Below are 71,533 nucleotides of genomic sequence, written 5' to 3'. Positions count from 1 at the left end.
TGCACAGTATCCTGTTCTTCCTGGTGTGTGTAAAGGCTGTTTGCTCTCTGCCTCTCCCCACTGCCAGTTTTCCTAATCTAAGGATGTTTAATTCTTAAACTCGAGAAGAGGGACTCAGCTGTAGGAAGCGTAAACCCTGAGTGGGCAGGAATGTGCTTTGCTTTGTGTCTACTGTCACTCCAGAGCCTGTCAGGTGTAGCACCGCCTGGTGATGCTGGGTGCATAGGAAACATTTGTTGAACAGTTAGCTTAACGTTTTAAATTGGGTGTTAGCTTGGTGAAGGGTTGCTTCACTAGTGTGTGCTGTGTGCTGGATCGTGTCCAGCTCCAGTACGGAGGACGGGAGGGAAGACAGTTGATCTCGGTGTCTTAAGGACAAACTCCCCTCCCACACTCTGAAAGTCATGCGTCCTGATAGATGTCATCCTGTTGGTATTGGTTCAGTGAGCCAAGGTCATCTTTGGGTGCTGGTTGAGAAGTCAGTGTTTTCCACAGGCGACTTCAAGGTGACTCACGGGAGCACACTGTGCTGTGAGCTCTTCTGGGCGCTTAGTTCATTTGCAGCGCTAGGGGTCAAACCCAGGGCTTTGTGCAGGCTGGGAGAGTGTTGCGTCGCTGAGCTGCACCCCAGCCCAGCTCTGCTAGGGTGGTTTTGGTTTTGGTTTTTTTTTTCTGCAACCCTGGCTGGCTTAAAATGGCCTATGTAAAGCAGGCTGGCCTCAAACTTGGTGTGGTCCTCCGGTCTGCCCCTGCCACCTTAGCGCTGTCAGATCACAGTTGTTAGTCACTACACCTGGATGTTCTGGCTGGTGGAAGTCATTTTGACCGGCATCGGAGGGAAAGATGGGCCTGAGGATTGATTGCAAACTTCCCCTTTCTATTTTCCATGGCTTTGCATCAGAGTAGGAGTGACCGCGTCTGTACAGCTGCAACGACAAGTGGGCCTGAAGGGAGAGAGAAGGGCTGGGTGGACAGTATTGACTCCGTCACGAGGGAAGGATTCTTCCAGAGCTCCTTGAGGACTCTGAGGGCGCCTGACACGCAGTGCTCTGGTGTCATCCCAGTCTCTGTTCCTCTCTCACAGGCTGAGCAGCAGAAGAAGGCAGCCATCATCTCTGCTGAGGGCGACTCCAAGGCAGCCGAGCTGATCGCCAACTCCCTGGCCACGGCAGGCGATGGACTGATTGAGCTGCGGAAGCTGGAAGCAGCTGAGGACATTGCTTACCAGCTCTCCCGCTCTCGGAACATCACCTACCTGCCAGCGGGGCAGTCGGTGCTCCTCCAGCTTCCCCAGTGAGGCCCCCCTGCTTGCACCTTCTCAGGCCAACCAGGCCGTGGCCTCCGTCATTCTGAATACACTTTCCTTCTGCCCCACCCCAGCAATCACTGTGAAATTCCATGATTGGCTTAACGTGAAGGAAATAAAAGCAGAATCACTTCAGATCTGTAATTACCAAATGAAACTTTTGTTGTTCCGCTTTTTTACCCACTTTCATATCCAGAGTTGCCAAGTGCTTATGCAGACCGGCTTTGCGCCTTTGGAGCCTGCCGGCCTCCCACCCCAGGCGCTGACAGTTGGCAGAAGACAGGCAGGGCAGTGTGTGACAGATAGGCGCATAGCTGGTGGCCTGGGTAGACCTATAGTCTCCATCCTGTCATATATTGAAGATCTGAGGACGGTGGCACACACAGTTGAACCAGAAAGGCAAGCCCTCAGTTTTTCCAGCCGTTTGAACCTGCACAGACATAGCTGGGGAGGGCCAGAGGAAGTGGTCTATCTTAACCGTAAGGCCCATTCCCTCTGACTGTGACCAGCGGACGCAGGTGTGTGTGAGCAGGGCATGGAGTGAGGAATCCGCCCAGCAAGGTGGGTGGGCCTAGTTCTGCTGCCCCCGTCAGAGCCCTAACACCGGGATGGACTTGGAGTAGCACAAGAGGCCTGGACTGAGATGTGAGCCCTGCTGAAGACTTCCTTTCCACTCCCCACATTGGTCCTATCCAATACCCAATGGGATTGCAGCTTGAAGGATTGCATCCTGCCGGGGCTGAGCACACCTGCCAAGGACATGTGCATCTGCCTTCCTGCTCCCTCTAAAAGATTGCCCTTCCTTCCCAAGGGCTGCAGGGCCGGTGCTCCGAAGGAAGCAATCAAGGGAAGAAAATACAATGTAAGCTGCTGTCAATAAATGACACCCAGACCTTCCAGCTGCCTTCGGGGTTTGTTTTCAATTTGTGCAAGCGAGCGAGAGGATCAGAACAGAGTGTCCCAACAGTTGCTTGCGTGTGCACGTTTGTATCACCAGATGGGAAGGAATATCGAGCAAGACAGAAAATGCTTTGGTTTTAGAAAATGCCTAGTGGCGTGTGGTGGATCCCACCCCGTTCTGAAGCGAGCCTTGGTACCAAACCTCGGGTGAGTGTCATGAAATGAATTTGTAGGAGGTGAGGCAGGGGCAAGAGGTTAATTGTCTTCTGTATTTTAGTATCATTACAAACGGTTGTTCTGCCTACAACTCTGGACGCTGCTCCCCAGGAGGGATGCAGTTGGTATCAGGTGCCCACATCCATGCCCAGATCTAGACATGAGGTGGCTTGAAGCTTTGGGTTATTCTGCTTTGCTTTCACGCGTGGGATTGGCAGTGCCTTGACACCGGAGGGTTACCAAATGCATGCATTTAGCTCGTGGAGAGAGCTGATGTAGGGCCGAGAGGTGAACACTACCAACCACCTGCCTCATGTTTCTAGGAACAAGGTGGGAACCCCTTCCCTTTCACCCCCTGGCCTTACAGAGGGGCCCTTAGGAAGACTCCAAGCTCCTGTCTGACCTGGACCCTCCAATTCCTCTCCCACCAGACCAGGCTGAACAGTTGGACAGATTTGGGGTGGAGCTAAAGGATGGCATCTCCCAACTACTCTTCATACACCCTTCCCTAGGCCTGTGCAGAATCTGGTCTCTTACCTCCCAAGGAACACAGATGTGATGGGCTCCTAGCCCTCAAGCCTGACACTAATGCTTCCATCTCGCCGCTCACCTGGGTGTCCCTTGCAGTCCCAGACCTCCTATCCCCTCTTGCCTGTCCATTTGCCTATGAGACTGGGGAGGCCTGCGAATGATGAGGTGCCTGACTCAGGCACACTGAAGACTGCAGCAAGAAGCCTGATTCCTAATAAGTTCCAGACTAGCATCCACGCCACAGCCTTCCTCTTTTCCTGCCATTTATTACTTTGGACACCCTTGAGAGGAGGAGGCAGGAGGCTCCTCTCCCTCAGGCCCTTTCAAGGACCCTTGTGTTTCCTGCATTTGGCAGGAGATTGGGTTTCATCTCCAGGTGTCCAGGAGCCCTGAGTTGTAAAGTTGCCTGTTGGTGGTGTCTGGGTCCCTTCTGCCTCAGGTCAGCCCATGGTGTGGCAGGCTGGCTGGCCCCCTACTGGCTTTGCTGTCAGCTTCCCTATCGTGGGTGGCAGAGGTGCGTCCCAGTGGCAACTCTGGGGCCTCTCTCTGCCTCCACTTCCGCAGAATGATTCTTTCCACAAATGTTCAAGAGCTGTTAAGTGGCTTCTTAGCCCCTTGATGGCCTCTGGGTTTGTGAGACTGTCACAATGGGCCTTTATCAATGCCATTCTCCCAGCCTGGGATGGAAAGCCATGTCCTGGCCTGGCCATGAAAGGGAGAGAACAGGAAGTGGCTTCCTCCCTGTTGGCTCCTTGGAGGATGAATAGTTTCGTTGTTCAGGCTCAAAGGCTTGCATGCTCAGACAGTGGACCCTGGACAGGGAAGGGAACGAAAACCTCAAGGGCTTGCCATTTTTCTCACTTCTGAGAATTTGACAGATTCATGATGGGGGGGGGGGGGGGGGTAGCCATTCCTGTGTGGGTTTCTGTTAAAAAAAGAGAGATAGACTTTCAGATAGCGATTAGCAAATGACATTATTCGTTATTTTTAAACTTTATTTATTGATTTGTTTATTTGAAGGCAGGCTTTCGTGTAGCACAGGCTAGCCTGGATCTTCTGATCCTTCTGCCTCTACCCTGAGTTCTAGGGTTTCACACATGCCATGCCACCATGCCCAGTTTGCAAATGCTATGGTTTTCTAATAGGGCCTTCCAGCAACAGCAAGAGGAGCAATGCAGTTAGGACCTTTGCCATCTGTCACTAATTTGGAGTAAAGCCACTAGCTCCGATAGGAAGTAACCTGGGTAAGAAGGTCATAGGAGGCTGTGGGATATGGCTCATTCGTCAATAGCACCTCCCCGGAAAACACACTGATCCTCACCTTTGTCTGTTACCCCTATACTGTGTTGCACCTTTTCTCACAGTCACCCCATGTTGGACAGCCTGTCCTACCCCGGCATGTCCTTGTTCACTTGCTTCTCTTCAACAACAACACTTTTGCCCATGGTCCCCTGTCCCCTTGCCCCACTGCCTCTCCCTGGCCTGAACAATGAGCTTCCACATTACTGTGAGGCCCTCAGCATTCCAGCCTGGAGTTCATGGAGATGCGTATTCTCTCCTACCATACACTGGGCCAGAGTACCCTTTCTCTTCCTGCCCTGGGAGTGACCGGTCTTTACGGGAATTGATGTTTGTCAAGTGAATAGAAAAGGGAACAGAGCTCATGGGGCTGAGTTAGAAGGAAGAGCTGGGAGCTAAGGCTCTTGTGATATTTCGTCTGTGCTATAACAAATAAAGCTCGCCTGAAGATCAAAGAGTGAAGCTAGCCACTAGTTAGCCCTAGAGGCCAGGAAGTGGTGGCACACACCTTAAATTCCAGATCTTTGTGAGTTCAAGGCCACCCTGGCTACTCAAGATTGACTCTGTCTAGAAGAGAAACAGCTCACACAAGGTGATCCCAGCACTTGGGATCCACGCCTTTAATCCCAGCACTAGGGAGGTGGAGACAGAAGTGGTATGGCTGGACTGAGAGAGGACTATAAGGTGGGAGGAGATAGGAGCTCGGAGGCAGTCTGAGGATTCAGTCTGAGATGTCGTCTGAGGATTTGTAGGGACAGGATGGCTCCTTTGGTCTGAGCATTGGTAGAGGGAAGAACTCTAGTGGCTGCCGCTCTGCTGCTCTGATCCTTCAGCTTTCATCCCCCTCCCAATAGCTGACTCTGAGTTTTTATTATTAAGACCGATTAGAATTCATGCTACAGGCTCTTGCTTGGGGTTAGTCGCATGTATCCCAGGCTGGCCTCAAACTCACCATGTAGCTGAGGATGACCAGCAGCTCGTCATCCTTCTGACGTCCTCCCAAGTGCTGGAGGGACCTGGCGGTGCCCCAAGCACACTGAGCTTACGTCAAGCCATTCTGCACTGTGTTCTCTGCGTCAGGAAAGATACCTGCTCACAGCACCCTTCCGTTCCTGAGAACTGTCCCTCCCTCCACATGGTGGCCCCGTGAGCAGAGAGAGACTGACCCTCTGTGGTCACCTGCCAGCAGCCCACTCACCTGCCCACCTCTCTGCCATTCTCCTTTGATCCCCGTCCTCGCCCTGCCTCCAGCCCAGTTTACAACCCCTCTTCCCCAGAACTTCACCTCTGGCTGGCCTCCTTGAAGCTTTTCTCATATATGACGTCTCCCTTTATAAAGAAGAGCCCTGGAACTCTGGCAACACCAGGATTGAGAATCCAGTGGACAGGAGTGATGAAACTTGCCCCAGCTGGTAGAGGCTTGGGTGCCTTGGTGAAGCCCAGATGAACAGAACTGGCAGAGAGAATGAGTGGAAATATACTGGGCCTTGTTTGTAGCTAGAAGAGAATGCCTTGTTTTTGACGCTGGGTAGGTGGAGGAGAGGCAGTTTCTCTACTGTCCCCTCTAGTCCAGTGACGGCCGAAGAGCAGGTGAAGCCAGAATGGCATGGCTACTGTGGGGGGAGCATAAGGCTTCCATCCTCCTGGAAGATGAGAAAAACTGCCTGGCAGGAGAAGCCATGAACTGTGAAAGGCTGGGACCCTCTAAGATTGGCTGCACCGACTGTAAGTCACCTGCAAGCCAGTTAACGGTAACTGCTTGTTTTCATACAGCTCACAAACTAGGAGCTGTTTCTACATGTTTGAAGGGTTGGAGGGGGGAATCAAAGGAAAATATTTTGTGATACATGAAAATGTCCAGGCTTAATGTCCACAGCTGAGTTTGTCTGAGGCACAGCTATCCATGCTCCTAAGTGTTCCATCTGCGTGCAGCATTGCAGGGTTGCAGCAAACCCATGTGGCCCACAGAGCCTGAAATACTGTCTCTCCCTTTCTAGAAAACATGGCTGACCCCTGACTTGGGAAGAGCTCTGGAATCTGGAGGTCTGGGGTCCCAGGAGGAGTTGTTAAGTACAGTGGTTGTCACCGGGGTCCTTGATTGTGCCTAAGGCTGCAGTGACCTGAGGAGGACTTACACCGAGACTCTGACGTACAGACCCACACTGTCTGCTGTTCACTGGCTTGTACACATCTCCAAGGCCCTGGAAGGAGGATGTGGGAGCAAACAGGGATTAGGAAAGAAGGGGAACCACATAGGGTCTGAGGAGATCTATATGCGAGTCAAATGCCTTTACTTCCACATCTCTGTCCTCTGGGAATTGCTTGCTGCTGGACCACCTGACAATGTAAGAAGACACAGCCTAGGATGGAGGCAAGGGCAGAGATGAGCCCCCTGAACCCCAAAAGTCAGGGTTCAATAGCTCCAGCCTCTAGCTAAGGTTATGTCCCTCAGAGACAGTCAGAGACCCAACGAGAACTTGCAGATACTCTTTATGGGAGATTGTGCCAAACATCATCTTCTGCAATTTGGGGGATTTTCCCCTTACCCTGAGTCACCACCGCCTCTACCTTTGTCAAGGTCTTCCTTGGCACATCTTTTCCTCCAGAACTCCATGGACATCCTAGACAGTATGGAACTGAGCAGGGAGTTGTTAACTCCTTGGGAACCCTCCTTCCTTTAGGTGTGCAGGGCCAGGAGCCTTGCCCGACATCCCACAGGATCCAGGCAGCAGAGTCACCGGAGAAGTCCAGATGTCTGCACACTGTTCCCAGCCTGTTACTCAGCTCTCAGCTGTTTCAGTGTCTGGGGCTGCCTGGCTTGGAAATCCTTCCTTTGCACTCACAGCTGCTGGCATGATCTTTCCTGTCTCTCGTGAACACGGTTTTGTCACCAGCTAGATTAGACTGGGCAGGACCCAGAACAGTACCTTCTCCTTTGAAGCCCCTTCATGCCAGTGACCTGCAACGGTGCCGACTGCCAGGATGAAGATGTCCACTGGGTGGCGCTTCCCAGTTTCTCACTCTAGAAGGCAACTCCAAGTAGAACTGGAGAGATTTGGGGTTGAATTCTGGCTCTTGGGAGATCGCTGGTCAATTTTACAAATTCTTCATCCTGGGTTTGTTTGTTTTTTTAGATATGTGTTTACCCTTTTATGATTTGTTTTTATTTTATGTGCATTGGTGTTTTTGCCTGCATGTCTGTCTAAGGGTGTTGGAGTCTCTGGAACTGGAGTTACAGACAGATGTGAGCCGCCACGTGGGTGCTGGGAACGGAAACCGGGTCCTCTGGAAGAGCAGCCAATGCTCTTAAATGCTGAGCCATCTCTCCAGCCCCTGGTTTTTTGTTTGTTTGCTTGTTTTTTAATAAATAAAAACAAAATTGAGAGGGATAGAGATGTAGCTGAAGGAGAGAGCATTTGCTTAGCATGCACAAAGCCCGGGGTTTCCATCTGCAGTACTGCACAATAAAATCAAAGCAAGATCAGATGCAGCAGAAATCCCTGAGGATATGGCTCTCATCCTTTGGATAGGAAAGGCACCTGAATTGAAGGCTTGGTTCCCAGTGCAATGTCCAAAGGTGTGATGCGGGGGGCTGATGTGCTTTACACATAAGCATGAAAGCCTGGGTTCAAATCCCCAGCACCCCTATAAAAAGGCAAGTATCGCTATTTGTGCCTGTAACCCTAGCGTGGACTTTGATAGAGAGACACAGTGATCCTGGGGTTCTGGACCACCAGCCTAGCACAAAAAACAACTAATAAACAGCAAACTCCAGGTTCAGCAAAACACCCTATCCTAAGTCAATTCAGAGTAATAGAGCAGGACGCCAGACTTGGTCTCTGCACTCAGGCTGGTCGATGCATACAACTACACACACACACACACATGTTAGTCCCTTGATGGATTCACAATTTAATGAAATTACGAGAGAGGAAACTAGGCAGTGAGGCCTCATTGGAAGAAGTCAGTCAGCGTGGGCTTGTGACTGGCTCTCATTTCCTCCTCCCTTCCCCTCCCCTTCTCTCCCCTCCTCACCTCTTCACCACCAACTGCTATGAAGTGAGCAGTGCCCTCCACCCCCCACCCCTGCCACTTGCTCTCACTGGTTTGAGTTTCTGCCTCATCACAGGCCTGAAAGCAATGGAGCCAGCTAACCATGGCTGACGCCTCAGAAATTCTGAGTCCAAGTAAACCTTTTTTTCCCCTGTGAGCTGATTTTTCTCAGGTGTTTCCGTTGCAGCAAAATAAAGTTGGCTAACCTCGTCATCTTGACAATGCTGTGGAAGGAGAAGCGGCAAGACATGGATGTCCTCGCCCCAGAGCGCTGCGGAGTGTCTCTGCCTCCTGCCGAGGTCTTAGAGCTGCTGTTGTATGTGGGAAGGGTCTGTGCTGGGCATGCTTCGAACCCAGTGTTTCCTCTAAGAAGTCACCCTTCTCATCGCCCCAAACCAGAGCCACCGTGGCTATGGCCGCTCTTCTCCACCAGATGGCAGCAGCCTGATTGCCATCGCGGCTCCCAGGCTGGTTGACAGGAACAAAATTCATGTGTTCTGGCCAACACTGAAGATAAGCAAATAGGTTGAGGTGACCCTCTATAGATGACTTCCTGACATAGAACCCCCTGGGCATCTGTGGCTCTAAATAAGCAAACTGTCCTAACCACGGACCGAGCTGGTGCTGCCCATGTTTCTACCAGGAAGAACCGAACCTCCAGGCAGCTCTGGTCCCACTCGTTCTTACACCCGTGAGGCTCTCAGGGTGCTGAATGTTTGGGTTTTAGAGGGTTTGAGGTCAGTTTGAGGGAGTTTATCCAGTGGTTAATGAATTTATAGGACACGAAAGGAACATCAGGTTTTCTTTATGAGATACTAGTTTTCCATTCAGTTTCCCAAAACACTTGGGAGGAGAGCCACAGTTAAACTAATGGACTGGGGCTGGGGAGATGGCTCAGCGGTTAAGAGCACTGGCTGCCTTTCCAGAGGACCTGGGTCCAAACATTCCCAGCACCCACATGGCGGCTCACATCTGTCTGTAACTGCAGTTCCAGGGAATCCGACACCGTCACACCAATGTGCATAAAATTAAATTATTTTTTTAAAACCCGATAGGTCAAGTGCTTAAGGACCTGAAATCTTGTGGGTGTTTTTATGAATGGATAGACCTGAAAAGGCGAATGCTGTTTATTCGTGCTTCCAGCCAGGGTCATGGACACGTACTACGGGCAGTGCTAGGCTAGATGTTCCCAAGAATGAAAACGCAGACATGACACAGGTCATTTTTCAAGACGCTGCTCAGTCAGGGACTGGAGAAGGAGCTCCGCGGGTTAGGGCATTGGCTGCTCTTCCAAAGGATGCAGTTCTGATTCCTAGCACCTGCAAGGTGGCTTGCAACTCTCTGTAACTCCAGTCCCGGGAAATCAGATGCCCTTTTCTGGACACGGCAGGTACTAGGAACACATGTGGCGCACAGATACGTGCAGAACCAAACAACAGCAATAATAACCCGCACACATAAATAAAATAAAAAATTTAAAAAAGGCTTAGTCCATGTGACGGCTGATCGGGTCATCTGTATTAAAGGACCTTATAATATTGAGTTTCTTCTTTTTCCTTCAGCTCTCTCTTCTTTATTATCTGGCTCAGGCCAAAAGTTAAACTATAAGGAGGTGAAATGGGGAAGAGACAAAAAGGGAGTGATTGGAAGGGAGCCAGATGGTTAGAGGGCTTTGACTTCTGCCATAAGGGATCCACAAAGCAGAATGTGGAATCCTCTACACCGTGACTAATGCATTCAGATCTGAGAGCGAAGTGTCTTTCCCACCTCCTCCCTACCAGTCTCAGGGAATCACTGGCCCCAGCCCCACCCTGCTTCATCCTGCACATCTAGAAGAATCCTGACAGCTTAATACCCCTGACTGTCAACAACACAGAGAAATGTAAAAAAGAAAACAGAATGGACCATCTTCTCTTTGCCCACAGGTAATATTTCAGACACACACACCACATGCATACATAAATCATGTTAAATATTCATTTTTTGGAAGGAGGAGGATAATCAGGTGCTATAAATATGTTTCTCAAAGGCTAAGAGTATTGCCCTACTGATTTTTTTTCTTTTTGTGGAAGAAGGAAATTTAAGTGATCAAAAAGTGGTTGGGGGAGAACTGAGAGGAATGGTAGGAGGACTCTCTCGTTCTAGCCTTTCTGTGCATTACACTGGTGTGTGTGTATGGGAGGGGATGTTTGTGCATGTCACAGCACACGTGCGGAGAACTTTGATGATTCAGTGTGGTGGTGGCAGCGGGGGCGCCGCATGCGCACGCCTTTAATCCCAACACTCTGGAGGCAGAGGCAGGCAGAGATGTTACACAGAGAAACACTGTCTCCAAAAACAAGACCAAACGAAACAAAATAGTTCTGTCACTGTAGGATTTGGGCAATGAAACTCAGGTCATCTTTTCTTTCGTGTGGATTCATGAAGGGTTTTTAGTTTTTGTTGTCTCTAGTTGGCTTTTGCTGTTGCTAAGAAAATCTTACACTTGCTGTGTGGTTCCTGTTTTTAACTTATTTATTTTGATTTTCTATACATTAAGGTTTTGTGTGCAAGTGTGTCTGTGTGTGGGAAGTGGATCCCCTGGAACAAGAGTTACAGCTGTGAACTGCCATGTGGGTGCTGAGGATTGAACCTGGGTCCTCTAAGAAGAGCAGCCAGTGCTCTTAACCACTGTGCCATCTCCAGCCCCCTTGCTGGGGGTTCTTAAAAAGACTTGATATCCCCGCACTTGGTTTGATCAAGACTGTACCCAGGGTCTCTTCCAGGAAATGACCTTTGGGGTAAGGACGACATCAACGCTCTGGGCCTTGAGCTTCCCAGTGGCTTAGCGTTGCGAATTATGTGACTTTGGCTTTTTTGAGGAAGTTGCTGCCTTCTTCCTGATCTGCAGGCTTAGCTGCTCCAGATCTGCCCTTCTGAGTACCCACTGTTCTGGGATGGAGTGTTGAGACACCCAGCTGCGGAGGGTGTCCTGGTGAGCAGACGAGGTCCCCAGGACTCTTGGCTCAGACCAGATTGTTCTGTTGGATTGCTGTACATGGCTGGGCCCCGCAGCTCTGAGAGTCACAAACAAACAGGAAGCCAGTCCACTTCCTCCTTGGTGAGGCTGGCCCCCAGTCTTTATGAGCCAGTTAACCCAGAGAGGAAGGAGCAGCTTAGGATTAAGAAGGCAACTTCCTGGTGGAGGTAACAAGGAATTTTGGTCTCACTGTCAGGATGGGCTGCCTACCATGTGCACCTGTTTGCCCAGGTTGGCCAGCATTCCTGATAATGAAGGTCTAGCTCCAGTCTCCTCGTGGGAAGGCTTTTCTGATTAACCCTGACTAACCCCTTAACGCCCACCACTCTGCTGTGTGCTCCTCTGGACTTTAGGGAAGCTGTTCTCCAGGAGACAGTGCTGCCCTAGAGGTGATACTGACATATTTCCTTGTGCTTTTCTTAGTGACTGCCCCACACAGCTCTCTCTGTTCCCTGGGACGCCCAATTAATGCTTGTAGACTAAACCCGTCACCAAAGGTACAGCGAGTGGAGCTGGCTCTCAGTGGGGCCAGCAGGCATTGCTGCACAGGGCTGTGGGGCAGCCGAACCAGAGGGAGTGGTGAGGACAGTTACCAGAGTGGGAAACAGAGGTGTGGCTGGGGTGGAGGCTGAAGATGAGAATGACAGATATCTGGTGCCGTCAACAAGTCCTGAATGCCGCCAGCCCACAGGGGAGATAGGCTGCCTAACTGAAAAGTCCCTGAGACATCAGAGGGCAAATGTTCAAAAGGAACTAACATTATAAAAACTACTGCCAGAGGGGCTGGAGAGCTGGCTCATCAGTTAAGAGTACTTGCTGCTCTTCCAGAGAACTCAGGTTCTAGTCCCAGCACCCACGTGTTGGCTAACAGTCCTCTGTAACTTCAGTCCTAGGGGATCTGATGCTCTCTCCTGGCCTCCGTGGGAATTCATGCACGTGGCCCACAGACATAGAAGCAGACGAAACAGCCATACACATAAAATAAATAAATACGACTTTAAAAGCTACCGTCAGATATAAACACAAGGTTGAACATATATCTAATTCTTTACAGTGTGACTCAGAGTACAAAGTAGGAGACCATAGAGCCTGGGGCGATCTTTATGACTATCAGTTACCTTGGAGAACATTAGATGTGGGCCTGGCAGCCTGGGCTGAGTCACTGTCAGTTATAAAAAGAAAGGGGGAGGAGGGAGAGGAGAAAAGGGAGGAGAAGGGGAGGAGGGGGACGAAACCACTCTGCTATCAATCTGTTTAGTTGTTGTTTTGTTTTTTAAGAAAACTGGATGTGGAAAGAAACACACACACACACACACCAAAAACTCTGAACACCCAGTCATCTTTTCTCTGTGGTTGTTTGGACTTTGAATAAGTTTCTTAGTGAAGCACCTGGATGCAGAGAAGTGAGGCAGGTGTGGAAGGGTAGGGGAACTCCATGCAGGTGAGGATGGCGGAGAGGATGCAGTGGGAAATAGTGGGTGTGCCAGGATGGGGCTGAGATAGGACAGCGTGGAAGCAGATGTGGGGACGGGTCAGGAGGGAGCATGGTGCGCTCGAGTTATGTCACAAAAAACCAAAGCAAGATCTGGGTGTGTGGCTCAGTTCAGGGTCTTGACTCAAGGCTCCCGGGTTCAGCTCCCCAGCACTAGAGAACAAAGGGAAGAAGGGAGAGGGGAGCGAGTCCTTGAGACCTAAGGGCGACCATGCTCATAACGAAGATCAGGAAAGTGGATCGAGACATAGCCTGGTGGCTGATCCAAGGATGCCTGAGCATGAGGCTCCAGGTGTTCTTTGGTCTTTACCTAGCACATACAGTCTTCCCAGCTCTGTCGGTGTGAACTTCTCTGGTATCCTGTGCAGTTTCCAAAGCTTTGCCCCAGAGCCATTTCAAAAGCTAGGGAGAGCCGGGTGGCGGTGTGGCACACGCCTTTAATTCCAGCACTCCAGCACTCAGGAGGCAGAGGCAGGCGGATCTCTGTGAGTTCAAGGCCAGCCTGGTCTACAAGAGCTACAGAGAGACCCTGTCTCAAAAAAACAAAAAGAAAAGAAAAAAGGAAGAAAAAAAAAAAGCAAGCCAGAGAGAGCTCTGTCCAGAGGTCAGGGCAGAGGCTGGTCTCAGCAGTGATGACTGGCCAGACACTCCTAGCCCTGTCTGTGTGCCAGCACCCCCGCTCAGCTCAGTCCCCATCAGACACACGAGAGATAAATGGAAACCTCAGGTTAAAAATACCCAGCCTTGTTGTAAAGAGTAATAAGCACAGGAAGGAAGTGCGGGGAGGCAGTCTAGAGAAAAAGCCCCAAAGAACAGAGGTGTTATTAATGGCTGAGAGTGGCTCAGGTGGAGTTCTGGGGCACGCTCTGCCGGTATCCTTGATGGACAGGCCGCTCAGGCAGGTTCTCCCAGAGCAATGATTTGGGGCCTACTGAAAGCAGGGTTCAGATTCCCATGAAGAGTCTTGAGCCAGGTTTGAGGTGGACGAGCAGAGACCTTTAGGTCAACGGGACTGGAGGCCCAGAGGAGGAGCCTGTTATCCTTGTTATGGTCTCTGGGAAGAAAGAGCTGTGGAGGCACTAGCCCTCCCCCCCCCCCCGGGGGAGAGTGGAAAGGGGATTTAGCTCACCTGGACTCCCCCCTCCTTGGGAGGAAGGGAGACCAGTGAAGTAGATGGCAGAATCCAGGCAGCACAGTGTCAGTGCCACAAAGGTGCGGACTGGGGCTTGGGTACAGGAAGCCTGACTCTCTCGTAGTAGCTGTGTGACCTTGGACCAGTGCCTGACTCTCTCCTGCTTCTGTAGCCGGCTGTAGGTGGTAGCCTGGAAGCATTGTGGGGAGAATTAAGAGAGCTAATCAAAGCTATTGGTCCCTGCAAGGGGAGGGAGCATGTCATGGAGGGCAGTGCAGGTGGGAAAGAAGCTCTTTTTAATTTTTTTATTTTATGCGAATGGATGTTTTGTCTACATGTACATCTGCATAAGAAGGCATTGGGTCCTATAGGACTACAGTTACAGAGTAATTGGTTATGAGCCGCCATGTGGGTGCTGGGAATTGAACTCAGACCTCTGGAAGAGCAGCCAGTGCTTTTAACCACTGAGCCATCTCTCCAGCCTGGGAGAGAGGCTCTTAAGACACTAATGCCAATGGGTGGTCTTTCACAGAGAGACCCTGTGTCAAAAAAAAATCAAATATAAGAATAGTTTGCACTTTGGAGGCTAGAGTGTAGTTCAAAGCCAGAATCCCCTCCCCTGACGCACTTGAGGCCCTGGGTTAGAACGCCAGTGCTGTAACCATGACAACAGCTTTTGTACCTTATAGCACAGGCATAAGGCAAAAGGAGGGGTTGTGAAGGTGACTTCTGAATCAAATTTGTTTGTCGGACAGATTTCACCGGTAGAGCTGTGGAAGGTAAATGAGAGAGAAAGAGGATTTTGACAGGGAAGCCAACAAGTCACATGGCCCCAGCTTTGGCCAGGCTATAGACAAAAGGAGACAAAAAGGAAACTCTTAGCAAGCAGAGTAACTTGGAAAGATGACAAGGAGGAGAAATCTCCATGATGTATGGTCCCTCAGCAGGATGTACATGTAGTAGTCTCCTTACTGGAGACAAGGCTGATAAAGCGGGAGAAAGGGATACAGGAATCTTATAGAAAGGCGAGTTTCAGGAGGAGGCTGAGATGGGCAGGTATCTGGAGGCTGGGGGGGGGGAAGGGGCGGATGTGGAGAAGGTGCAAGTGATAGGTGCAAAAGATTCCCTTCAGACTTAAGCAATCCTCACTTTATTTATTTAAAAGATTTATTTATTATGTACACAATGTTCCTCCTGCATGTCTGCCTGTACATCAGAAGATGGCACCAGATCTCATTATAGACGGTTGTGAGCCACCATGTGGTTGCTGGGAATTGAACTCAGGACCTCTGGTAAAGCAGTCAATACTCTTAACCTCTGGCCATCTCTCCAGTCCTTTATTTTTCTTTTTTGAGGCAGGGTCTCCTTACATAGCTCTGACTGTCCTGAAACTTACTATGTAGAGCAGGCTGGCCTCAAACTCATAGAAATCCACTGTCTCTGCCTCCTGAGTGCTGGGATTAAATGCATGTGCCATCATACCTATCAGACCTAATCATCACTACTTTTGAAGATTAGTTTTATAACTCATAGCTCTACCACTAAGCCCCTGCTACTATTTTAATGCACAACTGGACATAGTCACTGGCTTTGTATGGCAGATGAAGCCTCGCAGGGAGAGGAGATGGGAAGCTTCCCAGGGCCAAGAAGGTTCCTTTGTTCTATAACTGTAGTCAGAAAGATGGTCAAACATTATCGTTTATATGCTGCATCGTAAATGGCATATGTATTATCATTGGGTTTGTGCTAAGTTAAACTTTACGAAATAGAAAAAATGCCTTAAAGAAATTCTTGCCAAAAAAAATTGCAGATAAAGATCATCTAAACTCAGGAAATGCTAGCACATGAGAAAATGGCAAGCCAGGCATAGTGGTGCATGCCCGGTTTCTCACCACTTGGGAAAAGCAGAGGAACACAAGTGTGAGGCCAGCCTGGTCTACACAACAAGGTTCAGGCCAGCCAGGGCTATATAATGAGACCCTGTTAAAAGCAAAGAGGGGAAAGTGGAGGAGGAGAGGGAGGGAAAGACAAACAGAGAAAGGTTGAGATGTACAAACCATGGTTGAGGAGATGTACTAACCAGGCAAGCTTGGGGACCTGAATTGATCCCCAGAACTCATAAAAAAAAGCCAGTTATGGCAGCACAGGAGAATCCTGCACTTTCTTGGCCGGCTAGTCTAGCTGAATCAGCAAGGTCTAAGAGAGACCCTGTCTCAAAAAAGAAGGTGGAAAGTGACTAAGGAAGACATCCAGTGTCAAACATTGGCCTTCATAAAGCCCCTCCACGGCGACCTGCCACCCCTCAGGACCGACGAGTTGGCACGGCTGTCTCAAGTGCCATGTTGGGTTCCTCTAGCGTCGCCACCATGAAGAAGGTGGTTCAGCAGCTCCGGCTGGAGACCGGGCTCAACCGTGTGAAGGTTTCCCAGGCAGCTGCAGACTCGAAACAGTTCTGTCTGCAGAATGCTCAACATGACCCTCTGCTGACCGGAGTGTCTTCCAGTACAAATCCCTTCAGACCCCAGAAAGTCTGCTCCTTTTTGTAGTCAGCTATCTTGAGGTTTCTTAAACGACTTTTCATGACCCAGTGGATATTCAAGAGAACTAGATCTGAAGTCTGTACAGAAGCTTCTCTAACACGTGCCATACACACGGTCTGTACTTGTCAATCCTTAACATCTACCTCTCTGAATCTTCATGGATTTCTGTTTCACAAGGTTTAACTATTTTTTTTTTCTTTTGGTTTTTCGAGACAGGGTTTCTCTGCAGCTTTTTTAGAGCCTGTCCTGGAACTAGCTCTTGTAGACCAGGCTGGCCTCGAACTCATAGAGGGTTTAACTATTTTGTATACACTGGCTGTAGTATACAATAAAACAGCATACAAAAAAAAAAGTTCCTCCACATGTGTGTGTACCTGAACACACAATAACAGGTACACACTCAACAAGAAAAAGCAAAAGAAGGGAGGGTTGGAGAGATGGCTTAGTGGGTGAGCATGTGCACTACTTGGAGTCCTGAGCTTAGAACTCTTGCCCTGTGTAAAAGATGTAGATGTGGTTGTCGGCTCCTGTAATCTTGGTGTGTGAGGGACCCAGACAGGAGGGACATTGGAAATTGTTGGCCACCAGCGTAGCTCCAGGTTCAGTGAGGGACCGTGTCTCAAAAGAATAAGTTAGACAGTGGTAGAAGCCACCCCAAAACCTCATTTGACCTGCAGACATGTGTGCACACCACACACACACACACACACACACACCACCACCACCACCACCACCACCATCACCACCACCACCACAGAATAAACACTTTTTAAAAATGAAAGGCAGAGATTAAAAAAAAATGAGGACTGAAATCAGGAATTAGACAAGATTGTCCAATCTCTCCATATCTATTCAATATACTTCTTGAGGTTCTAGCTAAAGCAATAAGAAAACAGAAGGAGATCAAGGGGATACAAATCAGAAGAGAAGTCAAACTCTCACTATTTGCTGATGATATGATAGTTTACATAAGTGACCCCAAAAAATTCTACCAAGGAACTTCTACAACTCATAAACACCCTCAGTAATGTAGCAGGATACAAGATTAACTCAAAAAATCAGTAGCTCTCCTTTACACAAGTGGTAAATGGGCTGAGAAAGAAATCAGAGAAACATCACCCTTCACAATAGCCACTAATAGCATAAAATATCTCAGAGTAACTCTAACCAAATAAGTGGAAGACCTTTAAATCTTTTAAAGAAGTTAATTGAAGAAAACACCAGAAAATGGAAAGATCTTGCATGCTCTTGGGTAGATAGAATTAGCATAGTAAAAATGACAATCTTACCAAAAGCAATCTATAGATTCAATGCAATGCCCATCGAAATCCCAGCAAAATTCTTCACAGACCTCGAAAGAAAATACTCAATTCATAAGGAAAAGCAAAAACACAAGAATAGCCAAAACAATCCTGTACAATGAAGGAACTTCTGGAGGCATCACAATCCCTGATTTCAAACTCTACAACAGAGCTATAGTACTGAAAACAGCTTGACATGAAAACAGACAGGAGGACCAATGGAACCGAACTGAAGACCCAGATATCAATCAATCCACACACCTATTAACACCTGATTTTTGACAAAGAAGCAAAAAATATAAAATGGAAAAAGAAAGCAAATTCAATAAATGGTGCTGGCATAACTGAATATCAACATGTAGAAGATGAAAATAGATCCGTATCTATCACCATGCACAAAACTCAAGTCCAACTGGATCAAAGACCTCAACATAAAGCCAACCACACAACCTCATAGAAGAGAAAGTGGGAAGTACACTGTGAATTGGCACAGGGAACCACTTCCTAAATATAACCCCAGTAGCACAGACACTGAGAGAAACAATAAATAGGACCTCCTGAAACTGAGAAGCTTCTGTAAAGCAAAGGACACGGTCAACAAGACAAAACGGCAGACTACAGAATGGGAAAAAAATCTTCACCAACCCCACATCAGACAGAGGACTGATCTCCAAAATATACAAAGAACTCAAGAAATTGGTCATCAAAAAAAAACAAAATAATCCAATAAAAAGTGGACAAAGAACTCTCAACAGAGGAATCTAAAATGGCTAAAAGACACTTAAGGAAATGCTCAATATCCTTAGTCATCAGAGAAATGCAAATCAAAACAACTCTGAGATTCCATCTTACACCTGTATGAATGCCCAAGATCAAAAACACTGATGACAGCTTATGCTGGAGAGGTTGTGGGGGAAAGGGAACACTCCTGCATTGCTGGTGGGAATGCAAGCTGGATGTCAGTGTGGCAATTTCTCAGAAAATTAGGGAACAGCCTACCTCAAGACTCAACAATACCACTTTTGGGTATATATCCAAAGGATGCGCAATTGTACCACAAGGACATATGCTCAACTATGTTCATAGCAGCTTTGTTTGTCATAGCCAGAACCTGAAACAACCTAAATGGCCCTCGACCAAAGAATGGATAAGGAAAATGTGGTACATTTACACAATGGAGTACTACACGGCAGAAACACACACACACACACACACACACTCAATGACATCTTAAAATTTGTGGGCAAATGGATGGATCTAGAAAACAACATATTGAATGAGGTAACCCAGACCCAGAAAGACAAGTATCGTATGTACTCACTCATAAGTGGCTTTTAGACATAAAGCAAGAAAACCAGCCTACAAATCACAATCCCAGAGAACCAACCTAGACAACAATGAGGACCCTAAGGGAGACATACATGGACCTAATATACATGGCAAGTAGAAAAAAAACCAAGATCTCCTGAGTAAATTGGGAGCATGGGGACCATGGGAGAGGGTTGAGGGGGAAGGAATAGGAAGGGAGGGAAGCGAAGAAAAACATATAGCTCAATAAAAAACAATAAAAGATGGGAGTGTGATAGGAATGTGAAGGGAGCTTGGTGGAAACTTGATGGGAGTGTGATGGGAGCGTGATTGGAGCGTGATGGGAGTGTGATGGGAGCGTGATTGGAGCGTGATGGGAACGTGATCAGAACGTGATGGGAACGTTATGGGGGTGTGATGGGAGGCTGATGGGGGCGTGAAGGCAGCGTGATGGGGTCGTGAAGGCCGCGTGATGGGAGCATAATAGGAGCTGAAGGGAGCATGATAGGAGCAAGAAAAAAGTGAGGAAGAAGGAAAGAACAAAGTTGAGCCTCTTCTTCATATGTCTTTGTCGATAGTCCCATTATGATGTTAAAATGATGTGTTATCCACATGGAACAGGAAGATGGTCAAAATAATTTTTGCCATTATTAAGGGAACAATTTGAAGTGTACCATTGTGCCATTGTTAAAAAATGAGACTGACCTCAAATACATACTATGGCTTGAGATATTAGTGGTAGCAGGCTGTGTGTACACTATAGAAATAACTGAGCCAGGTGTGATGCATGCCTTGGGAGGTGGAGGCAAGAGGAGCAGGAGTTCTGCACCAGCCTCCACTCAGTAGCAAGTGTGAAGCCAGTCTGAGCTACACAAGGCTCATTTGGGGTAAGTACATTCGCTTTGAAAGCATGAGGACCTTAGTTTGAATCCCAGCAACTATGTAAAAGGCTGAGTGTGACTGAGTCTATGGACCTGTAACCCCAGTGCTGGGGTGTGGAGACAGGAGGATCACTGGCACTTGCTCCCTACCAGCCTAGCTCTCCAGGTTCAGTGAGAGAACCTTGTCTCGAGGGAGGGAATACAGTGGAGAGTGATTGAACAGGATTCCCGATGTCCTCCTTTAGCCTCTACTAACAAGCACAGAAACGTATAACTTTTGAATACACACACACATTAATTATATGTTATAAATTATATAATTATAAATATATGTTTATATATTGAGGGTTAATGTTCAAATGCTATTGCTGATAAGATATAATACCTTAGCTAAGTATAGTGGCACATTCCCTTAATCCCAGAGCTTGGGAAGTGGAGGCAGGTGAATCTCAATGAATTCAAAACCATAGTGAGTTCCAGGACAGCCAGGGCTATGTAGTGAGACCCTGTCTCAAAATAACAACAGCAAGATGTAATACCTTGATGTGGGAGATTGTCACCTTAAAAAGGCTTTAATTTCAGCAGAAGTTTTTCAATCGTGGGTCTTGGATCTCAGAGAAGGAGCTGCCTTTCCGCAGCCCTCCACGTCAGAACCACTAAGGGTTGTGTGTATCCTGCAGAACAAAGGATTCTTGTATTCGGGAGTGTGGCTGCAATGGCTCACTCATCCTTCATCACCTTAGCTTTTCCCTTCCTTCTGGAGATGAGGGAAAGATTAGTTGAGCTCCCTGGAGAAAAGCATTAGGTAAATACAGGACGGTGCTGAGCTATTGTTCCTATTCCTAACAACACTAACAGCTGGCGGGGGGTGTGCCTCCAAGGGGTTCAAGTGAACATCTAGGCCAGGGGTCTAGAGCACTCCACCTTTTGGTCTCTCAGCCAGATGAATCTAGGGATCCCTGTGGCCTGAGTCCTGGGGGGGCATGGAGGCTGCTGGGGCTTAGGAAAATGGAGCCGAAAGAGGGCACCTCTCTCTGGAAGGAAGAGCCCACCTTCTTCTAGACAATAATGAACTGGGCCAATGACTGGCCATAGAAAGCATTGCATGTGTCCGCCTAGAGGTCAAAGCCATGGGGATGAAGTCTTCACTTTCACTGAGGTATAGGTACCTAGAGCCCACCTGCCAAGAAAGTTAGGGTGGGGTTCCTGTCTTTCTTTCTGTTTCTCCACACTAATTACATTTTGTAGTAAAAATAATTATGCATCCCATTTAAAAGTACATTGGCGTGAGGAATTTAACAGGGTAGAAATGATTCTTCTCCACAGTTTCTATCCAACTCATGTTCACCGAGCTTATGCCTTGGCTGTGAGGTCTTGTACCAGCACACACGGAGGAAATGCCAAGGCACAGAGGACCCGTGGGTAAGTTAAGATGTGCAGGTCATGATGACACAGATGGATAGGGACTTGAGAGGTTCCGATGAAGAGGAACCAAAGTGGGATGGGGTTCAGACAGAGTCATGAGTCAAGGCTGGGCCTTGAAGGGTCAGGGAATCTGATCAAGGAGAGCTGGAGATACTGACATTCCCAAAGAATGAACCAGTCTCACAAATGGAGAAACATGGGACACCGGTGGTCAAACTGAGTAGTTACTTCAGAATATGGGAGAAATGGGGTTGCTAATGTGTGTGGGAAATGAGAGATACTCCCCCAACCTAGACCCTCTCTTCTCACGCATGACCAGTACAAGCCTTGGGAAGTTTCTAGATGAATGAAAGTCAAGACAAAACATGTCTAGGGCCCGCCGGTGAGTTACTCGGAAATAGAGACTCAGATGGACAACTCTTGCAAGGCTGCTGGCCTTTGTACTGACCAGACACAGCTGGGTGTGTGGGAAAGAGCCCGGGGCCAAGGGCAGGTGGATTGCTTCTCTGGGAAAGCCTGGAGCTGGAGGTTCCAAGCACTGGGCGTCCTTCTCGACTGTTGGCTTGGTCTTCTTAAGCCAAATCTTCCCATGGAAGCTGGGTGGCGGATGAGGCTGGTGACTGGACTGAAGCTGTTGGAAACTCCGATGGGTTGGGCTGGGAATGGCAGAGTGTGGGATCGCTGCAATAAAACGCAGGGAAGGGAGCCCTTGCCGTGTCCTGGGGTGTGAGGCACAGGGCGTGGGACCCTGCATTCCCGGGTGGCTGAGACGCCGTCAGTGTTGATGATTATCATTATTCCTGCTCGGGTTTCTTGGAACTTTCATCCTGCAGGACCCTGCCTGGCTGGGCAGGCGTCATCAGCTAGCAAGGGGTGGGGCGGGTGGCTCCCGGCAGCCAGGGAACACGACATGACTAGGGTTTCTGGCAGTTCTGAGATCCTTTGTAACCAAGGACGCATGGGCAGAGTTTCTCCTGGGGAAACTGAGACACACGAGCAAGGAATAAGTTGGCCAAGGTCCTTCAGCAGAGACCTCCCCTTCCCTTCCCTTGTCCTTCTTAAGGCCAGGCATATTCTCTCCAAGCTGGGGCTGATCTTGTAGGGCTGGAGGAGAGTCAGGAAAGGTGTGGATTCCAGAAGAGAGAACTGGGCTGGGGCCAGGACATCAGAGCTCTTAACCTCTGTGCCAGGTGCTGCGGGCATCATGAGGTCAGGCTCCTGGTTTCAAGTCTCTCTGGAAGGTTCTGCCATATGGGTGGATCTTCCGCAAGCCCCCAAGGGAAGGCAAGGCTGGAGACGTGCAGAATGCCCAGGTCTGTCCATCAGAGGCCAGATTCAGCATCCTGGGATAGGTAGAGCCTAGATCTCATAAAGATGGGCCAGGCCCTGGAGCAAAAGGCCAGACAAAGGATCATAGACTGAGAAAAGTGTGTGTGTGTCCACGTGTGTTGTGTGAGCCTGCATGTGTTGTGTGCACATTTGTTAACATCAGCTCGCAGTGGCGACGAGTCTCTGCTTGCTGAGATGAGATGAAAGAGAGAAGGGCTGGAAGGGAATGTGAATGGCAGGCTGATGAGTAGGTACGGGTTGAGTGGAATCCTACAAAACACGTGGATTCCGGCCCACTGGGCACCCACTGGGGAAGGAAGGGAGTGGTCCAATAGCCTGGAGACTGGAGCCCCGTCTCCCTTCACCGTTTACACACGCCACTTCAAGAGCAGCGGCCCCTGCAAACCCCTTCTGGCTTAAAGGGAGGAAGTGGGTCAACGAGTAGGCTATGGGAGCTGGAGGACAGAAGGTGATAAACAGTGCTTCAGCAGCCTCCACCATCGCTCCGCGGACCCACATCTCCCAGAGCCATTGCCTGCAGTGTGTTCCTGAAGCTAGCTTTTATTACCCAGCTACCATGAGCAAGGCTGGCTACTTGGCTCTATAGCGCAATACATGAGATACGTTGAGATACGTTCTCTGCTCTCAGGAGGCTCTCTAGATGGACAAAGACAACTCTTTCTCTTTGAAGCACTCCTGAGTTGAGCCTGGAGACATCTCCTTCCTCCCTGGCAGTGGCTGTCCCTGCTCTCCCTCTGCCACCAGTTTGCTAATTCCCTGGAGTTTCGCACACAGAAAAGCAAGTTTCACTAGAACTGCTGCTGGTGTCTTGACACCCGCTCAGGTAAAACATCCATCCTTCAGCTACGAAAGTCATCCCTTGAGCATCCTACCATGTCAGACCACCATAAGACTCACTGTGACGCCACCTTATCAAACACACCCCTTTGCCTATAAGACCTCTACCCGCTTGCTTTCTCCTACTCGTGATCCAAAAAACCCGCAACAGTTTCCCAAAGTTAATTAGATACAATATGTGCTTCTGGGGGTTTTCAGGGCTCTGCCGCAAGTTTCCATTCTTACTGCTATTAGTGTCCCTTCAGATCCCCAATAGTGTCCCTTCTCATTCACAGCACACAAATATCAGTAAAGTCAACATCTGAACACCACCAGAAACTTTTCCAAGGACTCCTTTCCATATCTATAGCCAATTCATTTGACAAATATGTACAGAACAGAGGCTATGGCCAAGTCCTATGATAGTCACTAAAGTAGTTCTTTTAATGGGAAGGTGGGCCTCCTGCTACGGAGTAGGGCCATGCTTGACCAGGGAGGATGGATACTAATGTCGACAATGCAGTGAAGAGCCCAACAGAGCGGCGCCCCTGGCTTCTCCGAGTCCTGCTGTGCTCCCACCATGGTCTCACAGAGCTTTCCCTCCTCATCTCTTCACCTCACAGAGAGTGCCTTGCTGGGAGGAATGGAGAATGTGCTAATGAGATGTTCACATGGCACGGTCCTGAAGGCACCACATTGTTCTCCATGCCCGAAGTCAGCATCCTACAGGACACAGGGGCAGAAATTAGACTCTAAAATTTCTGTGTTAAAAACTCAAGCCCTTACTGGTGGCAGACACTTTTAATCCCAGCACTCGGGAGGCAAAGGCAGGAGGATCTCTGAGTTTGAGGCCAGCCAGGTCTACAAGAGCTAGTTCCGGAACAGCCAGGACTACATAGAGAAACTCTGTCTCAAAAAACCAACCAACCAACCAAACAAACAAACAAAATACAAAAATCGAAACAAAACAAAACAAAACACAAGCCCTTCGGAGGCTGGGCTTGAATAGTAAAATGCTTGCCACACAAGCGTGAGGACCTGAATTCAATCTCCAGCCTCCATGTAAAGAAACCACATGTGGAGGCCCACATCATAATCCTAGCACAGGAGAGGCACAGCCCAGAGGCTGTCTGGGGTTTACTGGTCAGCCAGTCCTGCCAAGTCCGTGAGTTCTAGGTTCAGAGAGAGACCCTGTTTCAAACTCCAAGATGGTGAGTGACTGAGGGAGACACAGTGTTGATGTCTGGCATTGATACACATGTGTGTATCATGTTGATACACAGGCTCACCTTGCCCACACACCCTTCAAACAACGGAAGTTATGAAGGGCTGCAGAAGGCCCTTACCATTTCACCCAGTTAGGAAATAACAGCACCCAGGCCCTGACCCAGAGGGCAGCCATCTCGTGGGGAAAGAAACCCCCTCTCCTTAGCTCTAGCTACAATGGTAGGTGGCTCTCCTGTGTGCGGTGTGAGACTTATCCTTGAAGGAAGATTCTAACTCTCCTGCGGTTGTTTGATGTGGGGTGGGTGTATAACCACGATAAGCAGAAGAAAAGTCTTCCAACTGTCTCACCAAGGCAAGATGCTACAAATTCCTCCTTTTTGCTTATCTGCCCCAGACAACACGGCAAACTATGAAATGTTCAATATTCTCTGCTCTGAAGGCACAGCTCCTCTAAATCAACATAAGCAAGAACCCTTTGGAGCTGTTCGCTCTCATTTCCTTAAGTATCAACATCCATATGGATAATTTTGAAAGAACGTGGTAACTGGGAAGCAGATGGGAGACAGAACATGCTGGCCTAGTCTCCTGGTGCTCTTTTAGGGTCCTCTCATAATTGGGTCTCTCCCCGCAACTTTGTGGCACTGTCTCCAAGGGGTAGAATTCCCGGTCACAAAACTGTGATAGCTCCCAAGAATGCCAGAAAAGAAGCTGCTGTGCCCGTGAAAGCCAGCAGGAAGGCCGTTCTTTTTTGAGGTTTGCCTGACAGCCATGAAAGTGTTTGGGGCTATACAGTGAAACAGGCGTGGAAAATAACACGGTCAAAATGCTGCCCTAAGGCCGGGCGGTGGTGGCGCATGCCTTTAATCCCAGCACTCGGGAGGCAGAGGCAGGCGGATCTCTGTGAGTTCGAGACCAGCCTGGTCTACAAGAGCTAGTTCCAGGACAGGCTCCAAAGCCACAGAGAAACCCTGTCTCGAAAAACCAAAAAAAAAAAAAAAAAAAAAAAAAATGCTGCCCTAAGTGTGGAGTTTCCCAAATCAAAGAGCAGGTCACACCAAAGGTCAGGATGAGTCCTGCTGGGTGGCAGTGACGCACGCCTTTAGTCCCTGCGCTTGGGAGGCAGAGGCAGGCGGATCTCTGTGAGTTCAAGGGCAGCCTGGTCTACTGAGTGAGTTCAAGACTACACCGAAAAACCCTTTCTCTAAAAAGTTCCTCAAAAGGGAATAGTCCCTTCCTTTCCCGTCTCCCTTATTCTCTCCCAGTCTTCCTTCCTCTCTTCTTCTTTCCTTCTTTCTCCCTTTCCTCTTGCTTCACCCTTCCCTCTTTGCCTCCCTCCATCCCTGCCTTCTTTCCTTCCTTCTCTCCGTTCCTCCCGCTCTCCCCTTCTTCCTCTTTCCTCTTCCCCCGCTCCACCCCTTTTCCTTTCTGCTTCCCTGTGGAACCTGGCAGCGAGCCCCTACATTGGGAGCCTCTTTAGTTCACTGTCGCACCGTTTTCTTATTTATTCTACAGTGCCTCAACTCAACTTCGTGTCCTTTATACCACCGTCCCCCTCTTGTCAAGCCCTGGTTGAGTTCTCCTCACTCTGAATTCTAATTCCATTGCATAAGCTGTGTTATTTGATATATTTGACTATACCACACCTGATATTGTCCAGCTGCATAACTCGCCTGAGTCTTGGTTCCCCAGGCAGGGCGTAAATGTGAGAGAGCGAGACTATTTCAGAGTCTCTTAGAGCACCAAGCCCAGGAAGGAGTCATTGTGGGACTTGATGGAGCTTCTTCCTTTTTTTTCCCTTTTCCTTTTGCTTCTCATTAAATGTGGGAGGATGTGCACTGAGAGGCAGCCGCCGGAGCAGTCAAGGCCCACAGCTTGTTTGGGTGGAGAAACATATTATACAACATCAATTAAATTCCTGATAGACAGAATCCCTGCCTTTAGACGCACCATGGAGAGCCCTGGGGGCAGTCTGGAGGTTGCAGGACATCTTTCACAATACCGTGCAGTTCAATTACCTATGGGGAAATCTGCAGTCCAAGTGGTTGCAAATAGTAGTGTGCACCTTAGGAAGAAGCCGGGAATTCAAGGAATGTGGGAAAGCCCTCTGTAGGATTGTCACCTGTGGACATGGGAGAACTCACCTGAGACTAAAGACCAGGGTAAACGGTAAGCTGGAGGTACGGTAAGGAAGGAGCAGGGCAGACAAGGCTCTTTGTAGAGAGGCTTGTCTCCAGACTCATGTCTCAGCCCAAGAGACTGAACTTGAAGGGAAGTTGTATACGAAGCAGGGACTATTAGATTATTATAATCTTCCCTACCACCTCGACATCATCCTTTCCCTCCTCCTCCTCCTTCTTCTGAGACAGGCTCTCATGAGTTCTGATCCTCCTGCATCCACTTCCTAAGTGCTGGGATTACAGGCGGGCACCATGGCACCTAGCTGATACCCTCCTGGGGATCAAGCCCATGGCTTTGTGTATGTAGACAGGTACTCTGCCACGTGAACTACATCCCAGCCCAGTGCCTTTTCTTCTTAAAACTGACTCACTGTCTCATCTCCTATACCTCGTCTCTTGTTAGAAAGGAAAGTAGTAGTTCACCCAAGGCATTCTACTGGTGGGAAAATGGAGTCGGAGTACCACGTCACTGGTCCATGGCACACTGATAGTCAAGGAATAGCTCTAGCCCTCGGCAGCCTTTATTTACGACTGCTAAAGAATACCAAAACGACAGAAGAATCCTGTTCTTCTCAAGTAGTTTACAATCCAGGGAGGGACTAAAGAGTCCCTTAGAATTCAGGCAGTTTTTACCTGAGTAAACTACAGAGGAAGTGGCCCAAAGCCCCCTGGGAGAAAGAGGTTTCCCAAAGGAGGCAGCGTTTGAGTTGAAATGTAAAGGGTGAGTCTCTGCCAGGGAAACAGGTAAGGATGGGGTGTTCCAGGCAGAAGGCGTGATATGGGGAAAAGCTTAGAGCATGGCCGGTTGTAGACGCTGGAGATATTCAACACGTACAGCACAGGGAGTCAGGGGCAGTGAAGCTGACCCCACATTTGGGCAAGTCCTGGAACGTCTCGCAAAATGGTTCAGGTTTCTGTGGAGAGTGGGATGTATTTTCTGCGCCTGCGCTAGTAAATCACCACAGACCGGGTAGCGGAACGCAGCACCCGTGTGTTGCCTTCCCATCTGGAGACCAGAATTCTCACTGGGCTGAGGCGGACAGCATTGTGTCAGAAATGGGGAGAAATGGGTCCTAGCATGCCTACTTGTGCTTTTCAGGGAGGCCCACATTCCTCAGCTCACATCCTTGTCCATCTTCACAGTCAGATCACGTGGTTTCGATCCTGCTTCCCTGACTTCCCTAACTACATCTCAGAGTCCAACCTCTAAGAACTCTTACAGTGCTGGGCCCATGAGAATCCAGTATAATCTCCACACCCCTTAACTGAATCACCTTGAAAAGGCCCTCTTGCAATGTAAGGTAACATATTTGCAGGTTCAGAGAAGGGGATGTGGGTCTTTTGGGGGACCACTCTTCTACTCATGACAGGAGCCGGTAAAGAAATCTGGGAGGAGCTTGGGATGCCAGGTGGTACAGCACTGTGGCTAAAAGAGATGGTGTGGGGACTGGAGAGATGGCCCAGTGGTTTGCTCTTGCAGAGGACTGGCGTTCAATTCTGAGCACCCATACGGTAAGTCATCAGCTATAATTCCAGGTCCAGGGGATCTGTCACCCTCTTCTGGGCACCAGGTATGTGTATGGTGCATATACAAACATGGACTCACATATTCATATTAAAAAAAATCTTAGGGAAAGAAAATCACAGTTACAGGCTCTGGCTACCCCAGTTCACCCTTGCCTCTGCTGTGTAGGAACAATGAGACCTTGCCATTTCCTGCTTGTGGTCTCTATACCTTAGTTTTCTTGTCTGTAAAAGAGAGATACTTACCTTTGCCTTAGTTATTTTGATTATATGGGGTAACAGTGATTAGACTTAGGACAGGAGGAACCATTCAGTAAACTGGAAATACCTTCTGTGGGGAGGTGTTTCGAGACAGGGTTTCTCTGTATAGCCCTGGCTGTCCTGGAACTCGCTCTGTAGACCAGACTGGCCTCGAACTCACAGAGATCCACCTGTCTCTGCCTCCTGAGTGCTGGGATTACCAACATGAGCTGCCACAACCATCTATGATACTTGTTTATTTAAATTTATTTATTTAATCCCTCCCGAGATTTCTGCAACACTATTTAACTTGACATTCAGCCACTTGAAGACTCGGTAATGTCCCAGCCAGGTACCCCGTGTGATCACATACATGACTGATTTGGGAGTGACCTGCTCTGGGTTCCTAGAAGCCATTACACATATATGAGCATCTCTGGTCCCCACTTTCTAAGGAACCAAGAAGCCCCTTGTTCTCTTTCTCTTATTGATTTCCTCTCTTAAGTACTGCCATGGATGCAAATCTAGCGGTTGGCCTATCGGCAGGGCTGCCCAAATAAAACAGAAGACAGCCTTTGAAATCTGGGTTTCAGATAAACGAGTAATTTTAATGTAAGTATATTCCAAATATTACTATCTGTTCAAAACAGTGCTTTATTAACCAGTTATTTTATTAACCAGAACATCCCATTCCCTAGCATCACCAAGTAACATTTCACTTTGTTCTCTGATGCAGTTTACAAGGTAAATTGATATTCAATTCCAGAAAGTTCCAGTGTCTTTTACAAGTAGTTCTAGGTGGTAACCAGAGGAGGGAAGGCAGATGACGGTTCTGGGTGGGTGGTGGTCAGAAGAGTGGGTCCCTCCTGTCTCATGACACAGACTCTTCTGCTGCCCAGCTCTGTGTTTCACCACAAACACAGACAAGCTCCTTCACTACTGCGGTGCTGCAGTCTTGCTCCCTGGGATCTAAAGAGCCCTCAGGATAGCCGGTCTGTTGAAGTACACTGAGGTTGCTGCCCTGCTTTCTTTTGAAAACAGGTGCTAGATGGACACGGTGGCACACACGTGTGACCCCACAACTGGGAGGCTGAGGCAGAAGGATTTCATGTTGGAACCCAACCTGAACTGCTCGGAAAGACCATCTTCCAAAATTGATTCAGCCAATCCATCTGCATGCTGTACAAAGCATGTTCTACGTTGCAGTCTAGGATAAAGTCAACCCTTATCACCTATGGGGTAGGCATTGGATTGGTGAATATGATCTGTTGTTACCAGCTGTGGTTTGAATCTACCAGGTTGGTCTCTCTACTGACAAGAAAGTTTGCTCAAAGCCTTCTCCCCAAAGATCCATTACAGATGCCTCATCTAGTCTAGCATCCCCCCACACCCCGCTGATCCATCATCCCCAACTCCTCCTCCACATATGTCCTGGTCTTGTCCAACTGTCCTGCCTAGTGCTCTCAGGCAGCCTTCAGTTTTCCCATCAAAGCTGTCCAGGTATCTTGTGTTGGTGCCTACATTTCCACACTCTTCCAAGTATCCTTTCAGAGAGTAAACAATGCAAAATACTCTAATGGCTCATGAGATCCTTTATTTTCTTTAAGATTTCTTTTTATTTTGCGAGTATGTTGGAGCGTGTGTATGTATGTGTGTATGCCATATGAGTGCCTGATATCCATGGAGACCAGAAGAGGGTGTCAGAAACCATGCAACTGGAATTAGCCGGAGGCTGTGAGTTGCTGTGGGTGGGGGGTGGGGTGGGAACCAAATCCTGGTTCTCTGAAAAATCAGTGCTCTGAGCGGCTGAGCCAGCCCCCACTCCAGTCTCCTCCAGCCAGGCCTCCGCTCCCCTGCCCTCATGAAATCTTAAAAGAAATCCCGGGTATTATTCCTGAGAAATAAACAAAGCCACCTTACCAAAGGTAGTAGGCCTTGAGGGCTAGTTAGGGATTCCAGATGCATCCTCAGGTACCGAGGACAATTGGTATCCTCAAACCTTATTTACTTTCTAGGAAAGGTGGCCCCAAGGGGCTGGGGAAATTAAAGACTCACTGGTACAACCTCTAAGAAAAACTCCAGATAAGGTCTCCTGGCCCGTAATTGTTTATTGTTATTGTTATTAACCCAACTCCTATGAAAAGCTGCCACAGCTCTGTTAACAACCTCAGGTCTGGGTTTAATTAATACCTCTGAAGGCTGTGCCCGCAGGCAACGTGTTGTCCGCCCCCACAACTCCACAGCCAGGCTCCTCCTCCTCTGATTCCGCTCACGGGGTCCTCTTCTTAGGCGGATCCTCCAGCTCCTGCCAATCACCGCTCTTCCAGCACCCTTGGTAATCTCAAGTGTCTCCTTTGACCTTTTTTCTCTTTTTCCAGCTACCAAGTTACCCCTAAGAGTCTTCAAGAATCATGCCTAGGGCGGGCGAGGGCTTTGAAATCTGAGGTGCCCAGAATTCCCTAGCAGCTCCCAATTCGGGCCCTGCTTCCGGGGTCTCCTCTTGAGAACCTGCGGACATTTCTCAGGTGGTACAGCCGGTTGGATGGGTTGGCTGGTTTAGGGTTACAGAGTTTGGCACTGACTCCAGCCCCTCTCAGTTGCCCTCTTTAATTAATTAATTCCAATTTAAAAAAATCTCAATTGGACCTCAGTGCATGCCTCTGAGGCACATGTCACATCAATTACAAACAAATTAACCCTACTACCTAATAGAGCGAATGAACCTCTTTGAAGACTCACACACAAGCGCAACCTAAGGGTCTTACAGCCCTCTGCTATAGACAGACCAGGAGGTCAAACCCTAAGGAGGAAGCTGCGCCAGTTCCCTAAGGCCAGGCTTCCTCTCTGCCTTCGCTTAAATCGCAAGGAAGCTAAGGATTGCAGGTGGTGGCCTCATTTCTCTAGAGCACCGCTTCTCAAACTGTGGATGCTAAGGACCCTTTCACAGGGGCCGCCTAAGACCACCGGAAAACATAGCTATTCACATTACGATTCATAACAGTAGCCAAATTACAGTTCTGAAGTAACAGCAGAAATAATTTTATGGTTGGGGGTCACCACAGCATGAGGAACTTTATTAAAGAGTTGCAGCATTAGGAAGGTTGAGAACCACTGCCCTAGGGCAAGACTACAAAGTCTCTCAAATTTAAAAGTCCACCTCTCCATTATGGGAACTGGCCATTTGACAGAGGTAAGGATGTATCTGCCCTCCCCTGCACCCCGCCCCCTCAAGACGGTGGTTCTCTGTGTAGTCCTGGTTGTCCTGGAACTCCCCCTGTAGACCGGGGTGGCATAGAGATCACAGAGATCCTCCTGCCTCTGTCTCCCAAGTGCTGGACTTAAGTATACGCCACCATTGTACAGCAAGGTCAGCATGTATCTTTACTGTGTGTTTCAACACTAAAATGGATATTGAATTGGTTTATCCTTTTGCCATCATTATAGACCTTGCATGGAGGGTAACGCTGAAGATGTTACTGACTAGGAGGAGAGCGGTAGGCAGAGATCCATTAAGTCAGAACAGGAGTCATAGGTGATTACGAGCTGTCTGGGTCCCGGGAATCAAACCCAGTTTCTCTGGAAGAGACTAGTACTCCTAAGTGCTGAGCCATCTCTCTACCACCTACAAATATTTTTCCATCTGGGAAAAGTGAGTAGGCAGACTGAGATTAGCCCTAAGCCTTTGTTTTACTAATACTGTCCTTTTTGCCTGACTGGAAGGAAAAGAATACTAGTAGACCAGGTAAACGTGCCTCTCCTTATCTACTTAGCTCATTTATTTATTGGCATGTGTTGACCGTTAATCACTCTGGTCTTTTATGTCTGTCGGCATCCTGGCTGTCCATCTGAGTCCAAACTTTCAGAGGGCAGAGACCAGATCTGTTCAATTTGCTTTGTATGGTATCCAGCAAAGAGCTACAGGATGGGGTCAGAGAAGTCCTGGACTTGGACCCTGAACATCAGGTTCTAACTCTGTCCATCTGACTCTTAAAATTAGGCCCTTATTTTAATTGGCTGTTAACAACATTAATACGGGACCAGGTGTGGTGGTGCACGTTTTTAATCCCAGCATTCCAGAGGTGGAGACAGCAGGATCTCTATGAGTTTGGCGTCAGCCTGGTCTATACAGGGAATCTCAAGCCAGCCAGGACTACATAGTGAGACCTTGTTTCTATGAAAGGAATAGGGAGAGGCCTCTAGTCAGACATGGTGATGAATATCTGTAACTACAGTACTTGGGAGGTGGGGGCAAAGGATCAGAAGTTCAGGTCACTGTTGGCAACCTAGAGTTTCTGAGCCAGCTAGAGTTACGTAAGACCCTGTCCCATAAAAGCGGGATGGGTTTCTGACGGCTTCTGCTCACTGTCTTAATGGATAAAAAAATTAGTGAAGAGTTATCCAAGACCAAAAAACCCAGAATGGATATGTGCTGAAGGTCTCCTGCAGTGACTGACAAGCTTGAGTGTGACCATTGGATCAGGGGAGCCTTGCGACCAAGTTCTTCTTGTGGTTTGCAGGATTAGTAGCATTGGAAGGCAATCCCCTGCCTGTGATGAGTAAAGGGGAAAAGAGTAGAAGGAGAACAGAGGAACTGGACACTCTAGCTGGATCTTGTTAGCTAGACTTGAATCCCAAACACTTGTAAAAACATGGGTCTGTAAAGGTTTCTAGAAGCAAATCCTAGGGCTCAAGAGAGAGAAAGAAGGAAAAAAGTACAGAAGATACAGAGAGAGCTAAAACTAGGATTTTTTTCCACTGTGTGTCGAAAGTACTAGCTTTCATTTATTAGGAATATGTGAGGGGCTGGAGAGATGGCTCAGGAGTTAAGAACACTGGCTATTTTTCCAGAGGACTTAGATTTAATTCCTAGCACCCACATGGCTCTCAACTGTCTGTAACTCCAGTTCCAGGGAATCTGGCATCCTCACACAGACGTACATACATGCAAAACACCAATGCACATAAAAATATTTTTTTTTTTTCGAGAAAAGGGTTTTCTGTGCAGTTTTGGCTGTCTTGGAACTTACTCTGGAGACCAGACTGGCCTCAAACTCACAGAGATCCACTTGCCTCTGTCTCCCAAGTGCTAGAATTAAAGGCATCCAGCCAGTAAATCTTTTTCTTTTCTTTTTAAAGACTTTGTGACAGTTTTTAGAGTAGGGCTATCAAATCCTCCAGGGAACCAGCACAGTGGGAACTAGAGAACCTGGGTCTTGGTTTGGCTCTGCTGTCTACTGGATTGGGTAACTGGCTAAGCCATCAAAACATTCCTTGGCTTAAGTTTCTTTCATTGTGAATTATACCTGTTCTGTCTGCCCCTGCAGTTGTTGGAAGGTCTGATGAGATAACGGATATAAACTCCCTGTAGGAACCACAGAGGCAGGTGAAATGGCTCATCTGGTAAACTGCTCATTGCTTGGGGAAGTCAGAGGACCTGACTTCAATGTATAGGACCATATGGTAGAGGGAACTGACTCTCCTAAGTTGTCCTTTGTCACATGGAATGGCCAACCACACACATAAACACAAATAACAAAAATGTAATAATTTTTCTAAAAAAATACACAAAGCACTGTTGAAATGGAAAGCTGAATTAATATAATACTGTGATTACTAGGGTCCATTCAAAGAGTTGAATGGAGAGTCATAACATTTAGAAGGTCACCTCAAGTTTTGGCCATTACTCTATACACCCATCATTCAAGCAGGACAACCTGACCAGCAGAGAGGGTTGAGGAATGGGTCAAGTGTCCAGGAAGACAGTCTGAGTTCACCAGATCCTGAGCTCATTCTTACACTGAATTTCATTTTATTGTGTATGCTTCCTGTCTTCTGTTCTGCTTGAAGATGTTAGTTTTTAACGTATTCCATAAGTCTGAGACAGTTACTCCCAAATCCACTGGAAGTACTCATTATTGAAGACCATGGCCCAAAGTTCCAAAACTCTGATCCCTGGGGCCTGGAGTCCAAGTATAATAAAAATCTAAACATCTGATTCTGGAAGGAGCCAAAGACAGAGTCAGCTCTTGGACCCTTTATTTATAAAGTTTCAATTTCTTTCTTAATGTTGTCCCAGACTCAGGTCATTTTATTCCCTGGAGGATTCGGGGGGCAGGGTCACAGACAATGTACTGGGAGAAAAAGTTAGCTGCATCTATATGGAAACTGTTTCATGTTGAGGGGGGAAGTCAGCTTTAGTGAAGAACATTAACAATGTATGTGCTTAATGATAGAAAGAAGGCTTGAGAGAAGGCTCAGAAGTTCAGAGCACTTGTTACTCTTATGGAGAACCTGGGTTCAGTTCCCAGCACCCACATGGTGGCCTCCAACCATCCATAACCCCAGTTCCTGGGGATCCGACAGTTACAGGTTCCACATACATGCATGCAGACAAAACATGCAAAGACACAAAGTAAAATAAGTAAATACAAAAAAGTAATGGAAGGAGTTCCAGTTAAGGCTTGGAGAACTTCAGGAAGCTTTGTTTCTAGTGGGAAAGGGTTATCCTCACCTAGGAATGTCACCTTGGGTCTCCCCTGTGGAGCCTTCCCCTTGTCAAATCATTTCCTCTCCCTATACCCTAAGCACTTTCTATTGCAGACACTCTCTTGGCTCTGAGCTTGGATAAATGCTACCTTGTTAGCTAATAGTACCATTAATTATATTAATGATTAATAGCTAATTAGTCATAATGTGGTCATACTTCTAACAGTGGAGCCTTCCTTTCTGCAGCAGTTCTGGGATTCCAGCACACACACACACACACACACACACAGACACACAGACACACATACACACACTTCCCTATTCCTAACCATGGGACAAGCGCCGCAACCCATCTGTTTTGCTGACCATGATGGCAGTTTCTAAATTCCTCTAGTTGTTTCCAGCTATCCCATTTATCTGGAGAATGACTACTGCTTATAAGTCTGTAAGTCTGTCGCTGCTTTTATTCCTGTTGTGTCGCTCACTCTCTCCACTAGCAAGGTGGCCAGCACTTTTTTAAAAGTTTTTTTTTGTTTGTTTTTAACGTATTCCATAAGTCTGAGACAGTTACTCCCAAATCTCACTGTGACCCACTTTCCACTTTCTCCCCCTTTTCACTTTTATCTTTCCCTATTTGGTGGGATCCCCAACCCCCTGGCCACAAATCCCTCACCTTCTGCTTTTAGGCTTCCTTTTGTCAACCACGCCCCCCCACCCCAGCGCCCGGAAACGACGCGCATGCGCTGCCCACGCCTTTACCTGGGCGCTCGGGAGTGGGCGGAGTGGGCGCGGGCCGGGGGTGGAGCAGGCAGCCGGCGGTTATCTGCGCGGCTGAGCGCTCACATTGTAGCAGGAGGGAGAAAAGGTGCGCCCAGGCCGAGCCGAGGGCCGCGCATGCGCGCCGACCCCACAGCCGGGGGATGGGGCGGGGGGGGAGGTGTCGGGATCCCGACCGCGCGGGGGGAAGGGGGGGGCGGGCGCGCGGGCACGCGCGCGCGAGCGCGCTCCCGCCGGCCTCCCTGCCCCCTCGCGCACACATCCCTCCAGCGCACCCCCCTCCCCCGCCGCCCGCCCCGCGGCCCCGCTCGGCCTCGCGCGCTCGGAAGGGAGTCGCGAGACGTCGGAGCGGCGGCCACGTAGCGCTGCGGCGGCGGCGGCCGAGGCCGGGTCTGAGGAGCGGCCCAGAGCGCAGACGTTGGGCAGGGGGAGGGGCCGGCCCGGCGGGCGGTGGGGACTGGAGCGACGCGGCGCGGCGACAGGCCCCCGCCGCAGGGATGGGCCGCCGAGGCGGCGGCGGCGGCGGCGGCGGCGGCGGCCCGGGTGAGTAGGGGCCCCTTCCCCGCGCTCTCGCCCCCCGCCGCGGCGGCGCCGTGGCAGTCGCGTTTCCTCTGCGCCTGGCCGGGCTGGCGGGGTTGGCGGAGCCTGCGCTGAGGCAGCTGCGTGCGCTAGGCCGGAGCAGCCCCCATCCGGCGGGCAGGCCCCGGGCGCTGCGCGTCTGCGGCTCCCGGCTCGGCCGGGGGTGCCGGCTCCTTACCCCAGCCCCCTCCCTTCGGGACCCTCGCTTGGCTGCAGTTTTGCAGCGAGCGGGCTCGCCTCGAGGCCTGACGGGGTGGCCGGGGTGCACGGGTTAGCGGGCGAAGGGGAGCGTTCTCCTGCCCTGCAGCTGGTGTCTTGCACCCACTACCTCCCCCGCCCTGCGGTTGCGCCTAAACCTCCAGCCCTCTGGAGTATTGTGGCACTAGAAGATAACACGCATGTGATGTATGTACACTCGCCACCGGCAGCACCACACTCAGCCCAGTGGGCGATGCAGACCTTTCTCCACCCCCACTTCGTCCTCCCCTCCAATCAGGCTCTACTGAAGTCTCAGGTCGGAGACACCAAAGAGAGTGACACCCTGTTACATCTCTATGAAACATGATCATTGTCGAGGGATGTCTCCGGGAGAAATGATTAGATGTCCCTGCCTCGCCCTGATGTCAGTCTTGGGGATTTAAGATCCCATATGCTCCTCTTTGAAGCGGGCCAGTCTTTGATTACATCTAGCTCATCCCTCCCCCAACAACAATATCACGAACACGCGCGAGCACACACATATGCACACGCACACTCGCGCACTTCCTGATTACAGAACGGCCCCTGTCATCGCGGATCCATTGTCAGAAATGGCTTGTGCCCATCAAAGGAATGTGCCTTTGGAGGAAGATGTTTTCCACAACCAAGCTACGGGATGTTCCTCTGTCAACCACTCTTTGGTTGCCCCTGGATCTTACCCATGTTTAAGCATCATCGTGGTGTTCCCCTTATATGCCTTGCCAGCACACTGTCACTATCACCTGAACGGTGCTCTCCCTCCCACCCCTACCCCCCCCCCAGTTAATTAGATACCGAACACAGTAATTTCGTCGTCTTTTTGTTGTTGTTGTTGCAACGTTGAACGTAACAAGGCATAGCCTGTGTAAGTAGTGTAATCTTTTGGGATGAAGGTCTATATTACTCTTTTTCCTGAGGACAGTCGGATCCGTATTGTTCTGAGACCGGCAAAGAGCACACGCTTTGTTGACAGCATGTATATTGGTTTACGAAAGGAAAGCTGCCAGTTGTTCGAACGTGTGCTGTGGGCTGAGGCAGTTGATGTTCCCCAGGGGGGGCTGGTCTGTGGTGGGTACGTCGCCTTGTGTCAACGGCTTGCTTATTTGTATCGCCACTGTGCACATGTGTTCACACAGATACTGTCTTTAGTATAAATGATTCACCGCTAAGTTTTCTTATCCTAAACTCTTTACTGGGGCGGTGGAAGTCTTCAGGACCCTCTCTGCAGTGAAACAATAAGTAACAGGGTTTTGTATGCAGCTAAACAGTCATCTTGAAGCTGGTCCTGGAACCTCAAGTTAAGATCCGTGTTATGCAAAAGTGAAAGCAGTTTGAGTTTGTGTTTTGTTTCTGTTGAGCATTAGACTTACTTTGGCTCTGGACTAAAGAGCAAAGGAGCTTTCATATGTATCATTGCCAGTTTTTAAATTTTATTTGTATGCATACTTTACTTGCATGTATGTGTACCATATGTGTGCCTGCTGAAAGAGGGGGTGGAAGCCCTGGAACTAGAGTTAAGGACGGTTGTACGTGCTGGGAATAGAACCTGGGTTCTCTGTAAGAGCAACAAGTGCTCTTAACTACTGAGCCATCTCCCCAGGTGGTTTATTATTGTGATTTGTTCTTTGGGTAAATAAGGGCAGTTAGGAATTACAAGATATTTTCCTCTGTCTTCCTGTGAAGAGCGAGATGGGTGAGAATCATTCAGAAGAAGTTAAAACTAGAGACAAAATAATCTAATGATGACCAATTGATCCTTTATCTTCATGGCATAGTCTAAATGTAGCAAATGTAGTCAAGTGTGTAGTATGTTCTATGGTGGCCATACGCTACTTAAAGATTGAGGCAGATCTCTTTGTTGCTCCATGATAGAGCACCTGCTCAGGGTTGAGGATTTTTTTTTCCAGCTTTGCTAAGTTTGATCTAATGGTGCCATCAAAACCATCCATTTTAATGGGAAAATTTTGGTTGTAATTGGAAAATTTGCTCTCCACATTCGGAATCTAGTGCTGAGGATGAACTTTGCACTATTCTGTCAATAAGCAGTTGGTAAATGTCAGTTTGTGTGTGTGTTTAAATTACTCTGCATTCCGCTTTTGTCTTTGGGTCGTAATTCAACCAAGAGACGTATGTTCCAGCTTACAGTAGTGGGCGATGGGCAGTGATAATAACCACATTCCCAGGTCTCTAGGAGCATACAGTTTTCACTTTAAAAAAATAATAATTAGGGTTCTGAGAGCTTAAGGAATCCCTGGTATTAACTAGCATTTTGAAAGGCAAGAGAGGCTTGGAATCTTGCACAGAACCTGTTCACACACCTGGAGGATAGCATTTATTCTAATAATTATTCAGTGTACTCTGTGATGTTTGAAAGTATGCTGAGGCTGCATATATTGCATTTTTATTACCTAATGTGCATGACTGAAGTGACTTATATTACAGGTTATATTTTTTTGTTGGTGGCACGCCTGTAGTTTTTATCATCTGAATTATTTGCCTATTCTAAACTCAAAGGACTTGAAAGTTTCAAATATGTTAAACCGTCCCCGCCCCCCCATCAGTGAATGTAATGTTAGGGGAGGACCACTGGAATCTCAGGGAGCAGTTTAGTTTTGCAGCACCTATTCTAACCAGTCACTTTCCTAAGTCACCCACACACCAGGGAGCAGCTGGTCAGGTAACATTTAGGGCTGTGAGGACAGCATCCTCTCTGCTTGCCAGGTTCAGGTCATGGACGCAGGGAAACAATTGCTCAGCACAGCAGTGAGACAGACAGAGGAGTAGTGATGGCAGCAGCTCACCCTCATTAGGACCAGCAGCGTCGGTTTCTTCAGCATTCTCTTCAGACGGCCTTCCCTAGGAGGCTTCAGACCAGCAGCTGCTCTCTGCAACTGGTGCCTCAAGATCTACCCAGAGCGGTTCCCATTTGTGCACTGAGTTTGGGGAGTAAGCTTGTAGTGTGGTAAGAAAATACTTTTCAAGTCTGTATTACACATATCTGCATATATATACACGTGTGTGTGAGAGAGAGAGATACATTAGTAGGGTTACTGATGTGACTTTTTGGATTTACATGTCTGAGGCCTATTGAAGAACTAAAGTACAATGCGAACTATATTTAACTTATTTATATGGCGAACCTTTGTCTCTTTTCTCATAGGTTTTTGATGATTTTCCCTTGTTCTAAAAAGTCAGTTGAAAGATAGCCAGAAAAGGGGGGGAGGAAAGAGTCTTGGAGTTTGAACAAATAGTCTTTGAAACTAGTTCTTCTGGAGTAGGTGACTGCGTGTCCTTGGTAATTCCTGGCTTGTGTGCCACTGTTTTAGGTGTTTCTCTTAGCTCTTGTTTTTGGGACTGGACACGTGTGTGTTGACTTTGATAGGGTGACCTGGGACCGCGTTTGGTGATTTTAGCTAAAGGAAGAGTTCCTTTGAACCTGGCAGGCTAGGCTGACCTTCTAGTCCCACTGTTTACTGCCTTAGGGCATTGGACTAATTACCTTGATTCTTTGTGCCTCAGTTTCCTCCTCAGTACAATGAGATTCTTGTGAGGATTAGAGATAAAGTATGCAAATTCCCAGCACAGTTCCTGGTCTACATGCACAGCAGGAACTCAGTGAGTAGTGGGATTCGGAGCTTCTCAGAGTGGAGATCATTGTAACATATGACCACACTTAGAGGTTTGATGTATTTCTTTGTTTATTCAGATTTAGGATGAAAAATTGCAAATATTTGACTTGGAGCTGGACTGCAACTTGCAGGTTTAACATGATTATTAAGTTGATTTGTTTATGTCAAACTTGGTAGAGACAATAAAAACCTAACTCTAAATTCTGCAACATTATCCCACAGGCTGTGCTTGTTTTTAAGTCTATTCAGAGCTTATGTGGTTAAAAAGGGTGTTTTCGGACATTAACATATCTCAATGAGTTCTGTGTCCAGAGTTGAATCACATGCAAAACCTTGTGTAGATTCTCATGGTTAGCACAAGCCATCAAGTGCTTGGTAGAGTCAGTGGAGATACCAGATGCTTATTTTAGTTAATTTGCTTATTGATATGGCAGTTATGTTTGACTTTAAAAATACTTGTGAATATTTTGTGAGAATACTTGTGAGAATTCCCAATGCTCATCTGATTTTTTGATCATGAGCTGTCACTGGGGTTATAGGTTTGAATGTGCTTTATACATTTTTGCTTTGGTGGGAGAAGAAGTGAAAGGTAAGGTCTTGTACCTGTTAAATTTAATTAATGGTTTGCTTTTGATCTATAGATTTTGTGGAGCCTTGCTTATTAGTCAAAAAGGCAAGATTATGGCAAAATATGACATCTCGTTTTCTTTTAAAGCTAGAGATTGCTTTGAAAAATAGGTTCAGCCAGGCGGTAGTGGTGCACACCTTTAATCCCAGTGCTGGGGAGGAGGAGGCAGTTTGAGATCAGCCTGGTTTACAGAGTGAGTTCAGGACAGCCAGGGCTACACAGAGAAACCCTGTCTCTAAAAAACAAAAAACAAAAAACAAAACCCAAAACAAAACAAACCAAGAAAACAAAGAAAAAGGAAAAAAAAAAAGAAAAATAGGTTCAGTTAAGGTCCTTTATGCAGTATTATTTGATGCATATAACTTTTAAAATAGTTTGGCTACTGTAGAGTAAATTAATTTTAACTCCTGTCTTTTTCTTTTTTCTTTCTTTTTTTTCAGTATAGCATTGTGGTAAGTCTGTGAGCCTACAACAGTTCAGATAAGGAAGACACATATCAGCAATGTTCTAGGATTGACCTCAAGAGAATCTGCTAATCCTGATTTTCTTTATTATTGAGCTGCCTAGTGACTTGCCTAGTGGTGGAATCAGTCATTAACTTTAAATTATGATAAAGAGGGATTGGCAAACAATGGTCGTTGACTTTCCATAGATTTTGCAGCACACTGAGACAAAGTTACCCTTGGCCAGAGTATGGAATGGTAATAACACTAACATCGTGTGCTGGGAATGAAAGAGCAAGCAAAACAGGATGGGGCTACATGTTCTAGTCCATTGTAGTAGATTTTGCTGAGTAAATTTTTTTTCTGGAAGGGATGCTTTCTTTTAACAAACACTGCTTTTCCTGAGTAAATAAATCAAATGGTTCAGCAGAAAGCTAATCTTCGAGCCTCCCCCCCCCACACACATAGTGAGATTTTGGTCTTTTACTGTGCATGTGACATCAGAAAGTTAAGCCAAGACATAGTGTCAACCGTGAGAGTAGATTAAGTGTATCTCTGCCTCTTAGCTTTGGAATTTAGACTCTTCCAGGTCGGCGTTGGAACAGAACTTTTTACTTATACTGTGTGACCTAGAAAATGAGAAGAACTGACTTTTCTCTTCAACGTGTATCACTCTAACACATTTAAAGCAGCTTCTTGTGCTGGAGGAGAGAGTGTGGTCTCAAGTCTGTGAATAATCTGTATGACTGAGCAACTGGAACGGCCAAGGACTTTTCCTGTTTTAGGACGGGATTGGAGTTTGAAATTACCTCACTTGGAGGTTGCTCATTGTAGATAGCCTTATACTTTTTTATTTATATGAGTGCTTGATCTGTCTGCATGTTCCTCTGCTCGCCAGAGGATGGCGTTGGATCCCTTTATAGATGTTGTGAGCCGCCATGTAGTTTCTGGGAATTGAACTCTGGACCTGTAGAAGAACAGTTAATGCTCTTAACCCCTGAGTCATCTCTCCAACCCCCTTATACTTTTCTTTTTAGCATATAGAGTCATTTAAATTAAAATTAATTAATCAAAGTTCAGAAACCAGTCAGGCATGGTGATGCAGGTTTTTAATCCCAGCACTCAGAAGGCAAAGGCAGTTGGATCTCTTCGTCTGTGAGTTCAAGGCTAATCTGGTCTCCCTAGCAATCTCTAGGCCAGCCAGGGCTGCTTAGAGGCCCTGTCTGGGAAAACAACAACAACAACGAAAGATTCAGAAACCATCTCAATGTCCACCACTATAGAATTCATCACACAAATTAGCATATATTTAAATAGTAGGGTTATATATATGTGTGTATATATATATATATATATATATATATAATTACTGCAACAAAGAATGAGGACACTATGTATTGCTGTGGAACACATACAGTAATGTTAATTTTAAAAATTATTTATTTATTTATATTTTCTGTATGAGTGCTTTGCATGTATGCCTACAGAAGAGGGGATCAGATCCTATTATAGGTTGTGAGCCATGTGGTTGCTGGGAATTGAACTCAGGACCTCTGGAAGACCAGCCAGTGTTCTTAACCACTGAGCCATCTCTCCTGCCCCCCAGTAATGTTAATTTTGAAAGGCCAGAGGAATTAGTGTGGTGGGTTATGCCCGTAATCCCAGCACTTGGGAGGTTGAGGCAGAGGATTGAGAGTTCAAGGGCAGCTTCAGCTACATAGCAAGTTTAAGACCATCCTGGTCTACATGAAACTGTCTCAAAACAAAACAAAAACCAGAAACAAAATCAAAAGGCACAAACTAATGTTTTGAGTGGGTGTGTCACTGTTTACATTATGGGGATTTTTCCTGTGTAAAAGTAACTTCTTAAAAACTTAGTAGTTTTCCAAAAAAAGCTTAATAATACTGGTTGTCTGTGGGGGTTAAATAGAATGATGGGGAACCTAAGTTGAAGGTAAGTAGTAGTTAAATATATACTTTCTTTAAAGTAAAATTTTATTGAAGTTCGCACAGAAAAATAGAAAAATCATTACATTACAAAAATGTGCAGTTTGAATTTTTTTCTGTGTAATCAGTACCCAGAAGAGGAAGTAGTTGTTGTTCTGTTTTTTTTTTTTTTTTATAAGAGGCAGGTCTCATCATTTAGCTCTGGCTGTCCTGAAATTCCTTATGTAGACCAGAGCAACCTGGCCTATATTCACAGAGATTCTCCTGCATCTGGCTGCATGTGCACCACCACACCAGGAAAAGAAATGTGGTTTTTAAAAAATTAAACATTATTTTAGATTTGTTTATTTTACATGTATGAATGTTTTGCCTGCGTATATGTAAGTGTACTACATACATTCCTTGTGCCATGGGTCAGAAGAGGGTATCAGATCTCCTGGAGCTAGACTTATAGGTGGCTGTGAGCCACTGTGTGAGTGCTTGGAACCAAACCAGATCCTCTGCAAGAGCAACAATGTTCTTGATCACTGAGTCTGAGTCATCTCTCCATCCCTGGAAATTGATTTTTAAAAAAAAACAAAAACCAAAAAAAACCCTCTTACTATATTGTTCAGACTGGATTTGAACTCTTCAGCTCAAATCTCCCTGCATCAGCCTCCTGAGTAGCTGGTACTACAGGTACTGCCACTGTGACCAGCTGAACAGCAGATAGATGATTGAAGTCTCAGAAGCCCCTCCTGCTCTTGACCTCTTGCTGTTCCCGATATGTGATGTGGGGTGTGTGTGTGTGTGCGTGTGTGTGTGTATGATGGGAAATGTCATTCAGGTAATTACAGCTGAGCCAACTGTGGAGGTAGACATCCATGTAGTCCCAGCTGTTGGGGAAGCTGAGGCAGAAGGATTGTTAAGCCTACCTTGAGCGACATAAACCCTGTTTCAAAGATAGATAGATAGATAGATAGATAAATAAATAAATAAATAAAACACACAATATGGTCTGAAAAGTGTCTTTCTATAATTGCTAAGTATTTCTTTTACTATCTCACTTTATATATCAATATTACAGCTGGATATGGTTGTGCATACTTATATTCCCAGCTCTTGGAAAATAGAGGCAGTAAGATTAGAAGTTCAAAGCATTCTTCAATATCTAGTTTGAGGCCATCTTGAGACCATGTCTCAGAAAAAAGCAACCTCTGTATATTGTTCCATTGCTAGTCATTAAAATATTTATTTAATATAATTTTTATAAACGACCCATATAAAAGTATATTTTCTAGTGCAACAAGTTCTAAATAAATAGCAATATAGCAAAACCTTGCTTTGAATATTTTAGGATTTGTTAAACTTGTCAACCAATTGACTGATAGGATGCAGTTGTCATAGGTACACACTTAAGTAAATCTTGAGGCGTTATTGTTCCCATTAAAAACCTTATTTAATAGATGCTTTTCCTTTATTGCAGTGATGTTGCCCACCCAGCTCCTTTGCTCAAACACAGAAATGATGAAAACCTATACATCTGTAAAGCAGAGTCTCAACAGGTGCTTTATTTTGCCTGCAGAGGACATTTGACCATGTCTCGGAAGATTTTTTTGGCGGGTGGTTGTTGTTGTTTTTGTTTTGTTTTTTGTTTTGTTCCTGGGGTTTGGAATGTGCTGCTGGGTACTGCTAACCCTCTAGTACACAGGTGAGGTGTCACCACAGCCATGAACTACATGTTTACAGTGCTCAGGCTGAGAAACCAGTGACTAGGCTGATGCTAGGAGGCAAGTGACAACTTTAGCTTCAACTTTATTAGATTTAGTATGTGAATGAAACTCATTTAATCTGGCTTAGAGAAGAAATAAGGGAGGCTGTTTTCTAAGTAAAAATAGTCCTAAATATGTATGCTGTAGTATAAGGCTTAGTGGACAAGTTTGATTTTTGAGACAGGGTATTTCTATGCAGCTTCTATGTAGGCCATTCATCTCAGAGATCTGCCTGCCTCTGCCTTCCAAGTGCTAGGACTAAAGCCATGTGCCACCACACCTGGCAAGTTTGTTCATGGATGTTGGTGTTTGTGTGCAGGGTGCATGTACAGATGGCACAGGACAAGCGTAGATGTTGGTCTCATCTTGAGACAGGTTTCCTGTTTACCTATGCATACACCAGGCTAACTGGCCTGTGGGCTCCAGGATCTTCCTGTTTCCACCTCCCATCTCACCATAGGAGTGTTGGCATTACAGAGGTATATGACTGAGTCCCAGTTTTTGTGTGCATTCTGGGGAGCTGAATTCAGGGCCTCGCAATTGCATGGTAAATGCTTTACCCAGTGAGCCATCTCCATCCCCCGCCTTTTAAAAAAACAGCCTCCATACAGTTTTCCAGTGGGCAAAGCCAAATTGTCTGCTGATATGGCCTTTAACTAAAGAGTTTCACAAAGAAAAAATTTTCACACACACACAAATATATATGCATATATATACATACATATAATAGTAATGATTTATTTTTTTAAAGCAGATAAATCTATTATTTTGATGTGGTCTTTGCTCTAAAATTTCAGATTGTGACCTAATATTAATATATATCTGTAGTAAAATTTTATTTTATCTTCCTAAGCATTTTTAAATATTTATTTTTATTTTATGTGCATTGGTGTTTTACCTGCATGTAGTCTGTGTGAGGTGGTTGGATCCCCTGGAACTGGAGTTATAAACAGTTGTGAGCTGCCATGTGAGTGCTGGAAATTGAACCTGGGTCCCCTGGAGAACAGCCCTTCACCCCTGAGCCTTCTCTCCAGCCCCTAAATTTTGTCTTTAAATTTAGAAATATTTAAATCTTGGTAATAATATAGTATGCTAATATTGCCTAGTGGAAAAATATAAAAATTAAACATTTATAAATATATACACAGTAGAAATGACCGTTTTGTTTATGTATTTATTTTTTTTAAAGATTTATTTATTTATTATGTATATAACACTCCTTCCATGTATGCTTGCATGCCAGAAGAGGGCACCAGATCTCATAGATGGCTGTGAGCCACCATGTGGTTGCTGGGAATTGAACTCAGGACCTCTGGAAGAGCAGTCACTGCTCTTAACCTCTGAGCCATCTCTCCAGTTCCTTGTGTATTTATTTTTAACATTTTTGTGTTTATTTTATGTGTATGAGTATTTTTGCCTGGCTGTATGTCTGTGTACCATGTGTGTTCAGTGCCTGTGGAGGCCAAAAAAGGACATGGGATCCCATGGAACTAGAGTTAAGGATGGTTATGAGCCATCATGTGGATGCTGGGAACTGAACCTAGGTCTTTTACAAGAGCAGCAAGTGCTCTCGATGGCTGAGCCATCTTTCCAGCCCTATTAATATATTTAATCAACTAGGTTAATCAGTTAGTCTCACTATGAAGCACTAGCTAGCTTAAACTTAAATTTAGACCAGGCTGGCCTCAAAAGTCATAGCAGTACTCTCCCTTGGTCTCTTAAGTGCTGGAATTACAGGCTTCAGCCACCATACCCAGTACAATGATCCAATTTTATAGGGGGATTTTTTTTCTTGTGAGTCTTTGGCAAAGAAATAAGCACTGTGCATTTATTACAGCTTGTCAGGTCTTCAGTCTGCCTTTCCGTTTCCCTGTCCTTTTGACACCTTTCTTAGTTAGAGTTCTATTGCTGCGAAGAGACACCATGACCACGACAACTCTTCTAAAGAAAACATTTAATTGGGGCTGGCTCACAGTTCAGAAGTTTAGTCCATTGTCATCATGGTGGGAAACGTGGTGGAATGCAGGTAGATAGGCTGGAGAGGTAGCTGAGAGTTCTACATCTGGATCTGCAGGCTGCAGGAAGAGACAATGAGCCACTAGGCCTGACTTGAACTTCTGAACCTCAAAGCCCACCTCCCAGTGACATACTGCCAACAAGGCCACACCTCCTATAATGCCATTCCCTGTGAGTCTGTGGGAGCCATTTTTATTCAGACCACCACACCACCTCATAGAAAGCTAGATTTTTTAAAATGTCTTTGAAGATGCCACCTGGGGATGGCAGTACACTAAGCTCTGGGAGATGCCACAGAAGCCACCTATTACAAGGCTAGACTGCCCAGATCTAGAACTGATATTTATTGTCTCCACCTAGTCGTATTAAACTTTTGGACCTTGACTCCACAGAAATAAGCGGGACGTGCGCTCATGCCATTCACTCATTCACATCTACACCCTTAGCGGAATCAAAACTTTATGCCACAGTGCTTACCTTTGCTCTCCATGGGCATTCTGTTTCTATTCAGGCTTAATTTAGACAAATTTAATTGGGCTGGGCAGGCAGTTTGGAAAAACTGCTGAGGCTGGAAGATGGCTCAGCTGTTAAGAGTACTGGCTGGGGCTGGAGAAATAGCTCAGCGGTTAAGAGCACTGTCTGCTCTTCCAGAGGACCGGGATTCAATTCCCAGCATCCACATGGCAGCTCACTACTGTCTGAAAATCCAGTTCCAGGGGATCTTACACCTTCACACCAATGTACATAAAATAAACATAAATAAACCATAAAAATAAATAAAGCAGTCTTTAAAAAAAAAAAAAGTACTGGCTGCTCTTCTACAGGACCAGGTAAAATTCCCAGAACCAACATGGTAGATCATAATTGCATAACTCCAGTCCCAGGGGATCTGATGCCCTCTTCTGGCCTCCACAAAGCACTGCATCTACATGGTGCACAGGCATACATGCAGGCAAAACACCTCTCCACGTAAAAGAAAAATAAAGGTAGGGGAGGGAAGGGGGAGAAGGAGGGGCGGGAAGGGGGAGGAGGAGCGGAGGGAGGGGGAGGAGGAGGGAAGGAGATGGAAATTTTTAAATATAAAAAAAAAAATAAACCATGAAAAAAAAAAAGAAAAAAAGAAAAATAAAGGTTAAAAAATAAAGAAAAACCACTGCCCTGTATTTTTCACAAAGAGTAACCTCTTTTTAAAAAGTATTTATTTGTTTGTTTATTTATTTATTAAATATACAGTGGTCTGCGTGCATGCACCAGATCTCATTACAGGAGGTTGTGAACCACCATGTGGTTGCTGGGAATTGAACTCAGGACCTTTGGAAGAGCAGGCAATGCTCTTAACCTCTGCGCCATCTCTCCAGCCCCAAGGAGTAAGATCTTAAAATAGAGGTTCAACTGCTCGCTAAATTAAAGGGAGTAGAAAACATAGTGATAATATCATGATATATATAGACTTGGGAGATGACTCAGTAGTTGAGAGCATTTACTACTATAGCAGAGGGCCTGAGTTTGGTTCCAGTGTCCAGATCAGTAGGTCTACAACGACCTGTAACTCTAGCTCCAGGGGATCCAGTGCCCTCTTCTGACCTCGTCAGGCTCTTGTGTCACGTGTGCTCATAGTACCACATGGACTCATATACACATGATGAAATAATTTAAAGAAATCATTATTTGTATGGCCTTATCCTCCTCAGACTGGTAGTTCTTTCAATACCTGAAATTCCAAAAGGGGTTAAGGTTGGGTTCCATTTTGTATCACATTTAAATTGATGACCTTCTATAAGACTGTATGCTTAACATTGCTTAATATATAACATGTACACATGCATACATTCACTACTGGATCCTGTTATACTGGGTAAAACTGATAGAACTAGTGACTATATGGAAAGATTTTAAAATCTTTCCGTGTATGTGGAGTGCACAAGCTGCATTGCCTTAGTGCTCATATGGAGGTCAGAGAGCAATTTGTAGGACTCTGAGTCAGTTCTCTCCTCCCACCATGTGGGCTCTGGGGACAGAACTCAGGTCGTCAAGCTTCTCGGCAAACACTTTTACCTGTTAAGCTATCTTCCAGCCCCCAGAAGACTTTTTAAAGCTCTATAGTATAATTTCCTTTAGCAGCAGTCTTGTTTAAGCAGCAGTGTACATGTAGAACGGTTATAGAATAAAAATACAAGGACCCAGTAGTAAATATGTTTCTATAGAAATCAGTGAATGAATTTAGATGATATTTCAGAGACACTCAGGAAGCAGAGGCAAGAAACTTATGCTCACAGTGAACCTAGGTTACATGCATAACAATAATCAAAACCTAGTCTTCCCAAGGACAAAATTCCAAATTATTTAGTTGGAGTGGTCTTTCATTTTTATACCCAAATTGTTTATACTTCATATTTATACATGTTTATTTAACAAACTTATATAGCATTTACTAGTTAATCTTCTTAGGATCTTTCCAAATATTATTGTATCATATTATTATTATCAATTATTATCATTCCCATTTTCCAACAGGTCAGTTGCTAATGTTATGAGATGACTTTTTTTGTTTGTTTGTTTGTTTGTTTGTTTTTGTTTTCAGAGAGAGTTTCCCTATGTAGCACTGGCTGTACTGGAAGTTGCTTTGTAGACAAGGTTGGTCTGACTTCAGAGATCCACCTGCCTCTGCCTCCCAAATGCTGGCCTTAAAGGCATGTACATCCACTACTTGGCTCCAAGGTGCCTGTGTCTTTGCATTGATAAAAAAAAAACTTTGAAACTATTTTAGTTTCACCATTGAAAAAGTAATTTAAAGGTTTAAATCCCATAAATATTTCTGACTTTTAGAAACTCGTGTATGTCAGTATGCGTATGCCCTTGTATAGCTATACTACTACAATCAAGGTATAGTATAATTCCCACCCAAATCTCCCTCCTGTCCCTTTGCATCATCCCCTCACCCCCAGCCTAGCCCCCATTGCTGTAGCTTTGTCTTTTGGGATCATACAGTATGTTACCTATAAAGGTGACTTCTTGCATGCAGTGTCTTTGAGGTGTATCCATGTTTCCGTGCACATTAGCAGTTGGTTGGGTATAATCGCTAGGTAATATCCCATTGTTGAGTGTACCACTAATTGTTTATCACTCATCATTTGAAGACATTTGGATTAGTTCCAATTTTTGGTGATTATAAACAGAGTCATTATAACATTCACAGGCAGGTTTGGGGGGACTACTGGGTCACATGGTGTATATTTTACCACTATAAAAAGATACTAGTGCAGTAGTGCAGTATTTGTGTTTTTGGAACAGTTTTTGTTGTGTAGCCTACCCTGGCTTTGAACTCAGGTTCCTCCTGCCTCAGGATTGTACCACCAAATCTGACTTCCTTGAGTTTTAATTTTATTGTATTTGAGACAGGCTTTAACTGTGTAGCACTGGCTAGCCTGGAACTCTCATATAAAACCGTGCTGGGCTGGAACTCATGGCTACCCCACTGCTGTTACTTCCCCAGTGCTGATGCTGGCATTACAGGTGTGAACCACCCACCGTGTCTGTCTCTTAATTTTTAAATTTTATTTAAGTTTAATCATTATTGCATGCACATGTTGTCTGTGTGTGAGAATGTGGTGCCACGGAAATGGAGGTAGAAAGGCCCCAGGGACTTACTGGCTAGCAAGCAGGCTCCAGGCTCAGGGAGAATGTGTTTGTGGTGCTGCATAAGGAACTGCATGAAACTGATCCATCTCACAGGTCGGACCCTAATGTGTATCCCCCCAAAACATGGTTTCCTTCTCACATATTCTGAAATCCCTTTTCTCCACATGGACCTAATCTGTTTCAGTCAATATATATCTATACCATAAATGCAGATGGTTCTGTAATATTTCTGTATTGGTATTGTTTATTTTTGTTGTTTAAAGTTTTTGTTACAATAGATAATGCTATAGGGTTGTCCCACTCACATGTCCTTACACCTTAGAGTTAGGGAAAGCGCTGAACTGCACTCCAGCCAGTTGTTCCAGATGCACAGTGTCGTGAGCTGTCGGCAGCAGGGCCAGTTAATGCCAAAAGTCAGTCAGGTTATCTTGGTGTTAGTCATTTTGAGACTTGAGCCATAAAACGTATTTACATATGTTTGTACATGGATTCTGGTGAAAACCCAAGCCCATCTGCTCATTGATAATCTTTACCAAATAAGCTGGGAATGTACGTTTCCAGTGCAGGGTGGAGGCTGGGAGGGACAGCAGGACAACCAAAGCCCAAAAATGTCTCTTTTGAGAAAAGCAAAGTAGATTTTTTTTTTTTTTGGCAGAGAAAATCTTTTAAGGTGATTATAATTTTATATAGGCAGTTACAGTAAGTTATTTTTTATGAATTTGAATGATTTAATGTAAACAGAAAAGTAGCACTCAGGAGACTAATGAGTTAGAGGACAGCTTGGGCTACATAGTGACCCTATGGGGCTTGGGGGAAGGATAGAAGGAGATGAAAGGAGGGAAGAAAAGGTTGGAAAAGCTATCTGCACTTTTCTTAGTTCCTCCACTGATGAAGTCTTATGTAGCAGTGTTTCTCAGAACTAAGAAACCAACTTTACTTCCTTTTAACTAGATTTCAGAGTTCAGATTTCATTAGTTTTTTGGCCTACATACTTTTTCTATTTGAAAATGAATTAAGCTTTTAAACATTAAATGCCTGAACCTTGTCATAGATTAATTTTATTTATAAAATTTATTATATACATATGTGTTATATACATAATATATGAATCTCTGTTTAAACAAGTAGAAATTGTTTAAACAATATCTTCAACATTAATATCTAAAAGCATTATCTTTTAACATTCATAGACAATTCTGCCCAGGGCAGTTTTAAGGTAGGGCTAGAGAACTTTCTCCACCCTCCTTATGTTCCTGCAGAAACATGATTAGTCATCTGTAAGTGTGCTTTATACACAGTGCTGCCTTTCCCAGTGTAGTTAGGAGCTCTCATCTCCAGGAGCACAGGGGAACAGCCATTTTCATTTACTGGGAGGTTGACCTAATTGAGAATGGCAGTCAAGAGTCTCTTATGTAGGTACTTTGATTGTCAGCTAAGCATTTAAATATCTTGTGGGTTGTCTTGTTTCTAGAACTAGGGTCTGAACCCAGGGCCTTATGCATTCTAGGCAAGTGCCTCCCTCATTGTAGCCCTATCTGGTGGCGCTGGCGTTGAGGCAGAATACCATTGGTTATCATTCACTGGGCATTTCAGTGCATAGACCCCCTGCTGAGGCTGACTGCTGCCACTCATCCAGACTCACTAAATTAACTTGAGTCATTCCATTTAGTAGATGATTTTATGGCAGAGAAAGAAGGAATTGGTGACATCAAGTAGATATGACATTTTAAAATTATATTTTTATTTGTTTTCTGTGTGTTTGGAGACCAGAGGACAGTTTGGGGAGTCAGTTCTTTCTACCATATGGTTCTGAAGATCAGGCACAGATTGGTCAGCTTGGTGACAAAGTACTCTCTGGGCCCTCTGCAAGAGTCACAGGTGTTTTTAACTACCAAGCCAGCTCTCCAGCTTTCAGATATGAATTTTTTTAAATAATTAGTTTTGGGGCTGGAGAGATGGCTCATAGATTGAGAGCACTGGCTGCTCTTCCAGAGGACCCAGGTTCAATCCCAGTACCCACATGTCAGCTCACAACTATCTTAACTCCAGTTCCAGGGGATGTGACACCTTCATACCAATGCACATAAAATAAAGTTAAATAAATAAAACTACATTTTAAAAGTATGAATTGTTTTAAAATAATTTTTATTTTAGGTTATGGATTATTCATTTATATATTTATGTATTCATTCCTTTATTTATTTGGGACAGGGTCTTATTATGTACTTCTGACTGACCTGGAACTCACTCTGTAGACCAAGCTGACTTCAGAGTCATAAAGAACACCCCCTGTCAGCCAGGCAGTGGTGGCATACATCTTTAATCCCAACACTCAGGAACCAGAGGCAGGCAAAACTCTGTGAGTTCAAGGCCAGCCTGGTCTACAGAGCTAGTTCCAGGATAGCTGAGGTTGCCCAGAGAAACTCTGGCTCGAAAAACCTAAGTAAATAAATAAGAGCCCCCGCCTCTGCCTCCCAAATTCTGGAAGATTAAAGGCACTGTATGAGCTGGGTGGTAGTGGCCCATGGTCTGGTCTTTAATCCCAGCATTTGGGAGGCAGAGGCAGGCGGATCTTTGTGAGTTCCAGGCCAGCCTGTTCTACAGAGTGAGTTCTTGAAGAACCAGAGCTATACAGAGAAGTCCTGTCTCAAAAAAACCAAAATAACCCAAAACGGGACTGTATGGATGTGTTGCTTGTGTTGCCTGCATGTATGTCTGTCTGTATACCATGTGCACGGCAGGCATTTCAGGTGGTAGTGAGCTACATGTGGGATTTGGAATTGAACCCATGTCCAGTTCTCATAACTGCTGAGGACTCCCTCTAGCTTCCTTTTTATTTTTAAGAACAGGCTTTCATGTAGCCCGAGTTTGTCCTAATGCCTTATGTGGACTTCTTACCCTGCTCTCACTTTACCTCCTGAGTGCTGAGAGATTGAGTGCAGCTGCAGCCCCGCTCAGGGGCTTCTGCTTGCTGGGCAAGAGCTCTGCTAACTGAGCGCCAGCTCCACTGGTGTTTTTTTTTTTTTTTGAAAAAACTTCTTTAAGCATTCTAAGAAACAATAACATAGGGACAACTTTAGAGTCCCATTACAAAAGCAGGGGGCAGGGAGAGGACAGTAAATCTGAAGTGAAGTACATCTTCCGTTTTTGGAGTAAAAAAGCAGGAAAGATGTATGGCAGTTGTCACAGTTATCAGTGAGACTCGTGAGGTAAGGGAAGTCCTGGTTTTGTGTGTGTGTTGTGAGTGCCTTGGGCAGATCGTAGCATTGGGTGTCTTGGGAGCATGTATTTCCCTTAAAGAGCTCTTAACTCATAGTGGGATTAGAGAAAATGGTTCTCATGAAAATACTGAGGTGAAGGCTGAGACCAAGATGCTGAGGTGAGCTCTCTATTATGAAAATTTAGGGAAGGAGAAGATCTGATCTGTCTGCTCTTTCCAGAAGGCTGGAAGCTCTTTCAGACCTGGTCATGAAAAGCTCGAGGAGTAGGTGCTGTGCAGCAAGGATTGGAAGGACGATTAGGACCTTATGATGGGGCATGATGGGGAAGGGATTCTCCATAGAAGGAAAGGTGATGTGCTCACAAAAATTACTTTGGGTTTCATTGTAATATTTTTTCTCTGTTATCAAGTTTTAGCCCTCCATATATTTTTAAAATATGATATTAAGAGTCTCTCAAAAGGTAATACTGGCCAAGTGGTGGTGGTATAAACCTTTAATCTCAGCACTTGGGAGGCAGAGACAGGAGGATCTCTGAGTTTGAGGCCAGCCTGGTCTACAAACTGAGGTCCAGGCCAGCCAGGGCTACACAGAGAAACCCTGTCTCAAAACTGTCACCCCCTCCCAAAGAGAGATAATACTGCTTTAGGGGAAAAAATATATTATAATCCTAGCACTCAAGAGGCTGAGAGTTTGCTTCAAAAAACAAAACAAAACAAAAAATCAAGATCCCCTAAACAACAACAAAACAAGCAAACAAAGAGATAAAGATTATAAAACTCTTATATTAAAAAAATCTTAAGTATAAGAAAGTGAAGAGGGAAATGTAAGTTTAGACACTGGTGACTCATGTCTGTAGTCCCAGCAACTCAGGAGCGGAGGCAGCAACATCCAGAGGATACCCACAAGTTGACTCGAGAAAGGTCCTCTGTCTCAAAAGAATTGGGGGTAGGAAAGGAAGGGAGAAAGATGTTAAGTTAATATATCCATCTAACCAGTTTCAGTTTCACTTACCCGTATGGAATTAGTTTTGCTTATGAATATTCATGTTCATTATACTTCTCAACCTACAGCCCCCATCACTAATTTGAAGCAATTTCATATACTATTTTTTTTTTTAACAATATAAGGACTCTTTTAAAAAGACAGCTGCCAGTCTGGGGTGTAGCTCAGTTGATAGCATGTTTGCCTGGCATTCTTGAAGTCCTGAGTCTGACCTTCAACACCACGGAAAACTGGGCCCAGTAGCACATGCTTAAAATCCTGGTACTCACGAAGTAGAGGCAGAAGGACCAGTTCAAGGTCATCCTTGGCTACAGAGGGAGCTGTAGGCCATCATGGGCAACATGAGACTCTGACTCCACAAAACAAATGAAAAAGACAACTACCATTATTGTTATGCTCAAAAACAAACTTTTTGATTACCTTTAATCCCAGAGTTTGTGAGGAAGAAGCAGTCAGATCTCTATTTGAAACCAGCGGGGTCTATGTAGAGATCTTGTCTCAAAATAAAAAAGCAGCCCCAGGAGGGGAGGGCACTGCAAGTCGCTTAATCCAGTTAAGTCCTTTTAGATCTCTGGGCTGGTTGACTGTGGTGCTTCACCTTGTTCCCACCTTTGCAGTTTTTTTTTTTTTTTTTTTTTTTTTTAAAATGCAGTCACTTGTTGTATAGTTTCCTATAGTCTGAATTTTACTGATTATATCCATTTGATGTCATGTGACATACTCCTTAATTCTTTTTATGGCCCTAAATTGGGTTTTAACTTTCCATGCTTGATCAGATTACCGTTCAATTCTTGCCTGCAATTGGGAAAGATTATTTAATAGGCAATAGCATGCAATTCTAGCAGGAAACATTGTTTCTTTCTCTGTATTGTTATCTAGCCCTTGAGTAGCATTGCCTAGGTATTCATTCGTCAGGAGTTGCAGGGCAATATGCAGTTGTATAATTCATTTATTAGCTGGAATACTAACAAAAAGAAATTTCTCCTTTTCCGGAGGTGATTTTCTCCATATAAGAATACCCCTCTCCAGAAGAGAAGAGGAAACACAAGAAAAAGCACCTGGTGCAGAGTCCCAATTTCTCCTTTATGGATGTGAAGTGCCCAGGGTGCTATAACATCGCCATGGTCTTTAGCCGTGCACAGATGGTCGTCTTGTGTTTTGGCTGCTCTGTTGACCTCTGTCAACCCACAGGTGGAAAAACACAGCTGACAGAAGGATGCCCCTTCAGGGGGAAACAGACTGAAAGCACCTGATTTAAGATGAGTGGGAGCCCTCTCAAAAACACATTTTGGATTAAAAAGTGTATACACACACACACACACACACACACATCTAACACTCAGGGCTACACAGAGAAGCCCCGTGTCAAAAAAAACTTAAAAAAAAAAAAGGTACATTTTGATATAGCCAAAATCAGAGTTTATTTATTCGCATGTGGGGTGGGTAGGGTTGAATTGTGCTTGCTTGTGTGTGTGTGTGTGTGTGTGTGTGTGGTGTGGTGTGTACATTCATGTGGGGGACAGACCTCAGCCTCGGGTGTCATTCCTTATAAGCCATCTACCTAATACTTTGAGACAGCATCTCACTGGGACCCAGCGCTCATTGATCATTAGGTTAGGCTGGTCGGCCAGTGAGCTCCAGGGATCATTCTGTCTCTCGCCTCTTTAGTACTGAAATCATAAATATGCACCAGCTCTGTTTGTTTGTTTTTGTTTTTTCAGACAGGGTTTCTCTTGTAACAGCTCTGACTGTCCTGGAACTCACTCTGTAAACCAGGCTGGCCTCGAACTCACAGAGATCTACCTGCCTCTGCCTCCCAAGTGCTGGATTAAAGGACTACCTCCAGGTTTTTACACAGGTGTTGGGTATTTTGGGTATTGAACTCGGGTTCCCATTCTGAGGTAGCACATTACCAACTGAGCTGTCACGTCAATCCCCACAGACATTACTCTTGATTCTAGCAAAGGTTTGATTTCATTATGCAATAGGTAGGTGTGTGTGTGTGTGTGTGTGTTTATCAAAGTAAGTTATCTAAAATACTGTTTTATATAATTTGAGAAATCTCATACATGATTAGTTGTTCTGTATTGGAGTATTTGTCTAACATGGACCCAGACCCTGGGTTTGAACCCCAGTACCACATACAGATAGACAGAAAGAAAAGAAAAAGGAAGAAGTGAAAATCTCAAGTAAAATAAAAACTGAAGTTAAAGATAGACATGATAATTCAGCATGGTGGTATATGTTAGCCAGCACTCAGAAGATGGAGCCAGGTAGATTAAATTCAAATCCAGCCTTGACTACATAGTGAGTTCAAGGTCACCCTTGCCTACAAAGAGACCTTGTCTAAATAAGGAAATATAGGTTGTTAGAGTTAATTATAAGGATGGTGCTGTATATCTGTAATCCCAGAACATGGAAACTGTGGCAGGAAGGTTATGACTTGGAGGCTAGCCTTGGCCACATAGTAAGTAGGGCCTGCTTGGGCTATGAAATAAAAGTTTGCCTTAAAAAAATTTTTTTAGCGAGCTGGAGAGTTGGCTCAGTGGTTAAGGGCGCTTGTTGCTCTTGCAGAGGATTCAGATTCAGTTCTTACTACTCACAGAGTGGCTCACAACCTACCTGTAACCCCAGTTCCAAGAGATCTGGTGCTCTTTTCTGACCTCAGGCACCAGGCATGCATATGGTGCACATATGTGGAGGCCAAATACTCAAACAATAAAATAATTCTTTAAAATTTTTAAATTAAAATTTTAAAAATGAAAGAAAGCCAGGATGATTTGTACACCTTTAATCCCAGCACACAGGCAGGAGGTAGAGTTAATGAGAGGGATGCGCACATGCAGGCGTGTCTGTCTGTCTGTCTGTCTGTCTGTGTGATTTCTGTGAGTTTGAGCCTAATCTACATTGTAAGTTTCAGGCCAGAAAGAACTGCATAATGAGACCTTGCCTTTAAAATAAAAGTAGGCCAGGTGGTGGTGGCGTACACCTATAATCCCAGCACTTGAGAGGCAGAGGCAGGCGGATTTCTGTGATTACGAGGCCAGGCTGGTCTACAGAGCTAGTTCCAGGACAGCTAAGGCTAGACAGAGAAACTCTGTCTCAGAAAACAAAAACAAACAAAAAATAAAAAGACATATTTTACAGACCTAAGTCTCTATAGTAGTGGTTCTTAACCTGTGAGTTGAGACCCCTTTGATGGTTGACTGACCCTTTCATGGGTTGCCTGAGATAATTGGAAAACACAAATATTTACATTATGGTTCACAACAGTAGCAAAATTACAGTTATGAAATAGCAACAAAAATAATGTTATGGTTGTGGGTTACCACAACATGAAGAACTGTGTTAAAGGGTCACAGCATTAGGAAGCCTGAGAACCACTGCCCTAGAGGAACAGTAGTTTGTTTTTTAAAAATGTTATGTGTATGTGTGTGCACCTAAGTGTATGTATGTGCACCTAAGTGTATGTATGTGCATCATGTGTGTGCCGAAGCCCTCGGAAGTAAAAGGAGGTGTCAGATCCCTTGGAACTGAAATTCCAGGTGGTTGTGACCTACCATGTGGATGCTGGAAACCAAACCTACTCCCTGGAAGAGCAGCCAGTGCTCTTAATCTCTGAGCCATCTCTCTAGCCCCAGTGGTTGTTATTTTTAATAAATACAATAATTGTGTGATATCCCCACGGGGAGGTAATGTGAAAGGGGCATTATTAACAATTAACTGTAGCTGGGTCTAAAGAGATGGCTCAGTGGTTAAGAATACTGGCAGAGAGCTGGGCGGTGGTGGCGCATGCCTTTAATCCCAGCACTCGGGAGGCAGAGGCAGGCAGATCTTTGAGTTCGAGGCCAGCCTGGTCTACAAGAGCTAGTTCCAGGACAGGCTCTAGAAACTACAGGGAAACCCTGTCTCGAAAAACAAAAACAAAACAAAACAAAAACAAAAAAACAAAAACAAAAAAAAAGAATACTGGCAGAGGACCTATGTTTGATTTGCAGCACCCACATGGTAACTCCAGTTACAGGGAATCTGCCACTCTCTTCTGGCCTTTGTGGATACTGTACACATGCAGTGCACATATGTACATGCAGGCAAACCACCCATACATAGAAAATTAAATAAGTCTTGCTGGGTGGTGGTGGTGCGTACCTTTAATCCCAGCACATGAGAGGCAGAGGCAGCTGGATTTTTCTGTGAGTTCCAGGACAGCCAGGCCTACAAAGAGGAACCTTGACTTAAAAAACTTAAAAAAAAAAAAAGAAGAAGAAGAAATCTTAAAAGTTACTGTGGGAAAAACAGGTATTAACAAGAACCAGAGCAAATAAGGACAATGGGCCATCTCTTTTGTTGCTTGCATGCTCGGCCTTCTGACACAGGGATCTTGGCTTGCTCATATTTGTGTGTGTGGCACGTCACACACAATAGGTGCTCAGTAGATATCTGATGAATGGTCATGAAATCACGAGTATTGTGAAGCTTGCTGTACATTTTCAGTGGTTCTTAAGTTGTGTTTGTGTTTTTTCACCTTATGAACACTGAATGATCTTAGACATTGGATCTAAAGGTTTGATGAACTCATTCCTTCTTTTAGGGTTGGGATGAGTTATTTTGTTTATTGTAGAAATAATACCTGTTTGCTGCTGTAAAGAAATGGGGAGGGGGTGAGGGAAGGCCAGCCAGAGGGCTTAGTGGGAGAAGATACCAAACCTGGAGACCTGAGTTTGAGCCCTAGAGCCTATAAAGTAGGAGTCAGCTGTCTCCACAAACTTGCCCCCTGAGAAATGCACCCGCATATACGTATCACGAACTCACAATAATAATAACATTCTAAAAAGAAATTTGAAAATTGGGGGCTGGAGAGTTATCTACGCATCTAGGAACATTTTTCTATACAAGCATGAAAATCTGAGTTAGAATTTTCCAGCACCCCTGTAAGAAGCCAAGTGTGTTGGGCATACTCAGGGCTGGGGGGTGGGGTGGGCAGGTGGATCATAGGTTTGCTGCTGCCAGCCTAGCTTCTGCTGTAGGAAGGCCACTTGTTTGTTTCAAGTTATTCTCATAGGAATAAGATGGAGAGTAATGAAGCAGGACACCCAGCATTTTTCTCTATTTGTGTGCGCGCACACCCCTCCCCCACCAATACCACACCAAATTAAATTAAAAGAATGAGAAGATCTAGATAACCTCATCATTACTTCTCACTTCCAGTTCTAAAAACAGAAACGGAAACAGTTCTGTGTACCTAGATAGATTTTACCTTCAGGGAAGAACAGGTACCACAGTTGCATACAGGATAAGCTCTTGTACTCTCAAAGTCCTCCTGACTCATGTTTTAGCCAGTGGGCCGCCCTCTCCTCCATCCATGAAAAGTACTTATTTGGCAGGAACGTTGTGAAGTTTAGAGCAAAATGTTTTAGATTTTGGTTCTTTGAGACAGCGTCTCTGTGTAGCCCTGGCCCACCTGGTACTCACTGTGTAGATCAGGCTGGCCTTGAATTCACAGATCATCTTGCTTCTGCTTCCCAAGTGCTGGGATTAAAGGCTTTTGACACCTTAGATCAATGTGTTTTTAAGGAGTGAGGTCATGGAAGGATTCCTTTAGCCATGTTTCTGCAGCCAGAACTATTATCACCAGCTCTACCTATATTTCTTGAAGATGTTACAAAAGGCAGTGATAGAATATTCCCAGGGGCTGGAGAGAGAGCTCAACAGAGGACCTGTGGCTCTCTTAGAGGACCTGAATATCAGTTCCCAGCATTCACATCTGGCTCACAGATGCCTGTAACTCCAGCTCCAGGATGTCCAAGGGCACTTGTGCCCTGTCTGTCTATCTATCTCTGTTTCATGCACATTTAAAATTTACATTATTTTTTAACGTGTATGGATATTTTGTCTGCATATATGTCAGGACCATGTGTGTGCCTTGTACCTACAGAGACCAGAGAGGGTATCAGATCCCTTGGGCTGGAGTTACAGATGGTTGTGAGTTGCTTTGTGGATGTTGGGAATCAAATCCAGGTCATCTGAAAGAGTACCCAGTGCTCTTAACTGCTAAGGCTCTCTTCAGTCTTAAACATAATTTTTTTCATTGAAGAAGAAGAAGATGAAATTCCCATGGTTTGAGCTAGTGTAAGAATTCCTTAGTTTCAAAAAGATAACTATATTTAAAGATATTACAGCAAAAATCCTCATTACTCACTTAAGTTTTTCTTCATTATTAATGAAGGCAAGCAAAGTGTGGACATATTCCTGTGTGTTCATATCACTGCTTTTATGTTTGGCCATAAACTAGGTTGTGTTATGACAAAGCAGTTTTAAAACAAAGAAAAGTGGTCCTGTGAGATAGCTCAGCCAGTAAAGGCGCCTGCGCCAAACCAGATTACTTGTGCTGTATCCCCCTGGCAGCTTGTCCTGACCGCCACATGCGAGCCATGGCATACACACCAGCACACGCACACCAAATGAAATAAATTAAAAATTAAAAAGTAAAGTATTCAGCCGGGTGGTAGTGGTGCACACCTTTAATCCCAACTGTAATCCCTTCAGGAGGCAGAGGCAGGCAGAGTTCAAGGCCAGCCTGGTCTACAGAATGAGTTCCAGGACTAGCAGAGAAACCCTGTCTCAAACTCTCCCTGCTCCCACCCCCAAAAAGCAAAGCAATGAAGTTTGTAATTGTGTCTATTCATAGCACATACATTGTGAGGGGTGAGGGGCTAAGGTTTTCTTTAGATTAATATAGGTACTGTGTATTAATCATAATGATTAATGTGAAAATCATCTTCCCAGTGTTTCCTCCACCTGCTTGTCTGCAAGCCAGGAGTATCTTGCTCACTTACCTTGGCTCAGTGCCTTTGTTACTCATCGATACCTTTAGACATTCCTGTGCAGTTAAAATATAAATGTCTGAAACATAAATACGTGGTTCCTAACAATTTATCTTATATTCTGAAAGTAATTTCTTTGGGATTATGAAGACATTATGGAGTGAATAGATTGTTCAGTACAGAAATGAAGGTGTGTACAACTTTCTTAATGAAATGTTTTAGGGAAAGGATGAATAAGAACTCTGTGTGGAGGGCTGCTCAGTGGTAGAGCATTTGACTAGCATATACAAAACCTTAGAACTATCTCTAGTACTGCAATTAAAAACCAAAAACAGGCTGGGTGGTGGTGGCACACACCTTTAATCCCTGTACTCGGGAGGCAGAGGCAAGCAGATCCCTGTGAGTTTGAGGCTAACCTGGTCTACAGAGCAAGTTCCAGAACAGCCATGACTACACAAAGAAACCCTATCACAAAGCTGATGCCCTCTTCTAAGGACTGGAGGTTGGGGCAACCATCCTCCTCTTTACTTTTGAGAGAGGCTTAGCTGACCTGTAACTCACTATGCAGATCAGATTGGCCTTGATTTTTAGACATCTGCCTGCCTCTGCCTCCTGAAGGGATTACAGACATGGATCATGCCCAACCTGATGCCCTCTTTTGGGCTCCACTGATTTCAGGCACACACATGGTAAACAGACATATATGGAGACAAAAGGCACATACATATAAAAGAAGACACACATACACACAGGCAATGTGGAAAAACCTTTATATGTTCAAATATTTCTTGGCTGAAATTATTCATGAGCAGTTGTGAATAAAGCGAATAGCCAAGAATAATTCTATGTACCGACTGAAATGTACACATATACATGCATGCACAGGCATGCACGCATGCTTGCAGATCATTACATCATCATAAGTCCTGCCTTTATCCTACAGTTAAATTTCAATGTTAGGTCAAGAATAATGAACAGAGGCTTGTCAGTGTGTGTGTGTGTGTGTGTGTGTGTGTGTGTGTGTGTGTGTGTGTGTGTGTGCATGTGCACGCACATATCCCCCCCCCCCCAGACAGAAGGCCTGCATGAGGCTGCAGCACAGGAATGTGTTAGTGGCCCTCCCTGGCTCATCTGCTTTACCTGTTATCTGGCATGTAATGAAGTAAATCTTTCTCGAAAGTCACAGCTCTCTTGAGGACAGCAGATGCTCTACTCAGAACGAAACTAGGTTACTGCTTCTGCAACGTGTAGTGGTTTGCATCAAAAGCTGTCTTGGTCTTGACTTTGAGATTATCCCTTTTCTTTGAAGTGGTCGTATTTTAATTTTAAAGTGTATCTTAGTCACTGTTCTATTGCTGTGTAGAGACACCATGACCATGGCAGCTCTTATAAAAGAAAGCATTTAATTTGTGGCTTGCTAACAGCTTCAGAGGTTTAGTCCATTGTCATCTTGGAGAGAAGTATGGTGGCATTCGGGCAGCTGCTGGAGTAGTAGCCGAGAGCTACGTCTTGATCCATATGCAGAGAGAGGGAGAGCCACATTTGGACTGGCTTGGGCTTTGAAACCTCAACGTGTACTCCCAATGACACACTTCCTCCAATGAGGCCACGACTAATCCTTCTAATCCTTTCAAATAATCCTACTCCCTGGTGACTAAGCATTTAAATATATGAACCTATGTGGGCCAGCCTCATTCAAACCACCACATTCTACTCCCTGACTCCATTGACTTGTAGGAGTGATGCTAGGGACCAGGGCACCATCTTGCACCCATGCTGAGAACTGGGCAAAGGACAAAGCATGTTTAAGGTAGCATGGCAGAAAAGTGGGGAGGAAATGGGTCTTGAATTTTATCACTAAACCAGAGTAGAACATATAATAATTAAAAAATTCATTCAGTACAACTTCCAAAGTCCATATAGTTTATCACAGAGTGTTTTTAATTTTAGAATTTTTTCAATTTTTTTTTTTGAGACAAGGTCTCTCTCTGTAGTTCTGGCTGAGGTGAAACCCTCTATGTAGACCAGACTGGCTTCAAACTCACACAGATTTGCCAGCCTCTGCCTCCGAAGTGCTGGGGTTAAAAAAGCATGTGTTACCATGCCTAGCACTTAATTTTTTTCTTATGTGGTTGTTGAACGAAATTTTTGTGTCATAATAAAGTTGAAAATTTATAAGTTATTGTAATCAGAGACAATCAGTATACACACACAGCTTTGACATGTCCGTGACCTGGAGACTTGTCTGTCCACCTGACTACTGACAGCTCTTCAGAAGGGCCTTTCTTTTCTTTCTTGTGTGTGCCAGCTGCTTGCTGTTGAGATGGGCAAGTTCATGAAACCTGGAGAGTGGAGCTGGTCCCACTCCAGGCACAAAGCCATCATCGTGAAGAACGTTGATGATGGCACCTCAGACCATCCTTATTACAGCCATGTCCTGGTGGCTGGAATGACCACTATCCCTGAAAAGTGACAGCTGCCATGGGCATGAAGAAAATCACCAAGAGATCAGGAGATCAAGTCCTTTGTCAAATTTTATAGCTACAATCACCTCATGCCCACAAGATAGTCTGTAGATAACCCCTTTGACAAAAATGTCAACAAGCCCTGAAATGTGAGGCCAGGCAGCAGGCCAAGGTCAAGTCTGAGGGATGATATAGGACATGGAAGGAAAGTGGTTTTCTAGACGCTTCACTTTTAGGTATATTTCTGTTTTCATCATTAAAAATTAACAACAAAAATAAGTATCTAATTTATTTCACAAACATGATCAGATGAACTTGGATGTTTTGAGCTTCAGATAATAGAAGATCCAATTTAAAGCAACTTGAAAATAAGTAAAATTTACTCTCATCATCAACTGAAAGTCTTTGTCAAGGATTGGCTCAACTCTGGTTCAGTGATAAAATTCAAGACCCATTTTCCTCACTTTTCTGCCACACCAACTTAACATGCTTTGTCCTTTGCCCAGTCTTAGCACAGGTGCAAGATGGTGCCCAGTTCCTGGCATCACTTCTACACAAGATGGCATTCGGAAGTGGGTAGTACTTACCTCTGCTTATACTTTTTAGGACAGTTCACAGTGTTTTCTCAGAAGTTTTTCAGCATAGTCCCACTCAACTCCCAGCATCCCAGCTTGACTGAGCGCCTCCAGACCACTGGCCAGGCGTGAGGATGGATAAACAAGGAGTCAGAATTGTGACACAGCCTGTAAGAAGTGCAGGTTCACACCCCACCTGGGCTAGAATGAGTTCAGGCTCAAAATAAAAGGTTGAAAGAGAGCTGAGGGTAGATCTGAGCAGTAGAGCACTTGTAGCATGCCCAAAGCCTTAAGTTCCAAGGTCTGAAAACAAATTAAAAAAAAAAAACAGTTTTTCATACACTATACAAAAGGTAGAATGATACTGTGTTTAAATTTAAACTTACTTGCAAAGTAATAAAAAGATAATGTAACTTTTTGTCTTTCCCACCTGTATTTTCCCATTAAATATGGGAGTAGACTTTCTAGTTGTCTGAGGCAGTCTTGCTCTGGTTGCTCAAACTGACTGGACTCGTGCCCAGGCTTGCCTTGAGCTTCTTTCACACGTCTCCCCTTTATTGCTCTCTGCTACCTTCACTGTCCCTCTTTCTCAGCCTCCATCAAAACCATCTCTGTTCTGGTCAGGTAAGATGGCTCATCAGGTAAAGGTGCTTACTGTGTAAGCCTGACGACCTAAGTTTGCTCCCTGGTACCTGGGTATAAAAAGACCAGAGGAGAGACCCAGCTACGAGTTGTCCTCACCTCCACAGTTAACACATGACACAACTCTTGTCCACATCACACACACAGTCATCATCATCATCTTGCTGGGCAGTGGTGGTGCACACCTTTAGTCTCAACACTCAGGAAGCAGAGGCAGGTGAGTCTCTGTGAGTTCAGGGCTACACAGAGAAACCCTCTAACAAGCAAACTTTCCATCTTCTGTCCCTGCTCTACTTTTAACCATATCTTCTGCTAGCCCCTGGGTTTCTTTGGGTAGACCAGTGCCTTGGTCTATTCCTAAGTAGACTGTGATTCATCAGGAACATGACAGCTTTCTCTGAGCTTCCTTTGTTCCTGGGACATCTTTTAGTTTCTTCTGCTTTCAGCTTTATTCCTCAGAACCCAGTCAGGTCCCAGGCTCTTCATACAGGGCACATCATGTTCATTTCATTTCTTCATTCCCTTTAAATAATGGCATTGGCATTCATGACTTACTTTGAGTATATAGGGTTTATTTCCCGACAAATTTTAAACTTGTGAAAATTAAGATCAATACAGTAGTTGGGTATGTTGGTGCGTGTTGGAGATAGAGGCAGGCAGATGTCTCTCTGAGTTAGGCCAGCCTACCTAGTATTCATAGGGATTTCCTGTCTTAAAAATAAATGAATAAATAAATACAATGCTTATTAGCAGTAATAAATAAGGAAAATCTTCCTCTTAGACTGTGTAGACAGTAGTCAAGGCTTGTGCATTCACAAGTACAGGAGTTGAGCAGGAAATACTTGCTGTATAAACTTATCTTCTGGAAGAAAGAGAAAGTGCGGGAAGTCTCACATATGTGCCCCATGCTGAGTGGTACCAATTTTAGTAACAGTCACCTCACTTAAAACATAGTGATATCCAGTGTTGTGTTTGATTCATTAGTCTCTGGTGCCTACAAAGATGGCCCAGCAGTTAAGGTTGCCTGCTGCTCTTCTAAGGACCCAAGTTTGGTTTCTAGCACACACAGAAGGTGGCTCACAGTCACCTGTAACTTCAGCTCCAAGTGAGTCAACACCCTCTTCTGGCTTCCACAGGCACTGTTTATTTGTAGCATTCACTTACACACATGAAACACATGTATGAGTGCACATAAATGTCAGAATTTTCAGCTCACAAATAATGGCATGAAGATGTACTAATTATGAAAGCTCGTCTTTAGCTTGTCCTACTAGCTCTTATAGCTTAATCCATTTATTTTAATCTACACTCTTTTGCGTGGCTCATTATCTCACCTCTGTGTACTGCCCACGCTGCTTCTTCTGCCTCAGGCTGGCAACTCCACCTTCTTCCCAGAGTACTCTCTCTGTCTGGAAGTCCCGCCTATACCTCCTGCCTAGCTATTGGCCATTCAGCTTTTTATTACACCAATACATCTTCACACAGTGTACAATAGCCCACAACACATAATTAATATAAATCTTCAAAAAATATTCTCTAATCATAGTGTAACACCCCAGATTTCAATATCAGCCTCTCTATGTTCACCTGTACTCTCCCAAAGGAGAAAGGCGCCATTGGATTGGTTTCCCAGCATCCACCAGGGGAGACCTGTCTTTGATCTTTTTGCTCAAGCTGTTATTTTCCACTATCTTAGGCCTAGCTCTTGCTTGTTATCTAATTTATACTTAATGAGATATACAAGGGATCAAGAATATCACTTTTATGTGAAATATTGTGTTACTTTCATATAGTCTTTGGATTGTTTGTATTCAGACAGTATATTTTTAAATTACTTTTTATTTGTTTTTCAGTACTAGAGATTGAACCCAGGACCTCCCACATGCTAGCTAGGCAAGGTAGTTCATTACCACTGAACTACATCTCAGGCCCTTTCTCAAGACATTATTCATGCACCATAGAGCCTTTTTAACTGTATAGTTCATTGTTGGTGGTGTTGTATTTGCAAGACTGTGTAACCATCACCAGTACATAACTCCATAACGTTTTCACTGACCCTGAAGTCCATCAGCAGTGATTGTCATAGCTCCCTAACCTCAGAACCCACTTTATGTGTCTGTGGATTGGTTTATTCTGGCTGCCTCACAGGAAAAGAATCTTTCAATTACGTGGATGTTTGTATCTGATATAATGCTTTTGGGTTCTTCCATATTAGACTAGGCATCAGAGCGTCTCCCTGATGGGTGTCTGATACTCTTTGACTATGCACCTGTTTTCCCAGCTGACATGGATCTGTACTACTCTCACTTTGGGCTCTTAGGGATGATACTCCTATAAATGTTTGTGTTTATGTTTTGATGAATGCATGTTTTCCAGTCCTAGATATGTGCTTAGAAGTGGAACTGCTAGGTCATCCAGTCTCTCTTTGCTTAGCCTTCTTAGGACTTAGCAAACTGTTTTTCAAATTGTACCATTTTATATTTACAAATAATGTATGGAGTATATGTTTTTTCCATATCCTCTCCAACTCTTGTTTTACCTTTTTTTTTAAAAAAAATAGCTGGGCAGTAGTGGTGCACACCTTTAATCCCAGCACTTAGGAGACAGAGGCAGGCAGATCTCCGTAAGTTTGAGTCCAGCCTGGTCTATAGAGCGAGTGCCAGGCCAAGGCTACACAGAGAAACCCTATCAGGAAAAACAAACAAGCAAAGAATTATAGTCATCTTAGTAAATATGAAGTAGAATCTCATTGAGGATTATTTACATTTTTCAGTGAGCTTTTCTTCCTTCTAAATGTTAGCTTCGAAGAAATAACTATTCAGATATTTTCCCCATTCAATCTTTATAATTTGAATTAGTTATTTTTTTAATTTACTTACTTTTTTATTTAATGTGTATTTTTTTTATTCTGCTTGCATGTGCATCTGAGTGAGGGTGTCCCATTATCTGGAACTGGAGTTAGAAACAGTTATGAGCTGCTATGTGGGTGCTGGGAATTGAGCCTGGGTTCTCCAGAAGAGCAGTTAATGCTTTTAACCATTGAGCCATCTCTCCAGCCCCTGAATTAGTTAATTTTAAGATTATTTTAGCCAGGTGTGGTGGCGAACAACTTTAATCCCAGCACTGGAGAGCTGGAGAGAAAGAGACAAGCAGATCTGTGAGTTCCAGGTCAGTCTGGTCTGCAGAGCAAGATCCAGGAGTAGATAGCTCTGTACCTCAGATTTGCTCTGTAGCCTGGGCTGGCCTTGACTTGCTGATCCTTCTGCCTGACTCCATTTTTTTGTTTGCCTTTCTTTTTTAAATTTTTTTTCATTTTTTTTTGTTGTTTAGTTGTTAGAGTTCCTTCTGTGTTCTGAATACCAGACCTTTATCAAACCTATGATTTATTAATATATCCTTTCGATTCTGTGTTGCTTCTATTTGCTTGATAATCATCCTTTAATGTACAAACATTATTAATCTTAATAAAGTTCAACTTGTAGTTTTTCTTTGGGAGTTTGTAGTTTTTTCTTTTCTTTTGCCTTCACCACGATCTCTTCCTCCTCTTTCTCTCCTCCTCCCCTTTTAGTTTGGCTCACAGTGTGTGAGGCTATACTTGAACATAGTAGGGAAGGCATTTGAACAGAAGCATGAGGTGGCAAGCCACACTGTCTGCAGTCAGGAAGCAGAGAGATGAATGTTTTTGCTCATCTGGCATCTTCCTTTTCATTCAATCTGGGGCCACATTTCATGGGATGGTGTCACCCACCTTCCAGATGGATCTCCTTGGAAATGTCCTCAAAAACATAGGTGATTCCAAATGCAGTCAGTTTGACAGTGAAGATTGTCACTCCTTGTTAGTTTGACATCTGAACACATCACTGCTAAGCTTTAATTCACCACTCCTCCTCAAAGATTTATGACTATATCATAATGCAAAATGCATTTCACACATCTGAAAAGTTCCCAAAGTATTACGATCATAATATTGTCCAAAAACTCAAGTCCAGATTCTTCTTCTGAGATTCAAACAAATGCCTCAATTGTGATGTGAGCCTATAAAGTAAAAACCAAGTTACGTACTTGCAGTATACAAAAGCACAGAGTAAACCTCCCTAAGAAAAAATCAGGCCAAAGCAAAACAGAAACCCATCAGGACAAACACACTGGAGCTTGGGATGGGATCCTGTGGGCCCAGTGGCACTGGGAGCCCTGGCCTGGAGCTCTGCTGCAGGTAGCACAGAGCCTGTTTCCTGGGTTGGTCCCATTCTGCCTGAGACTTTGCTCAGTAGATATACCATAACCCTAACATCTCTACCATCAGGTGTCTCCACTGAAAATTAGGTTTCACTTTCTGTGCACTTCAGTGACTGACCCCAGGAAATCATCTTCTGGATTGTTTCCCAAAGTAGAGACTGCTCTGCAGCAGGTTCAGTTCCAGCCTCGCCTTCAGCTAGACCTGACCGGGAACACTTTCCTACTGCAGGTTTCTCTTCCATGGTGCTAATCTCTTTAACAATGTTCTCCGCACTGGCCTTGTCTGAATCCTTAAAGTCACAGCTCTTTTCAAGTTAACCCTATTTTTTCTGCTTCTTCTCACTGTAGATGTGATTGAGAGAAGCAAGCAGTAACTGTGCCACAGCCTGGATATTTGCTGTCATGACATCTCTTTCTCAGAACAACTTAGCTCATTCATTCGAATTCAGTGTCACTCAGATTTTCAAAACATGGTAAGGATGCAGCCAATTCTTTGCCAGAATGTAACACAAAAGGCCATTAGCCCAGTTCTCCTAGACCAGGCCTCCATTGATTGCATTGACATACTGGTCTTCCAGTCTCCCATTAACCTGGCCTATCCGGCTGTTTATAGCATTCTAGGGTTTCTCAGCCTGCAGTCCAAACTCTTCCACATTCCTCTCCCAAGCCAGTTGCCAGGGCAGGTGAACAACACAGTCAGGTTTAATCACAGCAAAAGCCTGACTTCTCCATAGACATTTTCTTTGTGTCAGTTATGTTTCTCTTTGCAGTGACAAAACTGACTGAAACTTCTTAACAAAGGGAAGTACTGGCTTAAGTTTGAGGGAAAACAGTTCATAATGGCATGGATGCTGGATGGCTAGTCACATATCTGCAGTCAGGAAGCAGATACAAGCAGAGGGAGGTGAGTGCTGTGTGTGTGTGTGTCTGTGTGTGTCTGTGTGTGTGTGTGTCTGTGTGTGTGTGTCTGTGTGTGTGTGTGTGTGTCTGTGTGTGTGTGTCTGTGTGTGTGTGCGTGTGTGTGCGTGTGTGCGTGTGTCTCGGGTGTGGAGTAAGACAAGGTCTCCTGGAAGGCACACTATGCATGAACTTGCTTTTAGCCAAGAATGACCTTGGACTGCTCATTCCTACCTTCTACATGCTGGCCTCTACCATTGGTTCCCGTTTTGTGTTTGTGTGTGTATGCCTGTGCATGGAGAAACTCAGATGTTGATGACAAGTGTCTCCATTAACTGTTATCCACTGTAGTTTTGAGAAAATGAATCTGGAAATTACTGAGTTGGCTACACTAGCTGTCAGCAAGCCCCAAGGTCCTGTCTCTGTGTCCTCAGTACTTGAATTATAGACACCACCTACTGTGCCTAGCTTTTTAACAATGGGTGCTGGGACTGAACTTCGACTTGTTTGGCAAGAATTTCACTGGCTGAACCTTCTCCCCAGCTTCTCCTTATGTTATCTCCTTCTCATTTACAATTGCAATGGGGTACATAGCATACCATGCATAAACCTCTGATCTGCCAGTCACACTTCTAATCTCTTCAAGAAAGCCCTCCTCAAACGGATAGGAAAGGGAGCCAACACCCAGTCCTCTGTACAACACAAACTTGGCATGTGAGGTGGGATTCAGTCTTCACAACAGTCATTGGGGGAGCATCCTGAGAATGGGTAAGAGTTAATTGCCTTGTCTGGGGTCATAGAC

General features: G+C 45.3%; 3 protein-coding genes across 3 annotated transcripts in view; all 3 read left to right on the top strand.

Annotated features, from left to right (window-relative positions):
- Phb (prohibitin) overlaps positions 1-1,463 on the top strand; it is a 12,156-nt gene extending 10,693 nt beyond the window's left edge. The window contains exon 7 of the mRNA XM_038328809.1: positions 1,085-1,463. Coding sequence (XP_038184737.1) covers positions 1,085-1,297 — 213 coding nt within the window. The 3' untranslated portion in view covers positions 1,298-1,463. The remainder of the gene's footprint in view (positions 1-1,084) is intronic.
- Positions 1,464-16,287: 14,824 nt separating this feature from the next.
- On the top strand, positions 16,288-16,615 carry LOC119811057 (guanine nucleotide-binding protein G(I)/G(S)/G(O) subunit gamma-5-like). Its single transcript, XM_038324624.1, has one exon. The coding sequence runs from the start codon at positions 16,288-16,290 to the stop codon at positions 16,492-16,494; it is 207 nt and encodes a 68-aa protein (XP_038180552.1). The 3' UTR covers positions 16,495-16,615.
- Positions 16,616-22,607: 5,992 nt separating this feature from the next.
- Positions 22,608-56,345, top strand: LOC119811420 (40S ribosomal protein S27-like). Its single transcript, XM_042054870.1, has 2 exons — positions 22,608-22,755; positions 56,107-56,345. The coding sequence occupies exons 1-2, from the start codon at positions 22,608-22,610 to the stop codon at positions 56,343-56,345; spliced, it is 387 nt and encodes a 128-aa protein (XP_041910804.1).
- Positions 56,346-71,533: the final 15,188 nt, after the last annotated feature.

Source organism: Arvicola amphibius, chromosome 4 (assembly GCF_903992535.2).
Source record: "Arvicola amphibius chromosome 4, mArvAmp1.2, whole genome shotgun sequence".
NCBI lineage: Eukaryota > Metazoa > Chordata > Mammalia > Rodentia > Cricetidae > Arvicola > Arvicola amphibius.
The sequence above is the reverse complement of the archived record's forward strand: the minus strand, read 5'-3'. Positions and strand labels throughout refer to the sequence as shown.

Bases quoted from the DNA above. Each gene is read 5' to 3' on its own strand.
- LOC119811420 (XM_042054870.1), top strand. From the start codon at position 22,608: ATGAGGTCAGGCTCCTGGTTTCAAGTCTCTCTGGAAGGTTCTGCCATA. The intron at 22,756-56,106 runs GTAGAGCCTAGA...TCTCCATATAAG, and splicing joins GATTCAGCATCCTGGGATAG to AATACCCCTCTCCAGAAGAG.
- LOC119811057 (XM_038324624.1), top strand. From the start codon at position 16,288: ATGTTGGGTTCCTCTAGCGTCGCCACCATGAAGAAGGTGGTTCAGCAG.